Source organism: Cydia amplana, chromosome 13 (assembly GCF_948474715.1).
Source record: "Cydia amplana chromosome 13, ilCydAmpl1.1, whole genome shotgun sequence".
In the NCBI taxonomy this organism is placed as follows: Eukaryota; Metazoa; Arthropoda; class Insecta; order Lepidoptera; family Tortricidae; genus Cydia; species Cydia amplana.
Window position 1 is genome coordinate 4585114 of NC_086081.1, and position 72089 is coordinate 4657202.

General features: G+C 38.9%; 2 protein-coding genes and 1 non-coding gene across 3 annotated transcripts; 1 reads left to right on the forward strand and 2 right to left on the reverse strand.

Annotated features, from left to right (window-relative positions):
• Positions 1-958: 958 nt before the first annotated feature.
• LOC134653448 (hormone-sensitive lipase) lies at positions 959-28346 on the reverse strand. The gene is made up of 16 exons (XM_063508814.1): positions 28205-28346; positions 27824-28126; positions 24122-24279; positions 22937-23123; positions 21460-21673; positions 19419-19609; positions 15950-16199; positions 14350-14559; positions 13331-13471; positions 12447-12596; positions 9848-9983; positions 7780-7875; positions 6071-6166; positions 4703-4847; positions 3012-3137; positions 959-1097 (listed from the first exon to the last, which is right to left on the reverse strand). Exons 2-16 carry the CDS (start codon positions 28124-28126, stop codon positions 1005-1007), a joined length of 2496 nt encoding a protein of 831 aa, XP_063364884.1. The 5' UTR covers positions 28205-28346; the 3' UTR covers positions 959-1004.
• Positions 23725-23796, reverse strand: Trnat-cgu (transfer RNA threonine (anticodon CGU)). The gene has a single exon. It is a non-coding gene; the product is annotated as a tRNA-Thr (tRNA).
• Positions 28347-34732: 6386 nt separating the features above from the next.
• On the forward strand, positions 34733-37621 carry LOC134653631 (telomerase Cajal body protein 1 homolog). Its single transcript, XM_063509027.1, has 5 exons — positions 34733-35172; positions 35620-35808; positions 36194-36357; positions 36715-37004; positions 37345-37621. Exons 1-5 carry the CDS (start codon positions 34733-34735, stop codon positions 37582-37584), a joined length of 1323 nt encoding a protein of 440 aa, XP_063365097.1. The 3' UTR covers positions 37585-37621.
• Positions 37622-72089: the final 34468 nt, after the last annotated feature.

A 72089-nucleotide genomic window follows, 5' to 3' on the forward strand; every position in this document is an offset into this window, starting at 1 on the left:
TGATTTTTTTGATATTTTTGTTTTTTAAGGCGCTAGAGCAAAAATGGCCAAAATGGCCTATTTGACTATGCCGCAATGAGAGGCGTGGTATTCAAAACTAATATCAATTAGCCAAAAAAGCAAAACGGTCCGACACAGATAATTTCATAATCATTTAGATTTCCAAATTTGGTTACGATTGGTTAAGTTTTGGAGGAGGAAACAGTCGAGTACGAAACCTCGATTTTTGAGATTTTTTACGCAGGATTTTTCGCCTTGTCCTTATCGCACTAGTTTTAGGATAAATTTACCTAAAATATTTAAATCTCAGCTCCTGTTTCGTCTTAAAGAGTCCATCTACGTGTAGTAAATGTATTAAGCTGGCACTACACCGTGTCAAGGCAGGTGCCGCGGCAGCGTCATCTTGTACTTACTAAAGCAAAGTTAAGGAAGCCATGTGGCAGCCCCTCGACCACGTTGCCGAGCCGCTTTGATCTCGTCTTAGACTCCATCTACGTGTAGTAAATGTATTAAGCTGGCACTACACCGTGTCAAGGCAGGTGCCGCAGCAGCGTCATCTTAAGTACTAAAGCAAAGTTAAGGAAGCCATGTGGCAGCCCCTCGACCACGTTTCCGAGCCGCTTTGATCTCGTCTTAGTAAATTTATTAAGCTGGCACTACACCGTGTCAAGGCAGGTGCCTCAGCAGCGTCATCTTATACTTACTAAAGCAAAGTTAAGGAAGCCATGTGGCAGCCCCTCGACCACGTTGCCGAGCCGCTTTGATCTCGTCTTAAAGAGTCCATCTACGTGTAGTAAATGTATTAAGCTGGCACTACACCGTGTCAAGGCAGGTGCCGCAGCAGCGTCATCTTGTACTTACTAAAGCAAAGTTAAGGAAGCCATGTGGCAGCCCCTCGACCACGTTGCCGAGCCGCTTTGATCTCGTCTTAGACTCCATCTACGTGTAGTAAATGTATTAAGCTGGCACTACACCGTGTCAAGGCAGGTGCCGCAGCAGCGTCATCAGCGGCGGTCGGGCGGCGCGCTCTCCAGGTCTAGCAGTTGCTTTATCCGCTCCACGCAGAGCTTGGAACCCTCGTTCGCTTCTTTGGCCATCTGTAGGAAAAAGAAGGCAGTATAATATTTTACAGTACATATGGTGCTACTTTCCCGCACTAGTGCGTAAATAATGCTTTTCGTTGCTATGTCAAATGTTTAAAGGGGCATATGTACTGTAAAACGTTGTACGATACACGTGCGAATAGGGAATTCGCAACTCGTGTCGATTTAAAACACTCGCAATATATCGCCACTCGTTTCGAATTTCCTCTTTTCCGCACTTGTATCGTAAATAACTATTTCACCACACCAACTGGTAAAGACTCTCTTGATTGTTCAAAAACTGATAGCAAAGTTGCATTTTATTCACATGTGAGGCAAAGTAATCAAATGCAAATATTGAGTTGTTTTTAAAAATGTAAATATCACTACACCTTATAAAATAAAGTCCCCCGCCGCGTCTGTCTGTATGTTCGAGATAAACTCAAAAACGACTGAACGAATTTTCATACGGTATTTAGGGTGATTTTGAGTATTATTACTTATTATTATTGGGGTGGTACTGGGCCTTTGAGTGCCGCAAGCATTGATATATTGTGACGGCCCTTTAAAGTTCATAACTAATGCCCGTTGAATCCAGAAAATTACAGATGCTTTGGGTCTTAATGTTCTGTACCTCATAGGGTTTCAATACGTGCCACCCTAATTAGTTACTTCTTTTTGAAATTAGTGGTTTTGTGTACCCGTGCGAAGCCGTGGCGGATCGCTAATATCTAAATATAACAGACTTACCAAAGCAAAGTTAAGGAAGCCATGTGGCAGCCCCTCGACCACGTCGATGCCGACCACGTTGCCGAGCCGCTTCAGCTTTTTCGCGAACATTACGCAGTCCAGACAGGGATACAAATGGTACATGTACTTTAACTTGCCCGGTGCCCAAACATATGGCCGCTCCGACGTATGAGAAGGCCATTGTACTAAGAACTTACTAAAGCAAAGTTAAGGAAGCCATGTGGCAGCCCCTCGACCACGTCGATGCCGACCACGTTGCCGAGCCGCTTCAGCTTTTTCGCGAACAACACTCAGTCCAGACAGGGATACAAATGGTACATGTACTTTAACTTGCCCGGTGCCCAAACATTTGGCCGCTCCGACGTATGAGAAGGCCATTGTACTAAGAACTTACTAAAGCAAAGTTAAGGAAGCCATGTGGCAGCCCCTCGACCACGTCGATGCCGACCACGTTGCCGAGCCGCTTCAGCTTTTTCGCGAACATTACGCAGTCCAGACAGGGATACAAATGGTACATGTACTTTAACTTGCCCGGTGCCCAAACATTTGGCCGCTCCGACGTATGAGGCCATTGTACTAAGAACTTACTAAAGCAAAGTTAAGGAAGCCATGTGGCAGCCCCTCGAGCACGTCGATGCCGACCACGTTGCCGAGCCGCTTCAGCTTTTTCGCGAACAACACTCAGTCCAGACAGGGATACAAATGGTACATGTACTTTAACTTGCCCGGTGCCCAAACATTTGGCCGCTCCGACGTATGAGAAGGCCATTGTACTAAGAACTTACTAAAGCAAAGTTAAGGAAGCCATGTGGCAGCCCCTCGACCACGTCGATGCCGACCAAGTTGCCGAGCCGCTTCAGCTTTTTCGCGAACAACACTCAGTCCAGACAGGGATACAAATGGTACATGTACTTTAACTTGCCCGGTGCCCAAACATTTGGCCGCTCCGACGTATGAGAAGGCCATTGTACTAAGAACTTACTAAAGCAAAGTTAAGGAAGCCATGTGGCAGCCCCTCGACCACGTCGATGCCGACCAAGTTGCCGAGCCGCTTCAGCTTTTTCGCGAACAACACTCAGTCCAGACAGGGATACAAATGGTACATGTACTTTAACTTGCCCGGTGCCCAAACATTTGGCCGCTCCGACGTATGAGAAGGCCATTGTACTGAGAACTTACTAGTGCGAAGTTAAGGAAGCCATGTGGCAGCCCCTCGAGCACATCGATGCCGACCACGTTGCCGAGCCGCTTCAGCTTCTTGGCGAACATCACGCAGTCGTCCAGGCACGGGTCCAAGTGCACCGTCTGAAACGTCACAATACATTACATTAAATTGTCAACTGTTGTTACTTTAGTCTAATTATATGTTTTAATGTATTACTTTCTGGACCTACATAATTAATGAGTATTCCATTGGTTTGTATACCCTTAACTTGCTGCTGGAAGAGCGGGGTCTCCTGTTACAAGTATTGATATACTTACTAGGAGGTCCCAACCCTTTCTAAATTTGTTACACAATAATGACTGTGACCAATAAACGATTTTTTCATTTTTCAATAGGGATGTTGGCGGTTGAATTTAGTAATGCTTTTAAATAGGTATATAGAATAATACGTTTAACATACCTCTCATACAACGTATTATTATTAAGTAAGAAAACTCATGTCCGGAGTGAGCACTCGACTAAGCTTACTTATTTCTCTATGATTCTCCTCATGGGTTATGACCTGCTTTTCAGAACTATTTTAGTAAACTAGCGCTGGTGGCCTAGCGGTAAGTGCGTGTGACTTGCAATCCGGAGGTCGCGGGATCGAACCCCGGCTCGTACCAATGAGTTTTTCGGAACTTATGTACGAAATGTCATTTGATACTTACCAGTCGCGTTTCGGTGAAGGAAAACATCGTGAGGAAACCGGACTAATCCCAATACGGGCCTAGTTTACCCCCGTGGTTGGAAGGTCAGATGGCAGTCGCTTTCGTAAAAACTAGTGCCCACGCCAATTACTGTGATTAGTTACGAAGCGGACCCCAGGCTTCCATGAGCCGTGGCAAAATGCCGGGACAACGCGAGGAAAATGACAGTTAATTAATTAAGTGTGGACTTTATTTACAATACAATAAGGACTACTAACCAGTATCCTGCAGGGCGGGAACCTGCTAAGCAACTGGTCGTCTGCCCAGTACGGGGACAGCAGCGGGTCCCGGGGCACGGAGAATATGAACTCGTCGGACTTACTGCGGGCGATTAGGGCGTCTAGGTTCGAACGCACTGCTAACCTAAACTGCTAACATTAACTGTGGACTTTATTTACAATGCAATAAGGACTACTAACCAGTATCCTGCAGGGCGGGAACCTGCTAAGCAACTGGTCGTCTGCCCAGTACGGGGACAGCAGCGGGTCCCGGGGCACGGAGAATATGAACTCGTCTGACTTACTGCGGGCGATTTGGTTCGAACGCACTGCTAACATTAACTGTGGACTTTATTATCAACGCAATAAGGACTACTAACCAGTATCCTGCAGGGCGGGAACCTGCTAAGCAACTGGTCGTCTGCCCAGTACGGGGACAGCAGCGGGTCCCGGGGCACGGAGAATATGAACTCGTCTGACTTACTACGGGCGATTAGGTTCGAACGCACTGCTAACATTAACTGTGGACTTTATTATCAACGCAATAAGGACTACTAACCAGTATCCTGCAGGGCGGGAACCTGCTAAGCAACTGGTCGTCTGCCCAGTACGGGGACAGCAGCGGGTCCCGGGGCACGGAGAATATGAACTCGTCTGACTTACTACGGGCGATTAGGTTCGAACGCACTGCTAACATTAACTGTGGACTTTATTATCAACGCAATAAGGACTACTAACCAGTATCCTGCAGGGCGGGAACCTGCTAAGCAACTGGTCGTCTGCCCAGTACGGGGACAGCAGCGGGTCCCGGGGCACAGAGAATATGAACTCGTCTGACGGACTGCGGGCGATTAGGGCGTCTAGGTTCGAACGCACTGCTATCCTAAAAAAATATAATAAATAAAAGTATAGGTAGTTTCACGAGAGTTGAGGTGAATGATTACACACACAGCTACATGAAGTACTGATTGAATGAATGAAATGAGTGAGTGAATGTAAATGTAAATAAAAACGCTTAGTTATATTTTTAATGAGATGGGTTCTCCGATGAGTTCTGCGGAACATGTGGCCACTGGGCACTAGAAGTACCGGTGTGAGGTGTGAATTATATGATTGCTTATCACAAAGGCGAAACCCCTTTCTCTAACTAATGTTTATAAAGTTAAAAACTATTTTTATTTAATTCCCTCGCCTTCGTGAAACTAAGCAACTTTAGCTTGTTTTCAACCGTTAGACAAACTTCGAAAATAAACTACATAGGTATGTAAACAAATTTCACCATGCGACCAAACACGGAATCTTGAATAAAATTGCATGTTATATAGCACCGACATCGATTTATATTGAGCCGAAATTTATCAGCTTGTTTTTCAAGATTTCGAGCTTGTTTCCAAACATTTTTTTGACGACGTATGACGAGTTGACGAGAAATAAATACGTTGGCTGTGTGTACATTAACACATTCATTGCCAGACCACAAAAATTTCGTCATATAAAGCTGTAGTGCCACAATCCCGACTATCGGGTCGTCCGGCCTGGGAATGAAATCATAAAATACCCGATAGTCGTGTTTTCGGCACTGAATGTGTTAAGAGCCAACAGGAGTGGTCATTTCTCCATACAAACGTACTCGACTGTTTCCTCCTTGGGTTTTGAAGCTAGAGCAATGATTTTTTCAACACAGATTAATATTGTCAATATCTGTGTCGGACCGTTTTGCTTTTTTTGATATTTTTGTTTTTTTAAGGCGCTAGAGCCCTTCAAAAATGGCCAAAATGGCCTAATTGACTATGCCGCAATGAGAGGCGTGCTATTCAAAACTGATATCAATTAGTCAAAAAAGCAAAACGGTCCGACACAGATAATGTCATAATCATTTAGACTTCCAAATTTGGTTACGATTGGTTAAGTTTTGGAGGAGGAAACAGTCGAGTACGAAACCTCGATTTTTGAGATTTTTACGCAGGGTTTTTCGCCTTGTCCTTATCGCACTAATTTTAGGAGCCACTTCCGTTAGCGAGACGGGTATATTTACCTAAAATATTTAAATCTTAGCTCCTGTTGGCTCTTAATGTAAATGCAACAAATGTAACAATTATGACTCACTCTTCCTGTGTTGTCCTGGATATGTTGTTAGAGCCTGTGATGTACGCTAGCCGAGACGACATGGCGCCCATTATACCAGTCGCCGCTTCGCTGATCCTGAAAGTAATAATTTTATTATGTTAAAAAGTAAAACTATTAAAAGTAAAAGTATTTTCGTCTCACATTATGCTTACATTATTTGTTTTTGTTTATGTTACTGTACATTTATTGTAAACTACGAGTTTGGTGAGATGTGCAATGAAGAGTATAGGGTATTTGACTGTATTTAAAATAAATTATTTTACATCATGGAGGCTGTTCATAATTTGAAATGACGTAGAGTAGGTAATTTGAATGTGACGTCACATGCAAGTGTTTCATATAAATTCCATAATAGCAAGATCGTTTCGACAGTTCGAAAAAAGAAACTGTATTGACTAGTAGTCAAATACCCTATTGTATTACGAGTATGTAGCTTAGTATGCTAGTGAGAGAGTGAGACGCAAAGCACATAGGACAAAGAAATTGGACAGGTGGAATACCAACCTTAGACCACAGGGCGGACACGCCATACATCAAAAACGATTTGCGTTTATATGTGTGCGCGGCACGTCTGTACACGCGTCATTGAGTTTCTGACGGAATCCTGACATGCTCTCACATGGTCTAATAAAACATGGTCTTCTCTTCCCAGAGTGTCACTTGCCTACGTCACAATAACATTGCCACTTTATTTCAATATAACATGTTACATGGGTACATTATATCTATGGTTAATAAGTTAATTTATTTCTTTATAATTTAATAATTTTCATTTATATGTATTTTATCTTAAATTTTACAATAACACGTCATTTTTAATTATTCGTTAGCAATATCTTCCGATTCGCGAAAAAAATTTCAGACGTTCGGGTAATTCTGTTTACACTACTGGCAACACAGGATAGCGCTGTCACATTTGACAATCCGCCATTTTGTCCCTGACCGACCGTCCTTGTCGAACGCGTGTTAATTGTTATTTCCTTCTCGCTCAGTGTCAGCAGTCGCAGTGTTTTCCAAACTTTTCACGCCGTAAGCTTGGTAATTAATGTTTTGTTACGAAAATGGTTGGCTGCTCTATTCGGAACTGTAAGAGTACAAGTGAAAAGTGCAGTATAGATTTGTTTTATTTTACTATGTTTCTACATGAATAACTTAAAATTAATGCCGTTAAAATAATTTTCACCGTTGGTTAAAATTCTCCCACATTTTAAAGTTTGAGAACCTGTAAACAGCATGATGACGTAGGCAAGTGACAGTTAGGTCATTCGCGAATCTCGGAAGAGAGTACCAGGCGGAGTATATTATTATACCATGTGCTCTCAGTAGAGCGACTTACGCACACATTCATGTCGCGGCCTGTCGCGGGCGAGGTAATCCGAGTCGGGGCGGGGCGGTGCGTGTCCGTTCTGTATGATAATACTATTACTTATTCTGTGCTTAGACGGATTCTAGCAATGGGTTTAGTGTTGTGAATAACGCTCATTACGAGGCTTAACGACTCAAACCTTTAAGACTCTCGAGGTTTAACGCCTCAAAGGCGGCAAAGACGATTCCTTACATCCATACGCGTAAAATAAATGAACACAATTCTCAAATATAGTCGAGTCTTCAAGACTTAGGAGTCTCGAGGGCTCGAGTCTTTAAGCCTAAAAATAATCGTTATTCACAGCCTTTAATGGGATACTCACCGCGTCTTGATCCTTTTCTTATTCTCCCGGTCCTGATCTTCCAGCGGTAGTTCACCAACCAGTGTGCTAGAGTTTTCCGACTCGGCCTCTCTGTGACTGGAAATTAATTTTACAGTACATATGGGGCTACTTTTCCGCACTAGTGCGTAAAATAGCACTTTTCGTGCGTATGTCGAAACTTTAAAGTGCCATATGTACTGTAAAACGTTGTTCGATACACGTGCGAATAGGTAATTCGCAACTCGTGTCGATTTAAAACACTCCCTTCGGTCGAGTTTTAATTTATCGCCACTCGTTTCGAATTTCCTCTTTTTCGCACTTGTATCGAAAATAACTATTACAGTACATATGGGGCTACTTTTCCGCACTAGTGCGTAAAATAGCACTTTTCGTGCGTATGTCGAAACTTTAAAGTGCCATATGTACTGTAAAACGTTGTTCGATACACGTGCGAATAGGTAATTCGCAACTCGTGTCGATTTAAAACACTCCCTTCGGTCGAGTTTTAATTTATCGCCACTCGTTTCGAATTTCCTCTTTTTCGCACTTGTATCGAAAATAACTATATTATTTCAAGTTCTAATTGTTTTCTGAAAAATTTCACGCCTTGTGAAAGGCTAGCTGCTAAACCAAGCTATGTTCGCAGCGATTTTGATAGTACAGACTGTGCAAGTGTTATTTAAACGTTACAATTCTATATAAGTTTGACGTTTAAAATAATCCTTCTTACATGACACTGATTTCTACCGGACAGCCAAATTTTTGTTCACGATTTTGACAATGGTCCCATAATAAATATTGTTCAGAACCTAACAATACCTACCTATCAATAGGGAATATTACGCAAACTCTGCGTAGGGGGCGCCACCCCCACAATAAGTCACAATCTAAGGGTCTACCGCAAACGAGAGAGTCGAAATTTCATCACTCTTGCATATTCGAGCGATAAAGGGGCAGATAGCCGAGTTTTCATTTCGCGTTTTCCGGTAGGCCCTTTGTAAACAAACCACCTTGATATATCATGTCATATTTGGTTGTCTGTGAAAACTTGTCGAAAAGCAGTTTAAGGGTTTAAGTATGTATAAGTTACTCTATGGTTTACTAAAGGCGCTTGAGCTACACTCTGGCGGCAAAACATTGCAGTAATACTCCCTATTCATGACGCAGAGTATGGCTGGTAATATTTTTTTTCTCCAATATGCTCGGAAATGTTCACCTTATTGTAGCAAAAATAGTACGGGAAGTTCTTCGTTATTGTCAAACTCTAATTTAAAAAAATCAAACTATCGCTGTCCTGTTCTAGCGGACGGGAATGAAAAAACACTACAGTAATAACTTATTACTGTAGTGTTTTTTACTTTTTTTAAATAAAAAACGCAAACAGCCAATTATTATAGCCGCGAGCCGCATCTATACGACCCGATCAGCTATCATTTCAAGCTATAGGATAGAGTGAGATAGTAAGATAAACGACCTTACTTGTCTCGTTCTTACAAGACCGTTGTGCTCGTGTATGATCGTGCGAAGACTGCTTAATAAAATCAAAGATTATTTTTATATTTTTTTAAGGATCTCATCCGTGTTCATAAAACTTATATAGTTTGTCAAAGAACTTTCTCATTTCAGACAGAGAGAATCATACTATCTTTGTCTTACACTAGTACTAGCACCCAAAAGTAAAGGATGGGTATAGTTCTTACTGACTGACAAATTGGTTTGACTAACTATATTGCGCAATTATATTGAATGAACGAATATCGAATGGTACTGACTGGCAGAATAAATTTGTACCCTTAACTTTTAAAAAATAATTAAAGAGGGAAATTGTTTTTGACATTTTTGATGTGAAGGTTCGATTTGAGTGATGCTTGATGCTTAAATAATTATTATTTTACCTTATTTCCTCGCATGTTTGGAGCAAAAGCACTATATATGCCTCGGCAGGAATAGCAATTCGTGGATTCGTCTTCATTGACAAAACCGAAACTCATCCACGAATTGGCCTTTCCCGGCCTCTGCAATAATGTACTATTTACCCTGTATGTGAATGACGAAATCATAATAGTACCTGTTCTCGTCCTGGGCAATGTTGGGCTTGATGACGGGTATGCGGCGCCCCTCGGAGTCCGTGTCGCTGTCCAACACGTAGCGCTCCAAGAAGTCCGACACAACTTGTTGCGACTTGTCTTCGGGCGGCGAGAAACCTTGAAACCAAATTAACAATAATCTCAGGGTAATTTTGAGAGACAGCGCCAGGGCTGCCAGATCGTAGAATTGGCTACGAATTTCGTATAATCGAATTTTTTTCGTATCCATTACGTATAGTTGGTCAATCGGTATAATTGGATCCGAAAAAAAAACACCGATGTCAAACTACTGACATGCTTTAAAAAACAGTGTGCCAATACTGTTTATACGATTTAATGGAACGGCAACTACTTAAACACACGTCAACGTGAGCTATAACCGCGAAATTTTAAGTTCGCAAATTGCGGGCATCGTTCTCTGTCACTCTTATTACGCCTTCATTGGAGTAAAAGAGAAAGATCCCCGCAATTTGGGGCTTACCGCGAAAACAGATTTTCGCCAGTTTTATAAAATCGATTTAAAATTAATCGTTTTTTATTTTTATTTTTTACTCGTATAATGCAATCGAATTTCGTATAATTGCAGGCACTGGATCGTATAATCAAGATTTATGTACTGGCAGCCCTGGACAGCGCTTTAATTTTTAAACCGATGGACCAATAAAAAGATGAAAGCGTGCTGGCAGCTAGGATTGAAAACAGGTAGATATTATAGGTTGTCAAAGGACTGTCTCATTTCAAACATAGAGAGAATCATACTATCTTTGTCTAACACTAGTACTAGCACCCAAAAGAAAAGGATGAGTATAGTTTTTTTTGTTCTTATTTACTGACAATTTGGTTTGACCAACTATAGCGTTGCTTATCGATTATTTACACAGGTAAAAAAGTATCGGATTTCTCTAGGGGTACGGGTCATTGGTTTGATTTTCTAGTTCGTGTTAATTTTAAATAGAGTTAGGTACCTATTATACCTATAGAAAAGTAGATTAAATAATGACATTGTCCTAATGACTAATGAGTCTGAGTTTTGATTAGCTTATGAGAATATAGGTACCTACCACTATTTATTTACACTTTACACTGTAACTGGTACTAATTAGTAATCTGATCTGATGATCTGTTAATTGCTGACATTATGTGGCTTTGGCGGTGAGCGCCAGTGCAAAGAGGAATAGAAAACCGGTCAAGTGCGAGTCGGACTCGGGTTCCATACATTAAGTCCGACTCACGCTTGACTGCACATTTCTATTATGTTTCCTGTCATCTATAGTTAAAGAACTATTGTGTGTATTTTTTTCAAAATTTTAAACCCAGTAGTTTCGGAGATAAAGAGGGGTGGGGGGAATGTTCGTACAGACAGACAGACGCACGAGTCGTATAAGGGTTCCGTTTTTTCCTTTTAAGGTACGGAACCCTAAAAAGCTTAGGCCGTTTTGAAGTGTTGTGATGAGCGCGAGTAGGTAGGTAAATTTAAGCGGTGTGAAAAACTGCGATTAATAAATGTAATGGGCGGTACAAATGAGGTGCCTCTCGAGTTATTGAGTGTGATACATCCAGACTTACCAGAGGCGGTGTGTTCGCTTTGTAGCGAGGCGGCGCTAATGGTAGTGTCGGAAGACTGGCGCCGCTCGCTGCCGGACTTATGAGCTTGAAGCTCCGCCAGGTCCGACGGTGAAACCTCCTCGAATGATGTACGAGTTATTTTCAAAGTAGCGACGATATTCCGGCTTACCAGTGGCGGTGTGTTCGCTTTGTAGCGAGGCGGCGCTAATGGTGGTGTCGGAAGACTGGCGCCGCTCGCTGCCGGACTTATGCGCCTGAAGCTCCGCCAGGTCCGACGGAGACACCTCTTCGAATGATGTAAGAGTTATTTTCAAAGTAGCGACGATATTCCGGCTTACCAGTGGCGGTGTGTTCGCTTTGTAACGAGGCGGCGCTAATGGTGGTGTCGGAAGACTGGCGCCGCTCGCTGCCGGACTTGTGCGCTTGAAGCTCCGCCAGGTCCGACGGTGAAACCTCCTCGAATGATGTACAAGTTATTTTCAAAGTAGCGACGATATTCCGGCTTACCAGTGGCGGTGTGTTCGCTTTGTAACGAGGCGGCGCTAATGGTGGTGTCGGAAGACTGGCGCCGCTCGCTGCCGGACTTATGCGCCTGAAGCTCCGCCAGGTCCGACGGTGAAACCTCCTCGAATGATGTACAAGTTATTTTCAAAGTAGCGACGATATTCCGGCTTACCAGTGGCGGTGTGTTCGCTTTGTAACGAGGCGGCGCTAATGGTGGTGTCGGAAGACTGGCGCCGCTCGCTGCCGGACTTATGCGCCTGAAGCTCCGCCAGGTCCGACGGTGAAACCTCCTCGAATGATGTACAAGTTATTTTCAAAGTAGCGACGATATTCCGGCTTACCAGTGGCGGTGTGTTCGCTTTGTAACGAGGCGGCGCTAATGGTGGTGTCGGAAGACTGGCGCCGCTCGCTGCTGAACTTATGAGCTTGAAGCTCCGCCAGGTCCGACGGAGACACCTCTTCGAATGATGTACGAGTTATTTTCAAAGTAGCGACGATATTCCGGCTTACCAGTGGCGGTGTGTTCGCTTTGTAGCGAGGCGGCGCTAATGGTGGTGTCGGAAGACTGGCGCCGCTCGCTGCCGGACTTATGCGCTTGAAGCTCCGCCAGGTCCGACGGTGAAACCTCCTCGAATGATGATGGACCCTCGCTTATGCCTTCTGCGAATGAGTAATATATAAAAAAATTGAAATGCAAATGTACAGAAATATTCAAAGACACATCAATTTATTTTTACTAACTCTTTATAGGGCAATGTTCTCAAAAAAGAGCGGCTTATAACATCATCTTTCTGTATTTTTTCTTGCACAGAATTTTCAGGACATTTTGGCGATGGATGAAGTTTGAATTGAGGATTTTTCAGTCTTGCTCGTTAAAGGATTAACATTTTCATGTTGATTTGTGTGCGTTAGAACCAAGATACGATACGCTCTTATTCTCTTAAAAAAATCATTCGTCAAGATCATTTTGACCACCTGGCCCGCTTAGCAACTTCTGCTGCTGACTGGACAGCTTGTTATATTTGATAGACGTCTATGAATAACGTCAACGTCACTATACTTTGTTCTTCAAATAAACACATGTAAAAGTTTACAGCTCAAAACACTTATACTGTTAATACATAGTCATATACATAACTATCCCTAGGATCTTTATTTTGCCTTACAAAGGTAGAGATTTTTAAAAAATCCTGAAACTATACTAATTTACATAGGTAGAGTTTAAAAAATAAAAAAATCCTGATACTATGTTGTAAATCCTGATACTATACTAATTTGCATAGGTCGAGTTTAAAAAAATCCTGATACTATGTTGTAAGGAAGGCCACTTGTCCGCAAATATGTCTGCTATTTGGACTGTAGCTAAGAAGTTATTTAGTAATTCTATACGTTACCTTGTGAAGGGCTGACTTTAAGAAAGCCGTTGCTGTCTAGAGGCGTGATGGCGTCAGAGGCTGTGTGGCCAGGCTTGGTACAGTTGCAGTTTTTGTGATTGCAACTCGTATTGCCACTGCTAGGGTTTGGACATGCGTACGCTGCGGGCAAATATATTTTTTTAAAGATTTTTTATTGAACATAAGAAAATAAATTTACATAACTATTTGATCGTAGACAGCTGCAGTACTGTAGCATATAGATGAGACATAGATTAAGATATAAAAAGACTTGCAATAGGTTATTAGCCAAATCAGTTTCTTTTTTCGAACTGTCAAAACGATTTTGCTGCTATGGAATTTACATGAAACACCTAGCATGTGACGTCACAATCAAATAACCTACTCTTTGTAGTTTTATACGGGTTTTAAAATATAAATTGTGTGTAAAAATAACTGCTATCTACGTTTCTCTATTAATCTAGTGGTGCTTTATGTATGGTGTAAAATAATTTATTTTAAATACAGTCAAATACCCTACATAATGTATAATATTGTAGCAGTAAATTAGACCAGATTAATGGCGCTCGAACATATGTACAGTACATTGCATTGTCACAGAAGGAAGCCACTTACAAATTTAAATTTTCTGCCAATCCGAAACCGAGCAGGGCTTCTTTGCTTGAAGACTTTAGCTGCGTTTCCACCAGAGATGTGCGGGGGATGTGTTTGTTAAGAACCAACGAAATAATTTATTTTCCTCGCTCAGCGTGCAGTGATATTTCCACCATAATTATATGAGGAGGGAGGCTCTAGCGACATCTACCGTAACTGTCTTACACTTCTTAAACGTGTTAGGCTCACTTGCACCATTCCACTAACCCGGGGTTAACCGGTTAAAACTAGAGTTACCATGTTTGCCAGTACAATTTGACACTAGGTTAACGATTTAACCGCTTAACCACGGGTTAGTGGGAAGGTGCAAGGTGGTCTTACTCTTCTTATACTGTAGTTACTAGAAACGTTATTTATAAACGTACCTTTAAGGCATCTCATCATGAAACCAAACGGCAGTAGTGGGTCCATCAGACACAATAGTCGCGCGGGACTCGGTGTGAAGCTAACTAATAATGGAGCGTATGCCAGGAACAATCCTTCTGGACTCCTCAGACTATTGGATAGGATCTTGAGCGTGCAACTGGCTAGGAGATTCGCGCCTGCTGAATCACCGGCGAAAACTATTCTTTTACCTGTAGAATATTAATTTAAATGATACCATAGAGAAATATAGTAAGACAAGAGTGCTCACTCCATACATCAGTTCAGACTATAAATTTCAGTGTCTACATCTAACATCGAGTAGCGGAACTATCAGTACTGCTACTTGACAATAGATGTAGCACCAACCGGAAAGTCTTATCTCAACAGCATAAGACTTTCCGGTCGGTGCTACATCTATTGTCAAGTAGCAGTACTGATAGTTCCGCTACTCGATGCTAGATGCTAATAGTCTTTTTGGTACTAAAACTGATGTATGGAGTGAGCACTCTATGTATTTTTTTCTCTATGATGATACATGATAACTTCGGTTAAGATCGGTTTTCCTAGGATAGCGGTGCCGTCATATAGCGGCCGTCTCCATACTAAATAATACGGCTAAATATGGATGTCGTAGTATTTGTATGGGGACGGCCGCTATATGACGGCACCGCTTTCGGAGGAAACCAAAGTTTTACTGCGATAGTTGTCCATGAATAGGGAGTATTACTGCAATGTTATGCCGCCAGAGTGCAGCACTAGCGACGTAAGTATACCATAGAGTCACTTATACACACTGTACCTTAAACTGTTTTTTGACAAGTTTTCACAGGCAATAAAATATGACATTGATACATCAAGGCGGTTTGTTTGCAAAGGACCTACCGGGCAGGGATCGGATACCGGTATTTTTTGTATGGGAACGGAAACGGTATTTTTTCGTTCTTTGCTAATTACTTCATTTCTAATTGGGCAATCTAATAACACAACTGAGTCCTACATTTCGAGTATAAAATAATTCGAAAAATATGGTTACTTCTAAGTTTTTGCAAAAAACCGGTTCCGATCCCTGCTACCGGGAAACGCGAAATCGAAACTCAGCTATCTGCCTCTTTATCGCTCGAATATGCAAGAGTGATAGAGAGCGATAACAAAATTTCTACTCTCTCGTTTGCGGTAGACCCTTAGATTGTGACTTATTGTGGGAGTGGCGCCCTCTACGCAGTTTCGCGTAATATACTCTATTCTTGAATTTTGAAGTAAAAAAAAAAAAGTAGATAAAATGTAAGGTTCATTTAGCGATTGTTAGCGTATAATATAGGAAACTATACTGACCAGTAGTACCAATAGCGCTAAAATTATTCAGCATCCAGCAATAAGCGTAGAAAACCTCCTCTAACGCCCTAGGGAACGGCGCCTGCGGTGCCAGACTGTAGTCCACAGACAATATAGGCACGTTCAGCTTGGCTTAGATTGCGACTTATTGTGGGAGTGGCGCCCTCTACGCAGAGTTTGGCGTAATATTCCCTATTCTTGAATTTTGAAGTAGATAAAATGTAAAGGGGATCGCTAAATGCGTATAATATAGGAAACTATACTGACCAGTAGTACCAATAGCGCTAAAATTATTCAGCATCCAGCAATAAGCGTAGAAAACCTCCTCCAACGCCCTAGGGAACGGCGCCTGCGGTGCCAGACTGTAGTCCACAGACAATATAGGCACGTTCAGCTTGGCCGCCCACTCCCGGAGGTACATCTCGTGGGACTTGGAGCTCTGCGCCACGAAGCCTCCGCCGTGGCAGTGGAATAGGACTCCTTCGGCGGCCGGGAGGGACGAGGTCGCTTCGCCGTTCTGGGAAAAAAGTGAGTGAAGCTTGAAGGACGAGTCGGGCGAGGTTTATAACCAGATTTATTTATTTATCGTATGGCATTAAAGTTACTGGATTCAATCCAAACACTATCCTAGAGATCGATGTTTGCACTCTTCAGATACTCGATGGCCCTTTCACTGAGGTTCGTGAGGTCTTCGATCCGTCCGTTGAATTTGGTGAAAGGGCATTCTAGAACAATGTGTTCGACTGTCTGCTCAGGGTCACCACAGGCGCACTGGGGGGAGTCACACCAGCCCCATTTATGCCAATGGTAGGCACAGTTTCCCACGCCTGTTCTGATGCGGTTCAATTGGCTCCATACCCGGCGCTGTTTGTCGAAGCCAGGTGGACGTGCTTTTGGGTTGAGTGTGAAAAGTTGTTCACCCTTAAGTTGTTGGGCACTCCACTCGGTCATCCATGAGTCGTGTATGTCCCACTCGTTGTCAATATGCACCATCCCAAGAGCTGGCGGGTTACGAGACTTGAGTCGTTTCTCTCCAAAGTCAGTGAGGTCTTTATGGATAGGCAGTGTGGGTTGACATTTGGTTTTTATAGCCTCTCGGAGCTGGCACTTTTTTCGTCGCAGGTGTGGTGGTTCTATCGCGCTAAGAGCTGGGAGCCAGAATGTTGGAGTGGGTTTGAGGCAACCAGTGATCAGCCGCATGGTTTCGTTCAGCTGTACATCCACGGAACCAGCATGTGCGCTGTTCATCCATACGGGGGCACAGTACTCGGCCGTAGAATAAACCAGGGCTAGCGCCGTAGTACGCAAGCAGGATGCAGAAGCTCCCCAAGAGGTTCCAGTAAGCTTTTGGACTATGTTGTTCCTGGTCCTTATTTTACTCTTCAGCTTCTCGGTGTGCAGTCGGAATGTCAAGCTTCTGTCGAGTGTGACACCGAGGTACTTTGGGGCATTGTTGTGCTGTAAGGTGGTATCACGGAATTTAACTCTCAGGGTCTTATGTGCGAGCCTATTGGACAGGTGAAAACAGCAGACTTCGGTCTTAGAGGGATTTGGGCACAGACGCCAGCGGGTGAAGAAGTCGTCCAACTTCGCCAGATCCTTCTCCAGTATGGGCTCCGATGACTCCATGCTCCGCTGCTGGGTTACGAGGGCAAGATCATCGGCATATCCAAATTGGCGTGATACAGTGCCGGGGATGTCATGTAACCAGTATAACCAGATTCGTAGAAGTGATGGTTTTTCTGATGATGTTTATTTAAATGAGCGGATAATTAAGACGGTTAAACGATTCGATATTGTTAATATTTAAGAGAAAAAGCGGCCAAGTGCGAGTCGGACTCGCCCATGAAGGGTTCCGTATTTAGGCGATTTATGACGTATTAAAAAAAACTACTTACTAGATCTCGTTCAAACCAATTTTCGGTGGAAGTTTACATGGTAATGTACATCATATATTTTTTTTAGTTTTATCATTCTCTTATTTTAGAAGTTACAGGGGGGGGGGGGACACACATTTTACCACTTTGGAGGTGTCTCTCGCGCAAACTATTCAGTTTAGAAAAAAATGATATTAGAAACCTCAATATCATTTTTAAAGACCTATCCATAGATACCCCACACGTCCATACGTTGCATTTCATCAAAAATAATATTGGGAGGTATACCCATGTATGATGAAAAAAAAATTTGAGTTTCAGTTCTAAGTATGGGGAACCCCAAAAATTTATTGTTTTTTTTCTATTTTTGTGTAAAAAATCTTAATGCGGTTCAAAGAATACATCTACTTACCAAGTTTCAACAGTATAGTTCTTATAGTTTCGGAGAAAAGTGACTGTGACATACGGACGGACAGACGGACAGACAGACAGACATGACGAATCTATAAGGGCTCCGTTTTTTGCCATTTGGCTACGGAACCCTAAAAAAGTGAGTGAAGCTTGAAGGACGAGTCGAGCGAGGTTTATAACCAGATTTGTAGAAGTGATGGTTTTTCTCATGTTAATTTAAATGAGTCGGTATTTAAATGAGAATGGTCGGCCAGACAGACAGACAGACGCACGAGTGATCCTATAAGGGTTCCGTTTTTTCCTTTTGAGGTACGGAACCCTAAAAATAGTGAGTGAAACTTGAAGGACGAGGCGAGCGAAGTTTAATAACCAACCAGATTTGTAGAAGTGATGTGTTTTCTCATGATGTTTATGTTTCAATGAGCGGATACCTAATTAAGGCGGTTACACGATTCATTCGTATGAATTCTTCGCTTTTCTTAGTATTTAAGAGAATAAAGGTCAGATATAATGTTCAAAACACGCCCCAGAAAAGTAACGCCGTAGAGGCGATATTGCTGAAAGCTGACGTGTAAAGTTTCTTGTTTAAAAGATTTTAACCGATCACAGAAAACTTTCCTTTTTGTTAAAAAGGGGTAGGGTAATTCGCCAGTAACTGGCCACCCTAAACTAAAAATTAATACTATACACCTATAAACAGAATACATTTTAGTATAAGGTGGCTAGTTATTGAAGGCTGGCCAGTTATTGAAACTTTATACTAAAATTAATTCTGTTTATAGGTGAATAGAATTCATTTCAAAATGAATTCTGTTTATATGTGAATAGAATTAATTTTTAGTTTAGGGTGGCCAGTTATTGGCCGGTGGCTAGTTACTGGCGAATTACACTATACCGACAAAACACAATTTAATTTCAAAAACGTGCAGATAGGTCGTATTTCAACATTTCGAAGTGCGTCCAGACCTAGCGAACGCGCTTGTATGCAAAAAGCTCGTTACCCGGCTATCTACTCATGTGGATAAAATAGAGAGTTTTAAACGATGACGCATTCACCAGGCGGCTTAGCCAAGGTGACAATCGCTATCGCTTCGCCATCGAATCACTTTGTGTCTCTATCGGTCTTCCATATTAGTGTGACAGTGACAGTTGCATTTCGTTCGCTACGGCACAGAATAAATAATAGTCTTACTAAGTACAGAAGACTCACTCTCTAACAAAACGCGTCTGTTACGATCATCACAGATATTGCCGCTAGGTGGCGACAGCGCCACGCGCGGCTTATGGCTTTCCCCAAAATTGGGGCCGAACGGATGTACTTTTAGCTACCTGTAGCAAAGCGACGAAATCGCGGAGTGAGACACGCCTGGCTACGGAGCGTTAGCGATTGGCATGTTGTCTTTACTTCTTACTTCATATCATATTTTAAAGTTCCATATCAAACTTACCATACCGATTCTCTTATTAACACTAATAAGCCTAACGTTAAGGCTCTGTAGGCCGAGATGCACGGTGGGCGGTAGGACGGTCAGCTCCTTCCCCTCTGTGGTGGTCACCGTCACCGGTTCAGGTGGTATGGTGATCACTTTGTTCACGGCTACCGTTGAGGACATTAGGCTGGGCACGCGTTTCATTATTTCTGTAAAGAAAATAATAACTTTTGAAATGTGGATGTTAAAAGTGCATCAATACATAATTATGTAGTCGTAGTTTTACAAAAATCTCGCAACAAAACTTTGTCGGTGCTAGATTCTACAGCTACGCGCAACCTTTTTGAGGAGGATTTGCAAAAAAACCGGCTAAGTGCGAGTTGGACTCGCGTTCCAAGGGTTCCGTACATTAAGTCCGACTCACGCTTGACTGCACATTTCTAATAGGTTTTCCTGTCATTAGACAAAGAACTATTTTTTGTATTATTTTCAAAATTTTAGACTCAGTAGTTTCGGAAATAAAGGGGGGGGGGGGGTCGGACAGACAGACAGACGGACGGATCCTATAAGGGTTCCGTTTTTAGGGTTCCGTACCCAAAGGGTAAAAACGGGACCCTATTACTAAGACTCCGCTGTCCGTCCGTCCGTCCGTCTGTCACCAGGCTGTATCTCACGAACCGTGATAGCTAGACAGTTGAAATTTTCACAGATGATGTATTTCTATTGCCGCTATAACAACAAATACTAAAAACATAATAAAATAAGGATTTAAGTGGGGCTCCCATACAACAAACGTGATTTTTGACCGAAGTTAAGCAACGTCGGGCGGGGTCAGTACTTGGATGGATGACCGTTTTTTTGCTTGTTTTGCTCTATTTTTGTTGATGGTGCGGAACCCTCCGTGCGCGAGTCCGACTCGCACTTGGCCGGTTTATTTTTCCTTTTGAGGTGCGGAACCTTAAAAATTAGTACATGTAAATGAAGTCGCACAAATGAAATGAAGTTGAAAAAAAGTCACTGTATAATAGTAGTTTATGCAACAGTGATATAATAAGGGTTCTTAAAATTCAAGGGTCGAAGTTACAAAACGAGACGTAGTCGAGTTTTGTAAAAAAAGACCCGAGAATTTTAAGAACCAGTTATGAGCTGTTGCATACATTACTTTTTCTATGACAGCTGCAGCAAAAAAAAAAAAAAAAAAAGAGTTATTATTAAAAAAAGAGAGTTATTATTTAAAAAAAATTGAGTTATTATTTAAAAAAAAAAAAGAGTTATTATTGTAAATGAAAACATACCTCTTTCAATCAAGATGATCGGAACTTGTATCTTTAAAAAAAATAAAGCAGTTGTATTATACTCATAAGATGACTGCTAGCAGTCATCTTATGAGCCTATAGACAAAGCATTCAAATGACATTGCTTTAGATATCACTGTCAGTCATTTAATTGACACATTTAAGTGCTGGAGTAGAAAAAATTATAAACACTCTAGTGGCCTAGCAGTGCGGCGTGCTGCGCCCAAACCGTAGTGGCTTAGAAGCCCGGCTCGAACCAATGAGCCTATAAATAATAACAAGTAAGGCCTTGTCATACTGTGTTCCGGTACGTGGTTGGCAATCAAAAATGTTTTTGTCCGAGTTATAAGTTTATGCATATCGTCGGCACGACACGTATGCGCGACGGAGTACTGAAATAAGTCAGTCCTGTTAGTTCGACCATAGAGAAAAAAATACATAGAGTGCTCACTCCATACATCACTTTTAGTACCAAAAAGACTATTAGCATCTAGCATCGAGTAGCGGAACTATCAGTACTGCTACTTGACAATAGATGTAGCACCGACCGGAAAGTCTTATGCTGTTGAGATAAGACTTTCCGGTCGGTGCTACATCTATTGTCAAGTAGCAGTACTGATAGTTCCGCTAGTCGATGCTAGATGTAGACACTGAAATTAATAGTCTGAACTGATGTATGGAGTGAGCACTCTTGTCTTACTATATTTCTCTATGGTTCGACGGAGGAATGTTATGTTATAACAGAGGATACACAATGACATTACCACTCTCAGCCAGGAACCAGAAGGCCTTGCAGAACTCGACGCTGGCCGACTGCGATATGTTGACTATCCTGCGCGCGCGCATCTCCGGGTCGATCAGGTACTGCCCGCCCGTCCACACCGAGCTGATCAGGTTCCCGTGGCTGTAGTACGCCTCCGAGAACCCAGCCATACAGATCGATATGCCTTTCAATATGCCGCGCATTGACGGTAGGAACTGGAAATGAACCGCTTGATCACATATTGCATTTCATCAAATACTCGTATAAAAAATAATAAAATAATAATAAATAATAAATAAAACGTTTATTCAGAGATCTTTCTTATAACTAATTACATATATTCTTCTGCCAAACCACAGAGTGGTTTGTTGGCAGACGAGGCTCCTTTATGTATTTGCAAGCTAGGTAGCTGATAGGTAACTTAAACTTAGGTATCTACTTAACCCTTTACCTCATGCTTTAAATGTATCTAAACCGGATATTTTTATACAGATATGTGATATATCACATCAAAAGATGTCTTATTTTGGGATATCATATTAGATTAGGCTAACAAAAATGTCAGGCCTTTGTCATAATACTATCAAACATTTCAGGCAATGTCAGATGAAAACAATAATTTACTTGTAAGAGTGGTGTTACACCTACCTGTCTAATTTCTTTGCCCAATTTTCATTGCGTCTCACTCTCTCATTAAGCAAAATGTGAGAGGCAAATACACATTGGACCAAGAAATTGGATAGGTGGAATACCAACCTTAGATTGATATTTATTAAACTAACCAGATTTAGTCAAATATTTTTAGATTAGAGTTTTAACAATGTCAGATTCTGTCAGATTAATCTACCAGTAATGTCAGAAAAGGGCAGACTGCCAAGAATGTCTGATTTCGGTCTATGTCAGACGATGTTACATCGGATAGTGTCAGGCCTTCAGACAATGTCAAACATTGTCACATCAACGTAACTTTAAGTCACAAAATAAATAATAGTACTACTAGGTACAGAAGATACACTCTCTAACAAAACGCGTCTATTATGACAGATATAACAAGTGTGAGCAGGCGTCCCCGTTCCGTAGCGGTGCGACTACTATGGCTAGACACCAAAATGGGTGTAGGCCGCATGTACTTGTAGGTACTTGTAGCGATGCGACGGCGCGGAGTGAGCCACGCCTGCCTTAGTTACATTGACGTATAATATCTAAGGACGGGCTAATGGGGCACTAAAAATGGTACAAGTTCAGCGGTGCTACTCACGAATTCCAGCCAATCGTGCAGTCTGACGCAACTAGTTGCGACCAATAGCGCGCGTAATGCGAACTCGTTAACCAATCGCGCGCGTGATGCGAACTCATCTACCAATCGCGTTGTAGAGATTTCACGCCGCTGTACTGGCCCCTGTCATGCCTCATTATTATTGGCCGTAAAGCTAGTCTCTAGATATCTATGTCAATGCTTAGTTACCAACTCGACCGACCTGGAACCCGAGACACCGTCCGTAGAAGCAGTACTGGTTGATGGTGTCGGCCTGCGAAAACAGCTCTTCGGGGGAGCGCGCCTCGGACGGGAACAGGTCTCCGGGCGGCGCCCAAGACAGCAGCGTGTGCACGTGGTGCAGGCACGTGCCGAGCGAAGCGAGGAGTTGCCCGCACGATTCTATTTCCCTGACGACACAAACTGTACAATCAGACGAACTTGAATTTAACTATTTTTCAGGTATTTTTTAGTGTCGCCAGAGCTATAGGTGAATTTTTGTCGTTGTAATAAGGTTTACTGTTGTTTTAAGTAAGTTAACTGTGGCAATTATCGTAACATCGAGTCACGACTCTAATTTTGAATTAGTATAATTAAACATGTAAATGATAATTAAAAACGTGGTACTTATACATTAATCATAAATGTCAATAAGCCCGGTCGGATTTGAACGCCCAAGTTTTCGGCAAAATTATACAATCGGTTTACTGTAAGTAACTATGTTAACTATCTGTAATTGTAATATAATGACGTATAAAATGTAAATTTTATGAATAAATAATTGAATTGAATTGAATTGAAAGTAACTTCTGCTGCTGACGGTACATATACAGATTTGATTGTATTCTTAGCAGACACATTCCTTGACCTAGTGTTTATAGAGCGGACATAAGGAAGACGCGTGACTAATAGATGACGTCAACCGCACATGCACGCCAACTGTCCTAACAACAATGATTAAAAACTGAAATAGATATCATACACTAAAGAAAATGTGACCAGATCCACCGATGGCCGAGGCGGGAATCGAACCCGCGTCTTCAGCTTACGGGGCTAACGTCCTGACCACTAGACCACCCGGCCCCGGCGGTGCCCGTTCCAAATTCCCTGGTGTATGCTATCTTTGAAAGGCTAGGCGCCTTTGACCAACTCTAAACTTAAGTAAATTGTTATTTTAAGATCCCCAACGGTAGAAAGTTTTGTCAGCCCTCATTTTCAATAAATTGCAACATTGATAGGTATTTGATTATAATTTACTTAACAATAGTTCTACCACGTTAATAGTAATCATAATTAAAATTTGCCGAGTGTTGACGTCAAGTAAAAATTAAATAATCTGCAAAAAATTAGTTAGCAAGTCAAATTCGGACAAAAAACTTCGGCGAACACCGACCTAAAGCTGTCTTACCTCACGAAATACCCTTTCCGGAACAGCAAAGCGTCCCTGCCCGTGCAAACTTGCCGACTCAGCTTCAAGCCGTGCAGTACGCACGAGTCCACTACAGAGACGAAACTTCTGTAACCGTTGCCGGGGGATACCGCATCGAAGTCGTACTGAGGCGCTACCTGGGGAAATTTTATGAATTAAGATGTACAGTCAGCAGCAGAAGTTGCTAAGCGGGCGAGGTGTTCAAAATGACCTTGACACGCTCTTATTCTCTTAAGGTTCCGTTACATAGGCGCGTTTTCCGGGCGCGGCGTGAGCGGGGCGCGCCGCTTTTACATATAAAATGCTCACGCCCCGCTCACGCCGCGCCCGGAAAACGCGACTGTGTGACGAAGCCTTTAAAAATAAAGTCGCGTCAAGATCATATTGAACACCTCGCCCGCTTAGCAACTTCTGCTGCTGACTGTACACACAGTACACAGGTACAGATATAGTGCATGATTGTTTTCCATCGTATTTTCTCGGAAACGTTAGTATTTGTCATGTTTATCAGTGAACCTCAGAACTTTTTGTACTGATACTGACTGAAATAGCAAGACACGTTGGTACGTTTACGTAAAAACACAATGGAAAATAATTATATATGCACTAAATCTGTATCTGTATAGTATGTTACACACCTACTTTATATAGGTACTGCCACAGAATAAATAATAGTACTAAGTACAGAAGACTCACTCTCTAACAAAACGCGTCTGTTACGATCAGCACAGATATGGCCGCTAGGTGGCGACAGCGCCACGCGCGGCTTATGGCTTTCCCCAAAATTGGGGCCGAACGGATGTACTTTTAGCTACCTGTAGCAAAGCGACGAAATCGCGGAGTGAGACACGCGTGGTACTGCCCAGGAAAGTAAGGAATGTGTTTCTTATTTACTGGCCGAGGTGTGTATACTATTTTTCTGTTCCAGAGACCCGAAAAGCGGCAATTTCGTTTAGCGCAGCCTGCTGAAAGTTTTCGGCACGGAAACAGAAAAAATATTTGTAGTTTCATAGTTTGTGAAAAGCAGATGGAATTAATACATTCTATTTCTTGCCTTTACATATTCAGAATAATGTCAATATTTAAGTTGAATATTGCCAGATAGTATCATGCTCGTGACTGAAATTATTGTGATACAAAATAAAGGAAACATATACAAACCTTAAAAAAAAATACAATACAATATTAAGGCACACTTTGGTCATTATTAAAATCGCGCTAACGTAAACTCTTCAATAATACTCGTATTACTCAAAGAGTTACAGAAAGATCTGATCAGGTTTAAGATTCATTAAAAGGATCAATTCTGAAATAATTAGAACGGACAGAGACACAAATCATTGACACACATACACACATTAGCACATTACCCATGTTAGCTGCGGAAATACCAAGGTGAAATTTCTAATGAATTTCTATGTATTTTTCTATTTATTTCTATGTTTTTTCCTTTGCAGTAAAACACATGCAGACTCACACACTCACACACTAAAACACATACACACACACACACACATGGACACGTGCGCACAGAGTAAAGTGCATAATCCACTAATTTTTATAGTTATTAATTAGTCATTATTTGCATGAAAGCTAGCTTAATTAGTTTAGTTGCCCACCTCAACTTAAAGTAGTATATTCATAATTAACTTGTATTGTAAATTTATACTATCTCATGTACTCGTATTATAGTACCACCTAGTTGTTAATTCGTTTTGCTATTACTGTCTCACCACAGTCCTCACAACACAGGCTTGACCTAGTGTGAAGGCTACTGTTAATCTAACTGTAATGTAACATGTGTATTATACATGTATAATTACCTACTTTTGTCAATCTTGCTAGTTCTACTTGGTTAATAAAGAAATTTTGTATTTTTGTATTTGTATTTGTATTTTTATACCCGATGCAAATTATGTACTAGGTATACCCAGATGCCACATGTCTTAGTAAACAATAGGTAATCGTGAACTTGTAACGCTATGTGAGTGGCCAAGTCAAGCATGTGTGTCATTGTTTACTTTAGGTATATCTTATCAAGTAGGTGTCATTCATTTGAATTAAATTTTCAATAAATAATGCTAATAAACGTCGAGTCTAAAGTCCCATTGTTTACACAATGTGCAAAGATTAAATGATTTATGATTAATTACAAAAACATGAATACAGATTTATTCATAGGTATAAAGGTGTAGTACCACGGTCCCTACTATTGGGTAGTCCGGCCCAGGAACGAAATCATAAAATACCCGATAGTCGGGTTTTCGGCACTGAATGTGTTAAACTTTTTTATCAGTAAGTAATTGAACGGAACATCTTAGGTATTACATTGTCACTATACTTAATAGTATAATACACATGAAAACATTGACATGAGCTCAAGATCAGTACAGTAGTAATAAATTGTATTAACATAATTACTACCGTTGTTTATCTTAATTAGATCACCTATGGCCTACTGCATGTGTCTGTTAAGAGTCATTGACTGAGTATTTATTTTATTTATAAACCTTAACTTTGTCCAAGAGGAAAACAGACACACCCTTGTAGAGTCTATTGTTCTTGTATATGGTATATTCACGGACATTGCGGACTTATCGTAAGGCCGAGTAAGCCAGCCTTGGGCGGCCAGATACCTATTTGGGGTGGCAATCTATATGATGGGTGATGAGAAAGGAGCGGCTAACTAGCTAAAGAACGACAAGGATTGGAGCCTGGGCCGGCAAAGACTGTAAATCCACCACTGCCCATATGTATTGAAAAGCGCCTACAAACAGACAACCCGCCTAGGTCACTGGTAGTGAATGAGTTAAAACTAAGATGTAAGTATGACAAATCTAATTTGGTTCAAAATAATTCATGACCTAACTATTTGAAACAAAATATAAATCACCATTTTCAAGTCTAAAATTTTAAAATGGAGTTGGTATTTTATTATCAACCCTTTTCAAAGCCAGCGAACCGTAAACCAAAAGACCCTAAAAATAACTTGGGCCTTACAATCTACAATATCTAAATGAAGTGATGGACATGAGTTTTTAAAAACATTTGTAGGTAAAGACTCCTGTTAATTAAGACACAATTTTCCAAGAGAAATCACATATAAAAAGCTCTCTCGAATTTGGTTCAATTTTTAAAACAAGCTTGTTATTTCCTGATTTCTTTCAATAGTCTTGTGTTGAAAACATGACATAAAGCCAATAATGACACAACTATATAATTAATGCATGTCATTTGATGTAAAATTCTCTTACTATTGACTAACTCATAATTACTTAAACTTAAGGCCCTGGTCTCCTATTTTATGCTGTATGCGGCGTCTGGCGTCAGCGTCAACGTTTTTGAACAAAAAAGACGCTGACGTCGACATCTAAAAAAGATGCTGGTCTCCTGGTCGCCTGGGCCTAACAGTGCCTGTACTGTCTTCCTTGGACTGTAAATATCTTGTGCTGTATTAATATTGCACACCTCAAAACATGTTATGATATTATGTTGCACACATCAGTATATTAATAGGGAATGCTCCCGGTACTGAGTTTGTATGGCGAGAACCAGGAATTCCCTGTTCTGGTACTGTATTTGTGTAGAAAACCAGTACTGGAAGCACTCCCTAGTATATGAGCAGACCCTGGGCTTGTTTAGGACCAGGAAATAACTGATATACCAAGTTTTCAAGCTTACCTTGCGCACATGATCCACCAGCGGCCAAACAGTGTCTATATGATCCATGAGCGTCATGAACCCCTGGTACAACCGCTGCCCGTTCTCGCTGTCGTCCGGCTGGAAGAACGTCGCGTTGTTCTGGCACGAGTCCTTCAGCGCCTCGTACATCGCGTACGACGGCGGAGCCCCGTCCGCCGTCTCCTCGCAGCACAGCGCCGCTTTTGCCGGAGACTCCGTAAACGACATCTTCCAGTATTTCGAGTACCTCACCAAGCCGTAACCAATCCCGCGCGCCCCGCGACTAAACAACTTCAGTTTCATCTGCAACGATTATAATATAAACACCTCACGCACTTATTTGTTATGCATGATATTGACTATTGAATGATGAATAATTACAGAATGCGCCGCAATGTGAGGTTACTGCCATTGTGTAACGATTTTGTTGAGCTGCTGTCAACCAACTTTATTGGTTATACAGCTGTTCATTATTGGTAATGGAGTTAATTGACGAAATTGCGAATACTTCGCCTTTTCGCAGCGAGTCAAGGCAAAACGACAGATTGACAATTGACATTGACAGTTTTTGGGTTACAGAGGACCTACCGCGAACCACGTTCGTCGTGTTGTCTACTTGTCAAACTTACGTAATAATTTATAAGTGCGACAAAGAGGCAACACGTCGAACGTGGTTCGCGGTAGTCCCCACAAACTACTAAGAACCACGGATTTAGAGTTAATAAACTGGATCGAGTACATTGACCAAAAAGTTTGTCCACATGAGAAGTCAAACTAGAGCCCTGCATCTCGTTCTAATTAGGGTGACCATAAGACATCTGTATGTGGGATATTAGGATAACATGGAATATATCAGTAGGGTGTGTCATTTTCTAAATAAAGTGAAATTTTAAGTGGTCAGGTTTTTTTTTCATTTGTAGTCGGCCTCTTTCGCACTCACTCATGGTATGTTCATAAAGGTAGGCTTCCCTTTTGTCCACTTCAGTTTTTTTTAAGTGTAAGCGTCATTGAAGATCTGTTTAGCAAATATGACGTTTTTTTTAAAGTTGGTGCCTTTTTTCTATTGACGGAAATGTGTCCTACCTGTAAAGAATCGATGTCATATATAAACAGTTTGACACACCTAACAAAATATTATGTATAAATGAGAGTCTGTAATGTTTAAGGAGTTAAGCACTTTGGTTGTAAATTTTGGCAATTGAAGAGATGTTTACAAAAACAACATACCTGACTACACTGGTTGACACCTGAAACGATTAACAATGTTCTTAAAAAAGTGTCAACCGGTCTAAGCAGTTATGTTGTTTTTGTAAACATCCCTTCAATTATTCTATAACAAATCTTAAATTAAACATGCCGAAATAAAGACATAAGGTACCTATTATGTTAAACTTACTTTTACATTACCTACGTTAATAATAAGAATTCCGTGAGACCGATTCAAAACGTGCCGACATCATAGTCACCCTAATGAGTTTGACAATGTTGTCTTGTATTTTTATAGTAAAATGTAATAATTGTGGTTTTCTTGTGAAACAATATTCCACAATTAGCAATTATTTCACTCCAACAACCTTTAACACAACATTTCTTCACAATTTTGAAGAAATTTCGCATTCACGTGTTTTGAAGAAATGTCATCAAGTTGGGGATACCAATTAATATTTAAAGTTACTACAACTTCTACCATACTAAAATTTAGTTTTTTTTGCTGTGTATGCGCTTGGTTTAATCAGTTAATAATATTGGCATCATAATTATTTACAAATTACTTAAAAGATATCAGAACTGTAGTCTGAATATAGCACTAAAATTCTATAAGAAGGTAATTAAATTCAGTAGTTTATTGATATAATTTCTACCACAATGGTATCTTTTTAACATTGGCAACATGTGCGAGTGAGACACAGGGCTCGGGTTTTTCTATCTCAAGTGGACCGTTTTCTCTAGTCTGGTACGAACAACTTTCTGTCTCGGTGATAAGGTTCAAATTAGTATGGCAAAAAAAGTGACAACTCGCTCCAGTTTAAAAAATATAACTTCATGCTAAGAACATACGTAGTTCCTCCCTTTACAATACTGAACGTACTTTTTAGGGTTCCGTAGCCAAATGGCAAAAAACGGAACCCTTATAGATTCGTCATGTCTGTCTGTCTGTCTGTCTGTCTGTCCGGCTGTCCGTCTGTCTGTCCGTCCGTATGTCACAGCCACTTTTCTCCGAAACTATAAGAACTATACTGTTGAAACTTGGTAAGTAGATGTATTCTGTGAACCGCATTAAGATTTTCACACAAAAATAGAAAAAAAACAATAAATTTATGGGGTTCCCCATACTTCGAACTGAAACTCAAAATTTTTTTTTTTCATAAACTCATACGTGTGGGGTATCTATGGATAGGTCTTCAAAAATGATATTGAGGTTTCTAATATCATTTTTTTCTAAACTGAATAGTTTGCGCGAGAGACACTTCCAAAGTGGTAAAATGTGTGTCCCCCCCCCCTGTAACTTCTAAAATAAGAGAATGATAAAACTAAAAAAAATATATGATGTACATTACCATGTAAACTTCCACCGAAAATTGGTTTGAACGAGATCTAGTAAGTAGTTTTTTTTTAATACGTCATAAATCGCCTAAATACGGAACCCTTCATGGGCGAGTCCGACTCGCACTTGGCCGCTTTTTTTCAGCATGGTGCAGCCCTATAAGTACTTGGAGGAGGCAGAGAAGCGATGAACGATAAATAGAGAATCCTACCATCTATGATAAATAGTGTTAAAAGTTGGCACCGTTGCGGTTAACATTTTTTTTTTTTTAATCTTTATTTATTTATAGAGGGTTTTTACAAATGCCACCCTCATAGTGGCTCTCTAAAAAAAACTACAACAATCTAACTTTCACTATTTCTAATTTGTAAGATGGCCTTGACCATATTATAAAGAAGCCCAGCCTCTTCGGAGGCTGGACATGCCAGGATGCTATTGACTCTGCCGAGGTCATAGCACCTGACATTGAGCAAACGACAACATTATCTATACTTGGTCAACCAAATCTTGACAGTAAAAAAAGGCGCGAAATTCAAATTTTCTATGGGACGATATCCCTTCGCGCCTACATTTTTCAAATTTGCCGCTTTTTTCTACTGTCAAGATCTGGTTGACCAAGTATATGTTGTCGGATATTAGCCTAGTAACAGACTATCGGACCGGACCGCGATCTTGGAGCGTCGCACCCACAAGTGAGACCGAGAAACATATATCTCTTTCTCGCTCTCACTTATGGGTGCGACGCTCAAGGTCGCGGTCCGTTCCGATAGTCTGTTATCACTATTAATTCGTAACACACTACCGCACCGCACCGCAACCTTGGTGCGCCGCACCAATAAATGAGAGCGAGAAACAGATCTCTTTCTCGCTCTCACTTATTGGTGCGGCGCACCGTGGCCTTGAACGGTGTGACCTGGTGTGACAATGTGTTGGCATTTAAGTGGAGTCCAGACGAGACAATTTTTCGCCAATCTGGAGAAATTGTCCGATCGAATCAGGCCGTGCAGACGCAAAAGCCAATTTGATTCCCCGATCAAATCAGCAGGTGTGGAACAATAATGCCAATTTTCTCGACAAGTCGTGCTCGAAGGCTCAATAGCTCATTATCTTATTATTATCTCGTCCTTGCATTTAGTTTCAATTTCTATTTTCTAATAATTCTAATAGTTTACCTAGAAAATGCAAGTTACAACAAATAAAACAAACAAGTAACTGAAAATGAGTTACTTTCTGGACTTTGTGCAAAGAGTAGTATAATATATATATGACTTTGTGACTCAATTGTTTCTTTCAGTTTTTCTTGTAACTTTTCGGTTAAGTTTATTTTGTGAAGCACATTTTATTTGAACAGAATGCAGACTATTTGTTATGATTATTGCACAGCATCAAGGAGGTATTGTCTGCATTCCTTTTACGGGGACATGAAAAACATTAAATTATTTTGTATTTATAAAACTAGTAGTTCGCCCCGAACTGAGAACTCGCGGTTCGTCAAAAAGATCAATTGAAAGCAGTGCTACTTAGTCCAAGATGGGCATTTCGTAATTGAATCCTGATTCCACGATTACTTGAAATTACTTTTTAATCTGATTACCGATTCCCAGATTAGGTACTTTGTAATGTAACAATACCGAATTACTAAGTACAATTCCATTTGAGGAATCAGGAATCAATTTCTCGAATATTACAATTACTAGTAATTGGAATCAATGTCGATTCCTCATTACAGGAATGCATTACTTGATTCCTTTCAGATTACATTTCGTACTACTACTATCAAAAGTACATTTCGATAGTTGACTTACTAGGATGCATCTATATCTTATTTGAAACAGGTGCGCAGATTTCGAATATGATGACCATGACCTATAAAACGACATCCATGACGACTTTTATGACATAGTGCATGGCCACCATCTTGGATTCCAAAATAGTCATCATTTTCGAAATTTGCGCCGGGCCTAAACCTATAAAACGACATCCATGACGACTTTTATGACATAGTGCATGGCCGCCATCTTGGATTCCAAAATAGTCATCATTTTCGAAAACTGCGCCCCCTAAAACCTATAAAACGACATCCATCACGACTTTTATGACATAGTGCATGGCCGCCATCTTGGATTCCAAAATAGTCATCATTTTCGAAATCTGAGCCCCCTATAACATATAAAACGACATCCATGACGACTGTTATGACATACTGCATGGCAGCCATCTTGGAATTCAAAATGGTCATCATTTTCGAAATCTGCGCCCCCTAAAACCTATAAAACGACATCTATGACGACTTTTATGACATAGTGCATGGCCGTCATTTTGGATTCCAAAATGGTCATCATTTTCGAAATCGGGGCCCCCTAAAACCTATAAAACAACATCCATGACGACTGTTATGACATACTGCATGGCAGCCATCTTGGAATTCAAAATGGTCATCATTTTCGAAATCTGCGCCCCCTATAATCTATAAAACGACATCCATGACGACTTTTATAAAATACTGGATGGCCGCCATCTTGGAATCCAAAATGGTCATCATTTTCGAAATCTGCGCCCTCTAAAACCTATAAAACGACATCCATGACGACTTTTATGACGTACTGCATGGCCGTCATTTTGGATTCCAAAATGGTCATCATTTTCGAAATCGGGGCCCCCTAAAACCTATAAAACGACATCCATGACGACTTTTATGACATAGTGCATGGCCGCCATCTTGGAATCTAAAATGGTCATCATTTTCGAAATCTGTGCCCCCTAAAACATATAAAACGACATCCATGACGACTTTTATGACATAGTGCATGGCCGCCATTTTGGAATACAAAATGGTCATAATTTTCGAAATCTGCGCCCCTCAAAACCTATAAAACGACATCCATGACGACTTTAATGACATACTGCATGATCGCCATTTTGGAATCCAAAATAGTCATCATTTTCGGAATCTGCGCCCCCTAATACCTATAAAACGACATCCATGACGACTTTTATGACATACTGGATGGCCGCCATCTTGGAATCCAAAATGGTCATCATTTTCGAAATCTGCGCCTCCTAAAACCTATAAAACGATATCCATGACGACTTTTATGACATACTGCATGGAGTGCATGGCCGCCATTTTGGAATCCAAAATGATCATCATTTTCGAAATCTGCGCCCCCTAAAACCTATAAAATGATATCCATTACGATTTAATGACAGTGCATGGCCGCCATCTTGGATTCCAAAATTGTCATAATTTAAAAAAAAATCTTTAAAAAAACAATATTATAAATGTGTAAACCGAGCACTTTCATTTGATACCAAACTCGACCATACTTTCTTGCAATTAACATGACCAGAATAGCAAGACCCCTTACAAATGGCTTTTTAGCATTTTAAGCTCTTCTAGCTCAATAACCTCTTGTTCAAGCCAGCTCAAAATTTAATGACTAAAATATAATGCCCTCGACTATACGTTCACCCAATTTCATTTAAATTAGAATAAATTTACTTAAGTTATTGAGTATCAAACTATCCTCTGAAAGTTCAGCTTAAAAACATTGAAATGCCGGGACGTGCCCCTAGCCAGCCGTGTGTTCAAAGTCGAATGTAAGAACTTCGCTTCGCTTCGCTTCGCTTCGCTTCGCTTCGCTTCGCTTCGCTCGCTCGTTCGATTATTTTTAAGCCATCTCTACACTCGTGCGCGAATCGCGGCGCGAAGCCGCGAACGCGAGTGTGGAGTCAAGCTCGCAGATCTGCAAAATCGACTCCAAACTCGCTTTCGCGGCTTCGCGCCGCGATTCGCGCACGAGTGTGGAAGGGGCTATAAATATTGTTTGTGCTTTCAGATGTTTTATAGCCGTAGGTGCGGTGCGGTAGTGTGTTATGACTATTATAGCTGGTCAAGCAGATCTTGTCAGTAGAAAAAGGCGGCAAATTTGAAAAATGTAGGCGCAAAGGGATATCGTCCTATAGAAAATTTGAATTTTGCGCCTTTTTTACTGACAAGATTTGCTTGACCAGCTATACATTGGATAGGATTCAATCGTGTAAATTAGGCATTATTTTAGATGGTCAGAGGGCCTACCGCAAACCATGTCCGACGTGTTTTTTCCCTGTCACACTTATGTACGAATTTACAAGTGCGACAGAGAGGCAACACGTCGAACGTGATTCGCGGTAGGCACTCAGTTTCTGAACGAACACTGAATGACATCTGTCAACCAGTGATCACTGTCCTGTCTGTCAAAGTTGTCAAACCATGCATATACTTACTTTACTCTTTGCATATGGCTGTTCTGTGAAATGTTCATTTTTGCAGGATACTTAAAATGATTAATAATTCGTAATAAAAGTAATATTTGTTATTTACAATGGAAGAAACTTCAATGGAAACTGACCGAACTGAAACTCGAGACGAGCCAATTAATAAAGATATTACTAATGAATTATTATCGGAGTCTTTAAACACCGGCGCCGAAGAAGTTTTATTTCAGTATCCAACCTTATTTGGCGGTAAAACGTTGCTAGAACTATGCAGCTCTTCTTGGTCTAGTTCTCCAAAAGCTAGAGTGGACGTGCAGCCGTATCTACGGGGCTGTAAGTGGTCCCCTGATGGTACTTGCTGCCTTTCTGTGGTGAATAATGACGGAGTACACGTTACTGAATTGCCTAGAGATTTGTATACAGAATCGGCCGCCCCAGATCGAACGATAGATGTGTTGGATTCTGTCATACATATTAAGGAGGCAGGATTGGTTTATGATTTTTGTTGGTATCCAAGCATGAACAGCAGTATTCCTGAAACTTGCTGGTAAGTAAGCCATAACTTTATATATATTTTATCAAAGCCATACATTATTATATTTTTTGTTTACCAGTATGTTTTCAGTTATACAGTAGAATAAAAAAGGTGAAGGACTTTTACTATGTGACTTTATAGTGTTGTTTCATCTTCTTTTGATGATGCCTGTACGTAATTAATTTTTGATACAAGTTAAAGCCATTTAAATTGGTTTCTTAATGCTCAGGGTAATCTGGCCTTAAAGAGACCTAGCATTGTGTACAATGATTATTTTGTTTGTATAATATTAAACAGAATGGTACACAGCGGGAAGAAGTTGATAACTCGAGATATTTTATTAAAGAAATTAGAACTTTAAATTTAATTACATGAGGTTCAAATTTCTTCAATTTTTTTCTGCGAGTTATCAACTTCTTCTCTAGTGTACGGATGAATACTTTAATATTTGTTATTTAGTTGGCTGACAACAAGACAGAATGCTCCTGTTCAGATGTGGGATGCATTTGACGGTTCCCTGCGGTGTTCATATAGGGGTTTCAACCCTGTGGACGAGATGGAACCTGCTGTGACCGTGGCATTTACCCTGGATGGCACCAGGATTGTAGCGGGGTACAAAAAAGTTATCAGGACATTTGATGTGGAAAGGTAAAAAATGCACTTTATTAAGTTCTATACCATGATAAAACTGATGGAAAATGCTGAAACACAAACTGTTATGAAGTATGAAGCCTGATATATGAATTATGAATAGAATCATAATTAGCAGAGGTTTGTAAGGGGGCGCTATTTTATGATTTATTTTACATTCTTAAGATATTTATGTATGAACAATCATACATATGTAAATCATACTTAAGTAAAAATCAACATTAATTGGATACAAATCAACATAATGATAATAACAAAAACTTACAATAAAAGTAATTAGGTAAAAAAAGCACACACTTTCCAACATCTAATATATAGTCTACCCAAAGTTTGGCCAACCGAGTCCATCAAACGTGAAAACTAACCATCTTTTCCTTTTCAGACCAGGCAGAGATTGTGCAGAACACAAGATCACATTCCCCGCTTCCTGTTTTGCCATGGATGGCAACATGCTTGCTGTCGGTTCTTGGAACACCACAGTAAGCCTCTTCAATGTCAATGAAATGGGTGGATATAAGAGCATTGGAAAAATGCATGGCCATTCAGGTACGTAAATTGCTTTTTAGCTTATGGAAATGTGGAAAACTTTGTCAAAATACTTTAAAACTATAATTAAACATGTATTAGTATTTAAAGTCACAATCACATAATCATATTTAAAAAATGCAGTGATGACCTGAAAACTTAAACATTTTAAAATAGGTAGAACACTATTTCTTTTCTTAATATTTTTGGTATAGTTTTGTATGTTAAATTCCCCATTAAGATGATTTACACAAAGAGACTGCGATCTTCCGTAATCTATACGGAGCTACGTTTTAGTCGGCCCTGGCCTGGGTAGTTTGTTTAGAATTAGGTGCTAATTTCCTTACGTTTTTTAACAACTATTATTTTACATTTTAGGTGGAATAACACACATCAAATTCACACCAGATGGTCTCAAACTCGTGTCAGGCGCACGCAAAGACCACAGACTACTAGTTTGGGACATTAGATATTACCGTAGACCACTGAACATCGTGAGCCGAGTAGTCGAAACAAATCAGAGGGTATACTTTGATATATCACCGTGTGGGAAGTATCTAGTAACTGGGGGTACTGATGGGATATTGAAGGTTTGGGCAGTAGATACTATGGATTGGAAGAATAGTTTAGATGCTACTGATGTTGAAGGAGATAACGCAACGTATAAGGTAAATATTGTTTGGGGTTGCGAGTATTTTCTTAACTTGTAAATATATATGCTTGTTCTGAAAAGGTCGAAAGACAGCTAGAGAATAAAATTTGTAACTAAATGCATGCCCCTCCTACCCCTAACCCAATAAAATAAGCGCAGAGATGCTACCGCGAAAACCGAAATTCGCAAATTGCGGGGATCTTTCTCTTTTACTCCAATGAAAGAAGGCGTAATTAGAGTGACAGAGAAAATTTAAGTCCCGTTGTACAATTTAATAGTGTGTAAAAATCGTGTAAGTTTAAATCACTGAATTGTCCTTCAGCTTTCAAATTTCATAAACGAAATCTTTGTTTCAGTTTCCTCTACACAAAGATTGCTGCAACAGTGTGTCTATCCACCCCTTTAGGCCCATACTAGCAACAGGGTCCGGCCAGTACCACTTTAAAGACCCTATTCAAGACGCTAGTGAAATTAATGGACAAGTTGAAAGTGAAAGTGTGAAATCAAGTGAAGACTTGAAATATTCGAGCCATGCTGAGAATAGTTTAGTGTTCTGGTGGGTTGGTGATGTACCTGAATTAAGTGATTTAACTTAAATTATGATTTTATTTGAATTAAATTGTATTTATAGATTGTCTGCGTATTTTTTTCGGATACCGAACAATCGTAGAAAGAGTTGGAAAGGTGAAGTTTAACTTGGTGCCCTTGCCGGTTCAATCTTTGCGCAAATCATGGAAGGTAAGTGCTAGTATATGCATTCGTAATATTCGTTATATGTATTCGTAGCTGGTCAAAGTTTTACTTAAACATTAAAAAAGGCTCTATAAAAACGCCGGTCAGATATGTGAACACTATCTTACATTTCGGTAACAAACTTACCCAAAAAATAAGCTTTTCTTGCTTAGGTACCTAGTCCTGAAGCAATATTTTGCGTTGAATGTACATATTGTCGTCAAACAATGAGGATGGATAAACCTTCCGTTATTTAGTTCTTAAAGTTCACAGTAACTACCTAAGTCCGGAAACTAAAACATAATCACGTGGGACTATAGACTTTGTTTCCGTAAGCCAGACTCATCAGCATTATAGGTGGTTGAACCCAATCTCCACAAACTAGGATATTTGTACAGAGCTAATCAGAAAACACGACGTGCGAATCAATAGACAATTAGGGTCCACAGAAATTGTAAGATAGAAGAAAAAAAGGTACAACTAGCCGCAGAAGGCGCTAAGCGAAAATAATCTGAACATACTTTTATTGTCAAGAGATTAAGAGCATATGAAATGAAATGAAAAATCTTTATTTTCAGGCAACTATTGGCAGATGATGGGCATTTAATTGTGCCTATACAATAACAGATAAGCGTTTGAATTACTTTTAAAATGAACATTGCATAAATCCACACCTGAAATAAGAATCGGACCCATATCAAATTTTATTGATAGACGATCGAACCATCTCTTGCATTTAGTTGACACCCTACAGTGCTTTTCTCGAATAACCGTCTCAACTCAAACATCATTAGATTCTAGATTGTGCAGATTTACTCAGTGTTTTATCTAATGAAGGACGCTTCTATCAGTCTGTGAAGCACCTTGATTTCTTTTGTCTTGGACTTCGATTTCTGCATTTTCATACCATAAAATAGAACGGTTTTGCATTTATTCTACGCGAGGGTATCGTTTGAAGTATTATTTTATGTTCTTATTTTACATTCAGATTTATAAACGTATTTTAATATATTCCATGAATTCCATCTATAGTTAGACCCAACCGTGTTGTAGGTACAATTAGTAATAAATTACTCGTATAAATACATAGCAACTTATTTGACTCTATCAAAAATCCGTCTGCCTGTAATTTCATTGATTTCCTGCCCACAATATTAGTATTAGTAGGTACGTGCGGCCCGTACGGGCAGCGTGCGGGTAAGTATTAAAGAGGAAACTAGTTTTAATGAGTGAAATTCGTGTTTTCACTGAGGCGATACGGAAAACTAGTTATTAACTAGGGAATACGCATTTTTACTAAAAACGGGTTTTTACGGTAACTCAAGTGCGTACTTACGTGAAGTACGCGGGGTGCAGGCAGCAGCGTGACGGGTGCTCAGCACTGTTAGTGCCTGAAAATGGAGACCTAGGCACTCCGAAATATGTCAAGCGGAAAAAAATAGTTTAATTATCTAAATCTTATACCTATATAAATAAGAAGACAATTTCAAAGCTTGATCAACTAAACGGTCACTTTTTTCAAACCTAGGTACTATTGTAGTAAAAACATCTAGAAATGCGCCTAAAATACCTGAGCCTAAGTGCTAAGCCTGTCGTAAATCAAGAACTTTCTTGTCCATTGACAGTCGTAAAGTGGAGTTTGAAGTTAATTATTCATTAATGAATTGCTTGGCAAATGGCAAAAATCCCAAAAGACCGTACAAAGAAACTTTAGGGGTTTACCAACTTTTACCCGAATTGAGGACAGTTAAAGTAGTCTTCTAACGATATATTGTAAAGTACCTACAGTTATACTTTACTTGTATAATTATTAGATACGTAGGTACTTACGCATGTACCTACGCGTATTGCGATTTGTTTTTTTCATCATACTAATTTTAGTATAATATATAATTATATTTACTAATAGGTATTACAATTTACAAAAGTAAAAATGACTAAGGGCGGGGGTATAGTTTTAACGATTTCTTTGCATTAACTGAAGTTACCTATAGTGTGTCAAAGGACTGTCTCATTTCAAAAATAGACAAAGAGATTCATACTATCTTTGTTTTACACTAGTACCTAATACTAGCACCCGAAAGAAAAGGATGAATCTTGGTTCCTATTTACTGACAAATTGGTTTGACCAACTATAGTGAAGTTGTTACACACCTAGTGACGTGTTGCTGGAAATTTGCCTTTCCCGGAAACATTCATCGATTCTGTGTCGAAACTTCGAAAGTAAATTTCCTAGTAGGTAGGTACCTACGGGAATGAATTAACTTGTACGGGAATATTGAATGTGCACCCGATTTACACGTGCAATCTACTGAGCGGTGAGTAGTTCACTGAAATTTAACATTAGAACGTGGAATTTTACCGGGTTTGGTATCGGGAAATGAACAGCTCAGAAAAAAATCGTGGTAATGGTAAATCACTATAAAAAAACTCGGCGGTGCTGGAAAATTAGTGACGCAAAATGCTTTGTGCATAAGTACAGTCAGGCTACGAGTACAGAATACGTGTCAAAAGTGTGTACGAGGGGCGTTCAAAATATTCTCGGTATTGATATCTTACGACCTCTTCTAAAATTTCTTTCGTTACTGGCCGCTAAGGTTTATTCATTGACATTAAAAAAAAGTATAATTCGAACCGAGATAGTCTTTTGTTTTTCTGCAATTGCTGAACAAACATGAACATCCTGTGCGAATTGACAATGTTAACTAAATTAGAACATCGATGCGTGATAAAATTCTTGACAAAACAGGGTAAAAATCAAAAAACCATAAAAGAGGAAATGGATTGTGTTTACCGTGAGTCTGCTCCTTCTTTATCTACCATTCAAAAGTGGTCAAGCGAGTTTAAACGCGGAAGGGAGAGTATTGAAGATGACCCTAGACCTGGCCGGCCTGTAGTAGCTACTTCACAAGAAAATATTGATAAAGTGGAAAAACTTATATTGGAAGATGGTCGAGTGAAGGTAAAATCTATAGCACAAGTAACCAATCTCTCTATTGGTACCGTACATGATATTATACATGACCATCTTAATATGTCAAAAGTAAGTGCAAGATGGGTTCCGCGAATGCTGACTCGGCTTCAAAAAGACATGCGTGTAGCTTGTTGTTCCGATTTTATTGACCTGTGCGGTGAAAATCCTGATGAGGTGCTGCAAAGAATAGTTACTGGAGATGAAACCTGGGTTCATCATTATGACCCAGAGAGTAAACAAGAGTCCATGCAGTGGCACATTAAGGGTTCAGCTCATCCCAAGAAGTTGAAGGTCATCCCTTCAGCTGGCAAGGTCATGGCCACGATATTTTGGGATTGTGAAGGAGTATTACTAATCGATTATAAAGAAAAAGGTGTAAATATCACAGGACAGTACTACGCTAACATTCTACGTCAATTAAAGGATGTAATTAAAGAAAAGAGGCGAGGAAAGTTAACCAAAGGTATTCTGCTTCTGCATGACAACGCCCCCGTCCATACTGCTCATATTGCCAAGGCAGCTATTGTTGAACGTGGGTTTAAAACTGTTACTCACCCACCGTATAGTCCGGACTTAGCCCCCAGCGACTTCTTTTTGCTCCCCAATCTTAAAAAGGATCTGCGTGGAAATAAATTTTCTGACGATGAAGCATTGAAGGCGGCAGTGGAGGAGCATTTTTACACGAAAGATAAAAAATATTTTTACGAGGGATTAAAAAAAATAATTGATCGATCTTTTAAGTGTATGAATATAGGGGGGGAGTATATTGAAAAATAAAAATATCAAACTTTTCGTACTTGTTTGTTTTCATTCTCATACCGAGAATATTTTGAATACCCCTCGTACCATTCTCTACGGTCTAATATCATGAGTAAAACAATTGGTTTCATGCATGATTTTTTTGGAAGATGCCCCAATTATTCTACTTCCCTTGAGATTCAAATATTTCTGATAAACCGGAAAGTTTCAAATTGCTAAAAAAAACCGGCCAAGTGCGAGTTGGACTCGCGCACGAAGGGTTCCGTACCATTACGCAAAAAACGGAAAAATATTACGTTTGTTGTATGGGATTAAGTTGGGCACTTAAATATTTATTTTATTTAGTTTTTAGTATTTGTTGTTATAGCGGCAACAGAAATAAGTACATCATCTGTGAAAAATTCAACTGTCTAGCTATCACGGTTCATGAGTTACAGCCTGGTGACAGACAGACAGACAGACGCGTTGTTCTATCCACTACTATTGAAGTTGGCTGTGCGAGTGTACGCGTGTACTTGTGCCATGAAATTTCGTCACTTGATGCCCCCAGGGTGGCGTTACGGATTCGCTGAATATAACTTCATAGAAAATGCCACGAGGAAAATCAGCTAGAGGCGTTTTACTGCCGTTTCATTAAATCACGCGTTCACTTCACGTCACTCGCAAAGGCTACTTATGTGTGTTACTCTCGTGTTAGTGAAATAATTTTGATAAGCGTCTGTTTTTCTGGGTTGACTAGCAGAGAAATGTGTTAATAGGCCCTCTTTTTAGGGTTCTGTAATCAACTAGGAACCTTTATAGTTTCGCCATGCCCACCCGACCAGGGCTTAGTCCCGTGATTTTAGTACAAGAAAGCCTCATTTTGGCATGGGTACATGTGTATACATATTGTTACGCCGCCGCCGTTGCGACCTGAAAGTGAGCGTTCTGCAGCCGCTGCTGCAGCAGCAGCGTTTCCATGGAAACCATCTTGACTATGAACTGATTTTTCTAAAATACATAGGTACCGTAAACCGGGGTGACTTTCAAATGCAGGGGCGACTTCGATATTTCAGTTTTTCAGCCGTTACATATTTTTATTCGGATTTTTTAGTCGTAGGTAAACAAGTATGTATAATAATCTAACTTGTTACACGAACAGTTCGAGAAAATAATGAATAATGATAATTTAGTGGCAGTTTTAAAACTATCAAAGTATCCCCAAAATTTCCTAAAGTCACCTCGTTTTACGGTAGTAAGTAACTCTTAAGTATGAGAGTGAGAGAAGAGCTCGAACCTACAGGGCCTTAACCTAACTGTACCTACTATAACTTTTTTGCACCAACACATAGCTTTTTGTAATTATCAACCTAGGTACAATTTCTATTCGCCGTACATAATCCATTTATCATGTAATAAACATCCTAAACCAAATAACAATGTCAGCTGTTAGTTTACTAGCAATTGGATTTAGGGAGATATAGCTCGTATCCTTTTATTACCAAAGTAGGTATTTTATCCACTATCCGTACTTACTGCTGAGACATTCAGATTTTATCGCGCTACCTCCCTAAAGCAAATCTATTCTCTAGTGTCCAAAATTATATCGAAAACTTATTGGATATGTGCGCTCGTTCGTAACACAACTAAAAATGTATGACTGCGATGCCATGATAATCATATTGAATTGGTATTATATTGCTATAGATTTTTGCCGCCAAACTTCTATACTAAGGGTTAAGAATTTCCGTCCAATAGGCGAGAATTCGTGTGGCAATAAAACATGAAGCATCAACATTTAATCTTATACTCTGACGTCTTACTTCGCTTTAGGATCATTTGTGAAAATGTACTTTATGTTATTAGCCACTCGGTCGATTTTGCTACAATAATGTAGAGAAAGATACGAGGTTGACCAAGCAGTCGATAGTCTAGCAACCAGTTCGCTGTATGAGATTGCGATCACGCGGAAAATGGTCAGCTACGAATGATCGCCCCATGTGATTTAATATCGACTTCCACTTCAAATTCTCAGCATATTTGCGTCCACTAATACCACCAATTAATTTTTGATTTCTTGGTTTTAGATTCTTTCATTGGAATTTGGAGATTCCAATATGATGGTTAAAAACTAGACACAAGATTTTCTTCTACCAATACTAAAAAAGTAACAGTGGAATAAAAATATCAGGCCACGTGCGAGTCGGACTCGCGTTCCAAGGGTTCCGTACATTAAGTCCGACTTACGCTTGACTGCACATTTCTAATAGGTTTTCCTGGCATCAATAGTTAAAGAACTATTTTGTGTATTCTTTTAAAAGTGTGTAGTCAGTAGTTTCGGAGAATGGAATGGAATAAAATTCGGGGAGTGGTCGGACAGACAGACAGACAGACGCACGAGTGATCCTAAAAGGGTTCCGTTTTTTCCTTTTGAGGTACGGAACCCTAAAAAAATTAGGTACTTTGGTCTGAAAAACAGTCTTATTTTGCGTTATGATATGGATTCAACAATCGAAGGAGAATCTGTATAATTTCTAAGAAAAGTAAATCAGTTCTGTCGGAATCAAGTTTTTCTTTCCTAACTTTAACCTGAAAACGAGGGTCGGTGTACGGTACTTCGGTTATAAGATGTAATTATTTTTGAAAAGATGTGTCCCGCCGAGTTTGTTGCCGGTCCCATATTGGGATACCCTCCTCCAATTGAGGGGGGATTTAAATCTTCTCGGGGCAGAGGTGTAGGTTTGGAGCCGGTCTACCTAGCTTTATTTGACGTTCATAAGCGCATTGTAATTATGCCTACTTGAATAAACTGTATTTTATCTTTTTTTTTATCAGCCTATCAAAGCTATCTCCAAGCTATCAAATTCTCGAAGTTCGACTTAAGTAGAAACCCTAAAGAAACCTTAGCCTCCCAAATGGCCCGTCCAGTTGACTAAAGTGTAACTCTAGAAGAATTTATTGTCTGCCGCGATGTACGAGTAAGGACTCATATAGACGGTACGAGAACTCGCAAGCGAGTTTGATTACATTGCGTCGTTTGATCGGTCGGCTGAATTGATGTGACCTCAATGGTCCGCAATGTAACTAAAGTCGTATACGAGTTCGCGTGTCGTCTAAATGAGCCCTAAGAGATAATGAGGGTCCCGATGGACTGACCCAGGCACAAGTCAATGGGGATTTTGGCCTCGATATTTCCTTATTTTTGTTTTCTGTACCTATATTTGAAAGTGTTCCAGAATAAATGAGTACTTTTTGTTTTTAATTAGTTTTCTATGACCAGTTCTATGACAGTCACTGCACCTACTTATAGTTGGTCAAACCAATTTGTCATTAAATAAGAACAAAACAAACTATATTCATCCTTTTCTTTTGGGTGCCAGTACTAGAGTAAGACAAAGATAGTATGATTATCTATGTCTATGTTTGAAATGAGACAGTCCTTTGACAAACTATATATCATACGGACTCCAAATCATGGTCCGTCTCGCTCTTGACCAGTTGATTTAAACTGCATTCTTTCTCTTAATAGTTGTGATTTTATATGGATGTTGTTTAAATATTTTAACGGTTGTATAAATAGTTTTAATAAATGATTTTTGGGCATAACATTTAAAATAACTTCAAAGAGAACAATTCTATACCTACCGCTCGTATGTTGGTAGTAGTTAGGTGATATTTAAAAGCAGCCGAAATACTTTCTTCACAATGAAAATTAGAACATTTCGTCTTCTAACTGCCTCGTTTTCGTGGAAGTTGCCAGTTGACGAAACTTGAAGTCTTTGCAAATACCTACTAACATGTTATATTTTCTTTGTTAAAACTGTAGCACTTACGCTTACAATGAATTGGGAAAAACACTCGCCCTGGCCCCTATTTCACACGGTGACAGGTGCGACAATTGTCGACCTCACTGTTACTGACATCACAGGCCTTCATAGACTACGGTAACCGCTTACCATCGGACGGACGGTGTGCTTGTTTGCCACCAACATATTAATTAAAAAAAACTCCATTATATCGCCAATAAATACCTAAGTACCTACTTATTTTGCGAAGTTAATGACAATTGACACAAGAAACACGACAATTGTCACGAAATTCCGACACAGAACTCATTTCCTGTCAAGAATTACCGAAAGTTCTATCAAATCGTGTGACAATTGTCATCATCATCATAAGAGAATACCTGTTTTTTGCCGATATAATAAAGATTTTTAAAAAATACAATGATGGTGGCAAACAGGAATACGGCCCGCCCGATGGTAAGCGGTAACCGTAGCCCATGGATGCCTGTGACGTCAGCAACAGTGACATTTGTCGAATTGTCGCACCTGTTGCCGTGGTGAAATAGGGGCCTGATAACCCCGAATGGATGCAAACAGAGTTCTACGCCCACGCCTCGTTAACAGCAAAGTTGAAGAATAATAAAATCCATGAATAGTAAATTTACTTAACGTCGCTTTGAAAAGTCAACGGCCTATATAATCGATCCCGATTGAAAATAGTGCAAAAATATATTGTTTTTTAACTGCGTTGTAACGTCCGTTGTATAGAATGTGAAACAAAAAAAAAACATCTATCGATTTTATTTTGACTAGGTACTGCTTTAAGAGAGTAAAAATATAATTAAAGGCTATATTTTGATAACGAATACATACATGTAGGTACCAATTTTTTTACTGTACAGTGTAGAAGATTTTTTTTAATGTAGGTAATGAGCATTGCCTATCAAATTTTTTCACAGTTGCTATATTATTCATTCACGGACAATTGCTATATTAAATTAGATTTTATACATATTTTCAGTATTTACAAAAGGCTGCTAAAAACTTTTCAGATTCAGATACTTAAACTTTGCTAGATTTAAATAATAAAAGTACTTAGTTACACAAAGTTTGGGAAAGTTTTGGTTTTTGCATAAGTTTAATAATATTAGCTGTGATTTATGATTTTATTTAGTCACTGAATAGTAGAAACTATATGAAATTTTAGAATATTATAGTCGTAGCATTGATTTCGTGGAAATAAAAAATAAAATGCGGGTGATAAAACGTTTAGTTTCGTTTTTTAATAATATTTTTTTCTATTCCCTGAATAATTCAAAGCTTTTCGCAAACAGCCTTCTCGTGTATCCCTTTGTCTTGACATGGGATCTAATTTACCGGAATTTCAATAATTACACTAATTAGGAAGCAGGGAGGCATATATCGTTAGCGTGTGTCTGACTATTCCTAATGAGGCCATCAGTTGTGGCCTATTATTCCGCCATTTTCACAGCAAATACCTATTTGTCGTATAGCACTGTACATTAATTATTATACTATTGTGTCGGGCTAACTGAAACAATTTACATATTCGTATATTCTCATATTTTACAATATCGCTTCTCTTTATAGAAAATACCTAGACTTTCCACACTTGTATCACAGATAACAGAACTTTGGCAATATAATAAAACGCAATTAAGTTCCAATTGTGATGATCTATGATGAATTATGATGATGATGGCCCTGTATGATAGGTACCGATCCCTGTTCAGTCATTTTATTTCTCACAATTTTGTTACCTAATTTGAATAAAATACAAATCCCGTAGCTACACACAGGCGCTGTACAGAGAAATTTAATCTAGACGCAGGCTGTAACTTCAAATAATGCAACAGTAGACTACACTGGACATGATTGAGAGTTTAATTCTAAGGAAACAGCAATAAAGTTTGCAGTAGAACGTAATAAAATAATTACATGAATGGAGCAATATACACTAAATAAATAGGTATTGTAAAAGGTATACTTGGTCAACCAGATCTTGACAGTAGAAAAAGGCGGCAAATTTGAAAAATGTAGGCGCGAAGGGATATCGTCCCATAGAAAATTTGAATTTCGCGACTTTTTTTACTGACAAGATTTGGTTGACCAGCTATACCTACTACAAGCACAGAATAACTAATAGTACTACCGTACTACAAGTATTGTCCGCCAGTTCGACACGTAATTAAGTATTTATACCAATATTCTATTTGTCCGAGTTTTTCTTCCTTTGTGAATATTTTTGGCCTTAACTGTGACATTAAAATAACTGTGTTCTTTTATTGATGTATAGCTATTTGTTAAAACTTTGATTTTGAATATATTTAAGACAATCATTTCCCCACGAAATATATTTTTTCTTGACGCTTTAATTACACCTTTTGTCTGAAATTATAATGGCTACCTGAAGATGAATTACAATAGAAAAGTTTCCTTTTGAGTTACTAGGACGAGTTAATTTTTTGACCCAAAAGTTAGAAACCATTTTTCATCTAAAATTGTAGGAAGTTTATGCATTTGTTGGACAATGAATAATTGTATTTTACTGGATTTAAAATTTCCTTTTAAAATATAAATATTATATTTTTTATTTACAGATTGAAATGAAGAGACATAATAATATTAAATTAAAAAATTAAAAAGTTGCTTACGTTATAATAATTATGTCTTTAAAATACTTTATTTTATTTTATTTATAAGACATTTAAAGGAGTTGCCTAAGGTATAGGTACTCGGTATAGTTCTAGGCAGTGTTCTAGGTTATTTTAATTTACGGTCAATACCCTGGTGATGAATTAGCACTTCAAATATTTTACTTTGTGATACATTTCAAGCAAAAAGTTTCCTCCTGACAATAGGATTAATTACACAAAAGCTAGACAATTTTCTCGTTACAGCGTTATCCTCGAGCCATTTTCCGAGGCGTTGTAACGAGATATTAAATTTAATGAGTGTGTAAGACGTTAAATAAATGTGTTCACATGATGTACATAATTACAGTATAAAAAGTAATACATTGTTACCGACTTGTAATTCGGTAATTTGTAATTAAAACAAAAATAAAACGCAAGCCATAAATAGGTTTTCATAACCCCTTTGAGGCGATATCTGTATAGTTGTATTTATTGTGGTTGTTATGCCTGGTTCATAAAACATAAATAAAACAAAACATTAAAATGTGCTACTATCGTGCAGCTAAACAAGTAAATAGTACAAGTCTCTTTATTACACACCTCAAACAGTTTACAATACATGAAGGTAGGTACAGAACAAGAAAAAATAAAAGATAATTTTGGTAGAGGCAAAAAAGGGGATACACATTCAATATCTATGTACTTTTTCCTGACCAAGCATTATGTATACCTATAGATAGGTACCTACAGTGTATTAAGGTAGTACTTCAAGAACGTGACCGGCATAATCTGTATTTAAAAAGTGCGCACAAAAAATATTGGCTAAGTAATTTGAATGATGAGTTGCCTTAAATGCTCTGCAAATAATGAAATAGGCACCCGATTTATTTGGCGCTAAATCCATATTTTTTTTATAAAATGGCGTCATAAGAGCGGCGAATAATGGGTAGGTACTACCTACCTAAGTACCTAATAGGTAGGTACATAATTATCTAATCTGAGTAGAGTTAAAAAATAGATTAGGCTAGTATTCCTTTTCCTAATGAAGCTTGAAATTAGATTTCATATTGGAACTACATAGTTAACTGGCTTGAGCTTAAGCCATAGCTGATAATATAAGTAAAATCCTAGAGCTGAGGCAGGTACCTAACTATTTTACGATATTTCTTCCGATGTCTGGAAAACTATATGGAGCTTTTTTATAGTAGGCACACAGTGGCTTTAAGTGTACTTTCTTGAAATCTGAAAGCCTGAACTAAATCCTACCTATACCTACGTATATACCGTATCCGTTCCGTTGTATAAAACAAAACTTGGTAACTCCGACAATCCATGAAATTACGCACTAAACACAAGTAGTCTATAGAACTAATATTTTAAGTATGCTTTAACATCGAAACATCTCTGGCAAACTGTCAAAAACGTGTTCTCAGTTAACCATTCAACGTCGAATTAAAAAACATCAGTTTCCCGTAAATTTAAACCTTCATCCTTAATCACAGTTTTCAGTTTCCAAAACAAATTGGTTTTCAATTCCGCGCCATTGTTTTCAAACTCTAATATTAACCTTGCCCTGTTTTGCGAAACAATCGGCGAATATTGATGTTGAACCACATAACTCAAGTCGAATTTCCAGTATTACTCTAAACACGGAAATATCAGATGTTGCTGATGTAATTAGTAAAAAAGACTCGTACATGCGTTCGTAGCTAGTATTATTTATCATCATCATCTTCCTCGCGTTGTCCCGGCATTTTGCCACGGCTCATGGGAGCCTGGGGTCCGCTTGGCAACTAATCCCAGTAATTGGCGTGGGCACTAGTTTTTACGAAAGCGACTGCCATCTGACCTTCCAACCCAGAGGGTAAACTAGGCCCGTATTGGGATTAGTCCGGTTTCCTCACGATGTTTTCCTTCACCGAAAAGCGACTGGTAAATATCAAATGATATTGATTGATAGTTGGTCCGACTCTATGGTGCTAATTTTAATAGGTAGGCAATAGAAATACTTATTTAAATTATTTGACAATATTATTTAAATATAATATTTCTTTAGGTGGACTATGCTGACATTTCATAACTTGAGCAATTTAATAAACTTAAGCGTATCCAAAATGTCTGTTTTTGTTTCTAAGTTGAAAATTTTTCCCATTTTCGTTCACAGCTCAAGTGCCTCTTTTTCTTTTCAACGTACTTGTGTCGTTCCTACATTGGATTTTTCTTTCTTTCCCGCCACTCCCGTCTTATCTATCTTAAGGAGCGCTTCAAGTAGGTACCTAAATTCTGTTAGGTTGTCAAATCGCTTTTTAGCAATAAGACAGCATCTTGTTTACCTCTATCTCAAATCAATTGTTATTTTGTACTGTATCTTTTATCGAGGTTTGCAATAAAGAGTATTTTATACCTACACTAGCGACCCGCCCCGGCTTCATCTCGAGGTTGGAAGGTCAGATGGCAGTCGCTTTCGTAAAAACTAGTGCCCACGCCAATGCCTGGGATACGTTGCCAAGCGGACCCCAGGCTCCCATGAGCTGTGGGAAAATGCCAGGACAACGCGAGTAAGATAAAGATGATGATATTTATGTACAACTTTTAGAAAAAAATCTTAAATCATAATCTACGGGTGGTAATCTATATGTGAATACCTACTAATAAATGTTTGCCAGAAATGATTTAACCAAAGGTAATATACAGACCCATACGAGTTCATAAACGTCAGTCCACTCAATTACCTAAACCAATTGTGTTTTGATGAAATTACAGTATAGAATGTAATGTGTATACAATCTATACACAAAGCACTATATACTATGTGTATATATATATATATATAGTGTATACGACAAGTCGACAATGTTGTCGTGCTATTTTGAAACTCGTGCGACTTTGTGGATACCAAAAGTTACATATGAGTGGGGTACCTACACTATTTTTTAGATATATCTTTATTTTTATACAAAATACTTATAAATTATTACCTAATCAACGACATAAATAATGTTATTCTTCGTATATTGGTTACATACCTACTCTAAAACTTATCTATTTGTTCTGACATGACATAATTATTTCTAGGCCTCGATAAAAAAAAAACAGCCTGTACTTATCTGATATTTCTCTACACTCACTATTAATCATAGCCTGTAAATGGATAAAGTTTTTTTAATCGAAAATATCGAAATCCAAGATTTATTATTAAACTTGAACGAAATCCAGACTAATTCATTTCTTTTCAAACCACTTATAAAACCGCGTTGAATCCTTTTCCAACCTAAAACTAATTTGGAGTAAATAATTCAACGTCGACTCACAATGCATTCAAAATGTGAAAGTAATTAATGAAAAACCCCAGACTCATTTGGCTGGGGTGTAAACGTGGTTTTTACACCCTACTCTAACTCTACTTTGGTTCGGGTTCCTTCTTTGTTCAAGTGCGATTCAATAGGGTTCCGTAGCTAAAGAGTAAAAACAGGACCCTATTATGCTATTACTAAGACTCCACTGTCCATCTGTCTGTGTCACCAGGTTGTATCTCATGAACCGTGATAGGTAGACTGCGGTTGAAATTTTTACAGATGATGTATTTCTGTTGCCGCTATAACAACAAATACTAAAAAGTGCGGAACCCTCGGTGGGCGAGTCCAACTCGCACTTGTCCGGTTTTTTATATCCCCCCAAACTGTGAGTTGGCTAAATACTATATCTCATACTCCGCGTTATGTGGAAACATGAACTCTATTTACACCACGACAGGGTCGCTTTTTAAACTACGTCTACCAGTAATATAAGACTTTGAAGTAACGAACTCGAAATAGTATACAAATGCAAAAATGCATGGATTATATTCTTAAAGGGCAAAAGGACCATTTGCTAGTGTAAGCAGAATTCAACCTTAAAATGTATGAAGTAGTACACGAGTTGCGTGAAAACGAACGACGTAGACTTAATTTCAGAGCTTCTATATGCATAAATCTTTGGCTGAATCGACTGAATGGCAGTTTTATTCGTCTGGCTTAACTAGATATCGTAGAGTACTTATTTAAACTAATAAACCGTATGCTACAAGGTTTTCATAGGTTCTTAACAAACATGTAGTCTAGACTGTAAAATGTACAATAAATATATTAATAATGCGTAGAAAACAAGAAATATAATATATCCTGTACACAACTCGTACACACATGTATACTAGTGGCTCTGTGTCCTCGCGGAAACCCAATGCTCCGACATTTAGAAAAAAATCCAAAAAAGTCTCGACTGAAAAACTCCCATAAAATTTCGCAAGAAATAGTTTGAACATACGACAACAGCCGGGTAGACATACAAAAGCATTGCTCAACCTGATCGGAGACCTTCGCGTTCGCTCGGTCAATCTCCCAATTTACAGTTAACATGTTATGTTATATTATATTACAAACTGACGTTCTTTTTAAATACGATACAGCCTTACTACTTAGCTAGTGGCGGCTGAGTAGATCTGACCTCCGATTTTCAATACGGAGATCGCGAGTTCTCTCTGAGTTCTTTGGAAATTATGTACGGAATATCATTTTACATTTATCACTAGTCTTCGGTGATGGAAAACATCGTGAGTAAACCTGCATACATGTGCGAAGAAATCCAAAGGCGTATGTGAAGTCCCCATTCCCCACCCCGAAATTGGACCAGCGTAGAGACTAAAGGCCAAGCCCTTTCGCGCATGAAGGAAGCCTGTGCCCAGCAGTGTATAATTATGTATGTACCTACCAGTGGCGGCGCGTCAAACATATTCATAGGAAAGACGGGGCGGGGTCGGGGGGGGGGGGGGGTGGGTTGGGTTTGCCTTACATATTTCCTTTACAACTCTCCTCCTCAAACGTCCAAAAACAGGCAAGCCGGTGGGAATCGGCTTTTAGGGACGCGCCGCCACTGGTACCTATAGGCTAAATTATTTTTTATTTACGTATAGCCTAGCAAGCTTTTGCATGTCGCCATAAAATATCTGTGGTTTCGTGTCACCATTTGTTGTTGCATCCTTCTTCAGAGTGATTTATCGAGCCCCCGGAACAAGAATCGGGGCACGTCTGAAAGATTCCAAACACATTTATTTCAGAAAATATAGCTCAAGCGCTTTGCCTGTTGTTTCCTCGAGATAAGTTCTTGAAGGGATCGTAAATAACCTGTCAGACAAACCACCAACTTGGCTCCCTTCGTGCTTCTAGATATCAATCGGACCACTGAAGTTCGCCGCTACTTCTGACCCAAATAAAACAATTAAAACTGTGTTTACGGTGTACTATCTCGATGATGTTGAGCAATAATAAGTTTGTTGTGGTATTAAGCCACGAAACTTTTGTGTTTATGGTATGGTTGATTTAACAAATTGGTAAGCCATTAACTGAAAAGGCCCAAAATGCTCGTATTTATTAACAGCCCTCGGCCACAGTGTTTCAGATGTTATAGATACAAATTGAAAATGTCCTTGTAATACAAAAGCCTTCAGATTTTGAATGACCGCGTTCTCTGTACCGTCTAAAGGTGACGTCCGGATGTCAAGTGTAGCTGGATTATTGTACCGGCCAATTTTATTGATAAAGTGAGTGTTGTTCCCCGCCGCATTACTGCCACGATTATGACGCATATTCCGTCAATGAGTGACGAAAATTGGCAGGGACAGGGACAGACAAACGGAGGAAATTGACAGAAACTGCGGCGCCAATGATCATTGCCGCAATAGTAAATGCGGCTGCAGTTGACATCGGAACGACACCTTAAGTCATCAAATAGACATTTAGCATTAACTAAATCGAGTGTCGAATCAGAAGACTGCCTTGGTAGGAATAGTCGACTACTTACTAATCTAGCCCTGGCGCGCAATTAATTCTCTAGTGGTTTCAGCGAGCCGTAACATATCGAGCAGGATGATAGGCTATTATTATTCTTCTTTCCAAGAAGTTTTCCAATGTAAGTTATAAGTGTTATAACACTATTTAGGTATATACCTATTATTAGTCTTAGATTTTGTCATTCAAAAACTAGTGCCCACGCCAATTACTGGGATTAGTTGCCAAGCGGACCCCAGGCTCCCATGAGACGTGGCGAAATGCCGGGACAACGCGAGGAAGATGATGAGTCTTAGATTTTGTCATTTATTATTCAAGTTGCTATATGTAAAAGCCTAAACCTTCGGAATATTAGACTCATTCTTACAACAATTTAAGACTTGTAATATAACTTGTAGCTTTTATCTGTGAGTTCCTGTAATTGGCTCTGTTTAGTAATTTAAAAAGGTACTTAGGTAATTATTTCAACTTTATTACCAACTACAATTAACCTTTAAACATCCTGTATATCCTGTACAATATTTATATCTAAAATTACAAATTAAAATTATAAATTTAAAAAAAAAGACAACGCTTCAAGTCGTTCCCGGCGCAAAGGTGCCCATGATGCTCGCAGCATTGCCACGCTGGATCACCAGGGACAGCCTTTGCACGAGGAACGACTCGGAGCGGGGGCCTTCCCCTTTCTGTCTGAGTCGACGTCCTAAGTCGCGTGTGAAGCGTTTCGCGTCGGCTCCCCAGCAACCCGCCGTTTCAACTGCGAAAGGGACGATTATGTAGGCAGGGGAGAGGGGATCATATTTACGACGCTTCACATCCGCTTGTGTTTCCGCTGCCGCTCCGGCCACGCGTGAGGTACGGCTGACATGGGAGGCGGCGAAGGTGCTGACGCACGTAGCGTCCCATACCAAACACCGCCCCCTTTCCCAAGGTACCAAAGTCAGGCCATCAGGCCGTTTACCGTCGGTACGACTAAGACCTGGTGGCTCAAGTACCGATGGCACACCAGCTGATCTAAGGGCCCGCTGGATCGTATCGTTTAGGGCATGGTGGCGCGGATGCCTACCTGCACATCGGCGACAACTCAGTGCGTGATGACCGTCAGCACCCACCATGGAACCGCAGATGCATAAATGTGGTTGGCATACATCGCAGCCCAGGCGGAGAGCAACGGCCACGCGTAACGAGTTGCCGTCGAGTAAGGTACCCAATTGGGGCGAAGGCAATGCGTGGAGCCATGCCCCTGATTCTGGTTGTGATACTGCCAGAAGCCTCGCACGGTCTACACCCGCGGCACTCTCAATAAGGTTGTCAATCGAGGCTTTAGAGCGGGTAATTATGTAATAACTATGCTTCAATCACTCAAAGAAACAATAACGTTCGAGAAATTTACATAACTGAGGTTTATTTGGTACGAAATGGTACATGAATCAAATTACAAATACCTAGCTAGAGTAACACCTACGTGTATTTTACCTTCACCATTCGTTTATCTACCTAGACAAGACGATCGGCGACTTAGTAGTCTAGACATTATATATTGTGTTATACTTAACCCGGTATAAAGGTAAGGCAAAGCTAAGGTACTTAATCTAGGACTTACGAGATATGGCGAGCTGCTTAAATCAGCTACTAAAACTTAGTGCTTGCGTTATGCAAATCAACTTATATAGCTCTTTCAAATTATCTACGTCACTGTCAAGGAAATTGAAGTAGTAACGCTGTAACAGCTGTGCTGCAGTCGTTATCCAAATGTCACCTTGTCAACGAACACTTTACATAACATAAAAGTCACTCTTTATGACGATCAAAAACGTCAGAAAAAAATGACATTAAATCTAATACCTTTAAACGAGCAATTCTTGTTTATTTATTTATATATATATATTTATTTATTTATTTATATATATATTTCGGCGATCTCGGAAACGGCTCTAACGATTTCGATGAAATTTGCTATATGGGGGTTTTCGGGGGCGAAAAATCGATCTAGCTAGGTCTTATCTCTGGGAAAACGCGCATTTTCGAATTTTTATATGTTTTCCGAGCGAAGCTCGGTCACCCAGATATTATGTATTAATTAGTTAATATAAGCCGCTTTTGCATTATGTATGCTCTGCGTTGCAGTGAGTAATAAAGAGCTTTAATTTATTTTATTTTATTTGTTATATTTTTTACTGCAATAAGATGAATAGTGAATGCGTGGTTCTATTTATTCACTGATTGTTTCAGGGATCAACTCGCTTTTCTAAATTTACCGCAAAACTTTTCAAACAATTTACTTATAAGGTAAACGTACTGGTGCTCGACGCGGTACCAGTACATGTCATCTTGAAACTTAAGTGATTGTGAATAGAGGTGACGGCACGGCAGGGTGTCATCCATTGGGCGTTGGCATGTCGAGCACTAGTACGTTTACCGTAATTCCCTATTTTTAAATTCGTGCATCCTCTCAGAATGTAACAAAATGTTGATTATTAGTGAACAATATGTGCAAAATAAAATGTCCTTTTTCCAATATTTTCATAGACATAACTAGATACAGGTCTTTATCAAACAAATGCTTAAATTTTGTGCAGACACATTTATCTCCCTTAAGCCTCAGGTATACCAAAATCTGGTATACATATTCGATGCCAATATGCGTTGGTAAAAATTGAATAGTATTCGTGCTGTTCACTTGTTCAGGCGTCTCGAGGGTGTACAATTCGATTTGCTTGCTTTGCATGCAGTACGGATTTGTGCAATGCAAAATAGTTCGGTGAGTGACGTGCCGCCGGCGGCAAATGTACGGGTATTGTGATGTGATGACGACGCGTAAATGCTAAGGACCTAACTTTTTTTTTTGTAATTTACATGTCTGACAGGCTGTCTTTGCCGTGTTTAACGAAAAATATACCTCCCATTTTCGTTAATTTGAAATCTTTTTGAATATTTCCTCAGAATTTAATATATTAATAATTTCGTTAAATAAAGCAATTTATATAGCAAACCTTGCGAGGACAAAATTACCTAGGCGTAATAAACCTTTTAGGCCGTTCTTAATGTATTCGAAGGTTCTGTTAATCCGGTTTTATAATTTTCGGGCTTTGATTTAGAATTTTGCTTTATCTTGTATTTTGTCAATGGTTAATTTGAGGTATTCTCGTATTCGCACCATAATGAACCATAATACTTACCTATTCACTTAATTAGAAAAAAATATTCGTAAAGAACTCCTTCAGCCGTCTACTAAACTGATTCTAAAATTATTAAAACGCTAATTAATAAACCAAACCTCTGTCATCGACACCTGGCTCCAAATCGAATCTCCATTCAAAGTTTATAGCGCTGTAAAATCAAATAGTTTCAAGCAAAACCTCCAATAAATCGGATATTGGGCAGACTGGCTGTCTGGCTATGTTGGGACGTGACTGCGATGAATTGCCAGGTTCCAAACTTCTTAAATCGCCACCTTATTTCGGCACCAATATCCTATCCTACTTCAATACATGTAAAGCGAGCGGGACAAAAGTTATCGACTCTAAAACTCCGACAGCAAGTAATCACAATACTTCGAGTCCCAAAAGGGCAGACACCTAAACGCGCTTTTCGAATATTAAATCGTACTTACATGTATTATTTAAAATGAGCTCATTCTCATGCTGACCGCGTTGACGGAACTGCTAATACAAATTTGCGAATCGGGCAGTATTAAAATACTGTTAATGCGAATTAATTTCCTGTTTATTAAAAGAGTATAGGATAACTAATTTGCATTTCTTTACCTTCTTTTGTTGGTACTAAACCAAACCTACTCATCGTTTTCATCTGAACCCACGTTCAGATTTTGTTCAATGTTACTTTTAACTAAAAATAGTTATTTTTTAACTAGGGAGTAAAGTTGTTGTTTACCCATCGTGCTAATCGGTATTGAGACCCGAGCAACCGAATAAGTGATTTACAAAATTCAAAAGTTAACAAATACATACCTAATTTATTAGAAGTAACTTATTACTAGGTCCAAAAACAGGCGGATTAATTATCGTATGAAAGTTCTTATAGCAGCAGGGCTAGCGCGATATTTGTACTTAATTGTGAAAATTTTCACATGAAATCCGCGATAGCTTTCGTGAATTAACGTACTTACATTATTAAATATAAGCTTGTTGCTGAACAAAGATGCCGATTTTTGCGATGCCGAAATTTAATATATTATATTAATCTTCTTCCTCGCGTAATCCCGGCATTTTGCCACGGCTCATGGGAGCCTGGGGTCCGCTTGACAAGTAATCCCAAGAATTGACGTAGGCTCTAGTTTTTACGAAAGCGACTGCCATCTGACCTTCCAACCCAGAGGGGAAACTAGGCCTTATTTGGGATTAGTCCGGTTTCCTCACGATGTTTTCCTTCACCGAAAAGCAACTGGTAAATATCAAATGATATTTCGTACATAAGTTCCGAAAAAATCATTGGTACGAGCCGGGGTTTGAACCCGCGACCTCCGGATGATAGTCGCACGCTCTTACCGCTAGGCCACCAGCGCTTCATTATATTTTATTAAATTATTATAAATATTTAACATATACGGTTTTATCCTGTTATGATCCAACGGTTCACAGCGCATCTCATACGCACTAGTATCTGAAACGGTCAATTAACGACTTATAAATCATCGCGAGTGGTTGTAAAGGTCGTATCAAAACAAGATCAAACCATAACAAATTGTGAAATCAGAATCGGTCTCCTGAACACGTTAACGCGGCTTTTCAAACAAGTAATGACGAAACTTACTCAAGTTAGTTTAAGCCAAGCTATTTACTAAGTTTATCTAGTCATAAATAACAGTTGGTACAAACTTAAGTATTTTGCATATACCGGTAGTTCCACGCTGTCTTACAAGTTTGTAGTTCCTTACATGTTAGGGCCCGTTAAGTCCATGTAATGTAATGTACACTAGATATTATAATCAAACCTGTGATAACTCGGGGCACATTCTAGGGATTTGATATCGATAAAAAATATGTCGATATATAATAATACATGTGCTCATTGAAAATTCTCGATTACTATAAAAAGGTTCGATATCACACCTGATATCAAGCCTCTTAAGATAATAAATGTATGCGGGTGTCATTTCAAACATAATTACAATTTACTGTCAGTGCCATTGATTATGATAAAGTAAGAATAATTATATGAGGTAATATTCCGGTATGATTGAGTGGATACAAGTGAATATTCTATTTATTAGAACACTTAGATGTAGACACTGTAGAACATTTAGATGTTGACAGTAACATCGATATACTTAATTGTCGATAAAATATTTTGCTACGTCACTTTAGTATAAGTGCCCCGAGTTATCCCAGGTTTGATTATAATACGTGAATACATAATTTTATCTAATACATAGCAAAGTATTAACGCTAACTGAAAGATATATGATAGTCAAAGTAGATATTATTATTTCGTATATCTAATGCGATTATTAATATAGCTGTACTTAATTAACAAGCAACAAAATTATTCCGCAGATGAGGGTCTCAAGGACCGCCTAGGGCCGCAAGTAGATCGTATCGTGCTCATGTGTTCATCACGCAGAATTTACTCTATTGTTTGTGGCCATAATAATTCACGCTAGAATTAACGTCCTCACAAAGTTATCATCCATCATTCAAGCTTTCCCAACTAGACCCTCGTCCCTTCTCCGCCTTACTTCGGACATCAATAACCGTCCTACGACATCAGGCTTGACAATCCTGACATCAATGCGATCCCTCTAATCCTTTAAGCAATCTTTAATTGAATAATGCATCCTGTTGACTTCCTACAGTCCTACAATTACATCGAGATCCCTTAAAGCCGGGGTGGCGCGGATGGCACTTGTCAGACTCCCCATGGCCGTAGGTTGAGTGACCCCGCCGTTTCATAACAACCCGGAGGCTGGGGCTGGCAGCCATGTGCTCTTATTTTTCAGCAGCCCGCTGAAGGCAGCAGTCGGCGTCGAGGCGTCGCCGAAGCTATACGCGTTCGTCCCGACCGCTCTGGCACAGCTCGCCGCGTAAAAAAGATCGAGCGTCCGGGAATTTCTCTCATATTCTCGGCGCGCGTGCCCTAGAATTTCGCGTGGTTGATAATAAAGTTTTGCGTGAATAATTAATATTTGATGGATGACTAGACTTGGCAATATTTCTTAACTTGCCGTATTTTGGAGTCGTGTAAATAAAACATTTGTAAAGTTGAACAGTTGTCAAAGTGGATTTTTTGAGAGGATCGTTTGAATTGGTAATAATAAAACAATCCAGTTGAACATTAGTGATGTGTCGAATGTTTTGACGGCGGTTTCCTCGGCGGTGACGACAGCGGAAGCCCTGACTGGACTGCATAATCGCTTCGGTGGAAATAGACTTCGTTTCCCGACAACGGTAACTTTGCTTAAACGAACTAATTCTGACTAATGGAACTGGAACTTTTTGTAGTCTGTATTTAATTAACAGTATCGGATTCTCGTAGTCGATCGTAATTAGTAACTTCGCACGCCTATAAATACGGATCTTCATCTGTCTTGGCTTTCTCCGAGATAAAAGGAGTTCTGAGTTTGACGAGTTATTTCAAATGGATTCGATTATTTTCGGTTGAGAAGTCACGTAAAATGGGAAATAAGTGAATTACAGGAATGAAATTAAAAAAGGGAATAAGGAAATATTAGGGGAAGTTTGGACAGGGTTGAGCTATAAAATTATTTTCCCAAGCGAGATAAGTATACCAAATGTCAAAAATGTGCTCCAGTTAAAATTAATCTGGGAGGTTAACATCTCTTTGTGCGTTGCGCTCTCATTTGTTTTATGATCGCCACATGTTATTAGTATTCCGTCTCATTGTTTTGTTTGTATTAATTATACAAACCCAGTCGTCTGTCTTACGCTTATGATCGTTATTTAACTAAGGATCGACCGTTTGAGTTTGGAATAACAGAGTGGAAGTATCGTCGTTAAATTTATCTTTTTTGATCTATCGTTTGACGGCTTACACCTGTTAGTGCATCGCAGCGTTTACTCTGAGTTAGGTATATTCCGGATTCAAATAGAGATTTATTTTTAGCCTCGGAGATAACTCGATATTAGGTTGAGGTAAAAGTTTTATACAGACATACTTTTATGGATTAGTTAGCCTCCTACCGCGACTTAGTCAGCGCGAGTTTTTTTTTAACTTTTAAACCAATGTTCACTTACTTAGAGGTGATATTTTCTTTGATGTTTAATTAGTGAACTTTTGAGAACATATGAAGAAAATATTTGAATTTTCATGACACTTCTATGGTTTAATTAATAAACGAAAATAGAATATGGATATTCATTGATTCAAAATAAATTCCACATACGGCTAGAAAAAAAAGAAAAAAAAAGGATAGAAACCCATAGACTTACCTACACAAGTACACATGTCCTCATCATAAATATGCTGCCGATTGGCTAAAGTAAAATAATATACCTACTTGCACATTGTTGACTATGGAGCCCTTAATTTGTCTTGTTAATCTGTCACCTCAATTTAGTTGCAACGATTCACTGCCTTGATTTTATCGATGCTTGCAGCTCCTGCGGTGTCACTAGCGAGTTGCTAATAAGTTACAAGGAAGTTACTAAGTATTAATAAAAATGCCAAGTGAAGTACAGTTTTAATGCCAAGTTAAGTTAAGGTAGACATCCACTTGGCCCGCATCGCACGCATCGCATCAGACGCATCGCACGCAACGGATCCGCACCGCGGATCAGTGGACGCACTTGTGGGACTGTTTAAAGAATACTAAAATCCGTTGCGTGCGATACGTCCGATGCATGCGATGCGACCCAATGGACGTCTACCTTAAAACGCCTCAACCGCTTAGCATCTTTTTCTCTTGGCTATATTAGGTATAGTCATATCAGGCTCTTTACAATTCCTTGCTACCTGTAACCTGCCGATAATATGTTATAGCATTAAATATTTGTATACGAGGATTTTATGAAGGCGTAACCTTTTTAGTAATTAATGATAATTATATGTGACCCTTTCCAAGCTTAGTAGTAAGGTAATTAAAGCCTTTTAATTATATGATGGCAATGACAAGCTTTTACCTGCTTACGTTCTGAGTAATTTGATTGTATGATAACAAGCGCTTATGGGGAATGGTCGCACGAGTAAAGGGACCCATTATTATAGACCTTTAGTGTGGAGTTGGAAGGTCGTGAACTCATTAAACCGAAAACTATTAAAATACGCAGGCATAAGGCAGTTTTATCTTACGAGGCAGTTATCTTTTTATAGTTTTCCAGGGTTAAATGATGACGATTTATATGCTTAACGGGAATAGTTTTATATTTCCTTTTACCTTTACGGCATTATATCTATGTAATGAATCAAAGTCCTTGGTACAATCATTTACTTTTAATTTACTCCGACTAGTTACTTCTACGTACACTCTTAAACAATCTTAAGTTCACAAGCAGTAACCTTCGTGCTAAATTTAGTGTTACTCGTTCCAGGTACATGGTACATTATATTTATACTCTTTTATCATTACAATCTGCGGGTAGGAGAGAAGGGTCATTTTCGCGACGACCGACAGATTAATTAACAAATATTCGGGTATACACAGATCATATTTTAATCACTACCTACTGAATACCATTATTTTAACCTAACTCACACTAAATAATTATAATTTTTTCTCGAAATCTTATGAAATATCACACTCGGCCATCCGACTGCGTGCTACCTCCGGTGCACGATCAACAATAATATCACACTCGGCCGTGTTGCCTAAATGCCTTTACAGTCCTATTTATTTTAGTTGTAGTCAGTTTATAGAATACTAATACTCTTCATTGTATACCTCATTAGCATTTATACTAAAAAGCATGTAAAGGTTCACGAAATACATGTACATTATGAATATAATGTTTTTTGGGGAAGCTAATACGTAATTACATTAACAACTTAATCAGGCTTGTAATTAACAGTTGCAATGGGTGTACGATTACAATACTAGGCTACAAACTTGATGACGACTTCCACTCGTAAGATCCCTCTTGACCGTCGCCTTGACTCCCGCGGTCCTTCGACGGGTCATCTGAGAGAGGCCACCGTCGTCTGCGCCCGCTGTTGTGACGACATCTGTCTTCAGGCACCTCACGCTCGGCTGTCGCAGTGTACCACGTCATCTGTCCACCGTCGCTGACCTCATTTTTTCCTGTAATTAAATTTCAGTGCGCTGTATGATTGTTTGTTAAAATTTATTTTCACCCTACACAGCATGCTTTTTCCTGTTTAAATTCTACGAACTCTCTAAACTGTCCAAACTCTCTTTATTAAACTCTTTAAACTCATTGAACAGACTCATTGACCAGACTCGTTAGTCTCATTGGACAGACTCATTGGACAGACTCGTTAGACTCATTGGACAGACTCGTTAGACTCATTGGACAGACTCGTTAGACTCATTGAACAGACTCGTTAGACTCATTGAACAGACTCGTTAGACTCATTGAACAGACTCGTTAGACTCGTTAGACTCATTGAACAGACTCGTTAGACTCATTGAACAGACTCGTTAGTCTCATTGAACAGACTCGTTAGACTCATTGAACAGACTCGTTAGACTCATTGAACAGACTCGTTAGACTCATTGAACAGGCTCGTTAGACTCATTGAACAGACTCGTTAGACTCATTGAACAGACTCGTTAGACTCATTGAACAGACTCGTTAGACTCATTGAACAGACTCGTTAGACTCATTGAACAGACTCGTTAGACTCATTGAACAGACTCGTTAGACTCATTGAACATACTCGTTAGACTCATTGAACAGACTCGTTAAGACTCATCGAACAGACTCGTTAGACTACTCGGACTACTCCGACTACTCAGATCTATGGACTCTGGCAGCATACCTGCATATCTGCATTCATAACAGCACATCTACATGGCTGTAGACTATGAATGTAACAGCACATCTACATGGCTGTAGACTTTCTGGCAGCACACTACATGGCCGCACTCTTTAAAACCTTTAAACTCAACTCAAAACTCTTTAAACTTTAAAACCTTTAAACTCAACTCAAAACTCTTTAAACTTTAAAACCTTTAAACTCAACTCAAAACTCTTTAAACTTTAAAACCTTTAAACTCAACTCAAAACTCTTTAAACTTTAAAACCTTTAAACTCAACTCAAAACTCTTTAAACTTTAAAACCTTTAAACTCAACTCAAAACTCTTTAAACTTTAAAATCATTAAATTAAACTAAACTTTAAAATCATTAAACTCAAATCTTTAAACTCAAAACTCTTTAAAACCATTAAACTAATCTTTAAACTCAATACTTTAAAATCATTAAACTAATCTTTAAACTCAACACTTTAAAATCATTAAACTAATCTTTAAACTCAACTCTTTAAACTTTAAATCTTTAACTCAATTCTTTAAACTTTAAAATCTTTAACTCAACTCTGTAAACTTTAAAATCTTTAACTCAACTCTGTAAACTTTAAAATCTTTAACTGAACTCTTTAAACTTTAAAATTTTTAACTCAACTCTTTAAACTTTAAAATCTTTAACTCAACTCTTTAAACTTTAAAATCTTTAACTCAACTCTTTAAACTTTAAAATCTTTAACTCAACTCTTTAAACTTTAAAATCTTTAACTCAACTCTTTAAACTTTAACATCTTTAACTCAACTCTTTAAACTTTAAAATCTTTAACTCGACTCTTTAAACTTTAAAATCTTTAACTCAACTCTTTAAACTTTGAAATCTTTAACTCAACTCTGTAAACTTTAAAATCTTTAACTCAACTCTTTAAACTTTAAATTAACTTAACTCTTTAAACTTTAAAATCTTTAACTCAACCCTTTAAACTTTAAAATCTTTAACTCAACTCTTTAAACTTTAAAATCTTTAACTCAACTCTTTAAACTTTAAAATCTTTAACTCAACTCTTTAAACTTTAAAATCTTTAACTCAACTCTTTAAACTTTAAAATCTTTAACTCAACACTTTAAACTTTAAAATCTTTAACTCAACTCTTTAAACTTTAAAATCTTTAACTCATCTCTTTAAACTTTAAAATCTTTAACTCATCTCTTTAAACTTTAAAATCTTTAACTCAACTCTTAACTCAACTCTGCAGCACACCTACATGTCCGCACTCATAAGCAGCACACCTACATGTCCGCACTCATAAGCAGCACACCTACATGTCCGCACTCATAAGCAGCACACCTACATGTCCGCACTCATAAGCAGCACACCTACATGTCCGCACTCATAAGCAGCACACCTACATGTCCGCACTCATAAGCAGCACACCTACATGTCCGCACTCATAAGCAGCACACCTACATGGATAACTGGCCATTAGATTTGGTTAAGTACACCACCTACATGGTGACTAACTTCACTATTACCCACCTACATACATAGGGAACTAGACGTTAGATCTGGTTATAGTACACCACCTACATGGTGACTAACTTCACTATTACCCACCTACATACATAGGTAACTAGACATTAGATCTGGTTATAGTACACCACCTACATGGTGACTAACTTCACTATTACCCACCTACATACATAGGTAACTAGACATTGGATCTGGTTATAGTACACCACCTACATGGTGACTAACTTCACTATTACCCACCTACATACATAGGTAACTAGACATTAGATCTGGTTATAGTACACCACCTACATGGTGACTAAATTCATTATTACCCACCTACATACATAGGTAACTAGACATTAGATCTGGTTAAGTACATCACCTACATGGTGCACATACATAACAGCCAATTCAACATTGAAATTTTAAATTTTAATTGTTGCTATCCAACCACCTACATGCCACTCATACATACTAATGACAACGTGTGATTAAGCCCTTGGGAGCTGACAGGTTAATAGAGTCCTTTTATTCATTTCGGGAACTAATCATGACTTTACTATTAGATCATTTAGCTCATACTATGTAATAGATTAAGTTCAGTATTCGAAACTCAAGTATAGGATGTAGGTACACGTGTTAGCAACACTAGGAATGTTTTAAAAAAACACAAATGAAATGTGGGTAAGGAATTATTTTGAATAAAAAAAATATAACAGGCGGGTATTCTGGACAGGCAAGATGATCGAGGTGTAACGGCTGGTTCTTTGTTAAAATAATATACGTTTAATTAATTGGAAAAGCAAAATACATTGATTTACAAATCAAAGGCTGTATATATTTCTGGAAGCAGATGACCTTCTAATACACGTAAACACTTAATTTAACGACAGTACGTATTTTAACTAAATCTGCATAACAACCGAGCACGTTTATACTTAAAAACATACTACTACACTGTACAGCCTAATCGTAAGTATTCAAATTCTAAGACAACTTGTAACCACGGCCTAAAAATAACATGACTCTTGTAAAAAAAATAAGGTTTTCAACTCGCTCAATGCCTGTATCGATTTTGATTAGTAGCAGATTTATAAATTACGTAACACGTCTGCATTTGTTACTTCAACTTAACCATGATCGCGTATCTACATATTCTCAATCAGGCTTTAAGATTATAATTACAACTTAAAACTTACTACCACAACGTCCGAGTATATAAAACATGTATATGTATACTAGGTACTCACACGTTCTAGTCCTTTTATGGGCGCCGTTGACCACCACGTCTGACTTGTAATGAATCAAAGTCCTTGGTACAATCATTTACTTTTAATTTACTCCGACTAGTTACTTCTACGTACACTCTTAAACAATCTCACACTAAATAATTATAATTTTTTCTCGAAATCTTATGAAATATCACATCTATATCAAAAATTCCGTGTAAAACATGTGATTGAAATAGGTAACTCTTTTTTGCTTTAGCGTTTATCCCGATATTCCCGATGGCTAGGTTTAGTTTTATAAACGCGCGCCGTCCGCTTATTTTAAATAAGATCAATACAGACAAAGAGGAACATTACTTGTCCTCTGTAAAAAAATATATTTTTAATACCTAAGTATAAGGACACTGAAAAAAAAATTACGACCTATCGCGTACGTGCGTGCTACAGATCCTTCTGGTAGGTACGTTATTAATATTTCAAAAGCCTTAAAATGAGACAGGGAATATATTTTGTGTTTATCTTGCAGTACCCACGTAATTCATATATTATCGTCGGTACTTTTTTATACACATGTTAGAAATATTCCTACATAACACGTACCTATTATGATACGAGTTCCAACGTTGGTCACAAGAAACGATGAAAGTATCGCGGTAAGTTTTTAAGGTACAATAATATAATAATAATAATATTCTTTATTGTGCACAATGAAAACAATAAATAATATAAAGAATAATAATAATATCTAGGTGACCGAGTTTTGCTCGGAAAACATATAAAAACTCAAAAACGCGCATTTTCCCAGGGAATAAGACCTAGCTAGATCGATTTTTTGCTCCCAAAAACCCCTATATAGCAAATTTCATCGAAATCGTTAGAGCCGTTTCCGAGATCCCCGAAATATATATATAAATAAATAAATAAATAAATATACAAGAATTGCTCGTTTAAAGGTATAAGATAAGATTATAACGTTAGGTTAAGATTTTGCTAATTTAAACTATCTATGACTCTTAGAAGAATTAGAACAAATTAAATTATTTTCAGAAAATATTTTAATTTGGTTTTGGTTGGACTGGAGGCGTGGTCACTTTTTCTTAGTATATCACATTTATTTCAGTTTATCTATGAATCCATTAAATATATTAAGAACGGGTCACTCACGTATTATAAGTCGAAAATCGCTCGACATGTTTCGCTCCGTACTGAGAAGTATCATCAGGAGCTTGCGTTGACGGTAACGAACCAGCGCAGTTTTGTTATTAAAAATATCAGTGACTCCGTTTAAATAGAATCCATCCAATTTTGATCCATTTCCGTTCATCTCCGTTCCGTTAATTATTCAGCCCCCGGGCTCACGACGCGCAAAACATGCCTGTTTCCATTTGCGAATTATTATAACATTTATAAGCCTAAACTCAATTTCTCAATATCGCCCGCCGTTTCGAGAACTTTCCTCGAGAATATCCAATTTCTTCTTCTCTGTCAACAGCAATATTGGTAACATGATCGGGTAAAAACTGTGGACGTAGACAGTCGCCAGACAGAACAAAATATAATCTAGCCTTTCGTAGATATTGGAAATCGGAAAATGGAGCCTAATAAACTGAGGAGCTTAATTAACTGTGCACAGATGTATTTGATGTTTCAGATTATATCAGCCCCTTTGGTAATATCGTTTTCACCTCAGCAGCTCGAACAAAGGTACTTTGCTACGTAAAAACAGTGAGCAAAATCGCATTTTGCTGAAATTCTGAGGATATTTGTACTAAATAGGTATCTACTTAAAAACAGGTATTCTATTTTGTGAAACTAGATTCCTCTCATATTTTATCTATACGTAACAGTTACCTGTGAAGGTTTCATATTTCAGTACCTTGAAGTTAAATAGCTCTTCAATAAACTTAAAGTGTCTGACGTCAAGAACCTACCTAAAGCTATTTTGAAATATGAACTACTTACTTATTTGAGATTTCGAGAACTACTTATAAATAAGGGCTCATTTAGACGATGCGAGAACTCGCATGCGAGTTTCATTACATTGCGTCATTTGATCGGTCGGCTGAATTAATGTAACCTCAATGGTCCGCAATTAGGGCTTGCAAATATTCGAAACTTTCAGATATTCGAATATTCGACTTTTTCTGACGACGTATTCGAATATTCGAATAATTATTCGAATATTATAAAAAATAAGAAAAGGAACGAGAAATCGGTTTATTATCGTTTTATTCAAAAGCTTTTTTCACATATTGCTAAAACTAGATGTAGATGTAGATGTAGTGTAGGGACGCCCGGCCGGATGCAGGCGGGCTGTCGATCGCGTGTCGCGTTCATTCAGCCCTGTTCCCTGGAGTTGGAGCTGCAGGTTACTGTCCCGGCGGCATTCCCACACTATTCTCCTCGAATCTTCTTGTTTTCCTGCAGAACAGAAGGACATCTTTGAGTTCGACGTCCTTTAGTTCGTGTTCTTTCAGTGTGTCTCGCGGTGCCGCGTACATAGTACATTCTGCTAGTAAATGTAAGCTAGTCTCCTCCTTACCACAGTGTGGGCAGGAGGCGTCTCTACTAATTTCCATTATCTTAAGGTGTCTGTTGAGAATATTGTGACCCGTAATGATACCTGTCAGTAGTCTCAGACTGCTCTTACCTAGTTTCAAAAGATACCTGGTTCTCCTGTGGTCTAACCCTTTGATCATCATCTTCGACTGTCTACACCCAGTCTCTTCTTCCCATTCTCTCTGTGCTTCCATCTCTTTTACCTTCTCTATTACTCCCTTCGTGACATCCGCTGACATAGGCAGAGCCGGTTCCGGACCTATATATTCCGTCTCCGCCCCTATCCTCGCCAGCTCGTCTGCTTTCTCATTTGCCGTTACTCCCTGGTGTCCTGGTACCCATGCCACCGTGACACTTCTTTGCTTGCCTATCAAGTTGAGCTCCTCTCGACATTCTCTCACGAGAGAGGAGGTGATTGATATTTTCTTTAGTGCCTTTAGTGCCGCCTGGCTATCTGTGTATATTACGACAGCGCCCTCTTGCGTTACACTCTTCTTGATTATGCTTGCGCAGCGCGCTATTGCACATACCTCTGCTTGGAACACGCTAGCATATCTGCCCAGTGGTACTGATATTTTCTCCCCTAGTTTGGGGATCACTATGCCCGCTCCTGCCAGTTTAGTCGAGCTTCTTCTTGAGCCATCCGTGAAGCAAATGGTCGTCGGGTGATCGACTTTCACCTTCCAGTTGTCTCTGTCTCCTATGTGTATTCTATATTTCTTGTCAAATATCTCCTGCCTCTTTATAAGGTCATTATTGGCCATCAACATCTCAAGTTTTGATAGTGCCTCTCTTTGTATCAGCGCATGTCTCTTGTCCACGCAGCTTCCTCTCCATTCCTTGCATGCTTTCATTCTGTACCACTGTTCGGTGGCTCTTTTCTCAACCTCAATCCAGAGTGGCTTCAAACCTAGCATTACCTCCATTGCGTGTGTCGGGGTCGTTCTCATAGCCCCCGTCATCATGAGGCACGCTAGTCTCTGAACTTTGGTTAGGTCTCTTTGGTTTTCTTTAATATGTGCTCTATGCCACCATGTTACAGCTCCATATAGCACCCTGGGTAGTATTATCGCCTTGTAGATCCAGTGAATCATTCCTGGCTTCAGTCCCCAGTTCTTTCCGATTGCTAAAACTAAGGATATTTGGCAGAAATCCACTTAATTGACTAGATTTTATCATCCTACTATTTATAAGATGCCCACATTTATAAAAACAAGTAAAACGCCAAAATTAGACGTATTTAATATTTCTCCTTCAACACCTAGGTATGTAAGATATTTTTTTAGTAGGTAATTATTTTCCGATTTAAATTAACTTGTCACTCAGAGGCCTGTAAAAAGGCCTTTAATTTCATTGTATTTTGAATCTTTATTGACTTTATTTGTTTTGGCAAGTATTATTCCTAATGGCCGGCTAATTATAATAATATTGGAATATTTAAGGGGAAAAGTTAGTTGAGTGAATACTAGGTGGATTATTCGTCAGCTAAAGGTGCATGGTTAGATTACCAAGTAGGGCAGGTTTGGTATGATTAAATTTGAGAATTGCGACAAGTGGCAAGGTTTAGACTTCAAAAATTCGCTTAACGTAGTACGCTTGTACTGAATATACAGAACTTAAAACCCCTTATACCCTTTAACTTAAAACTTACGCACCGTAAAAATAACATACTTTTTGATTTCGTTTTCTTTTAAATTGAGTTAGGTTTCACTGTATTCACGAAGTCTATCGAGAGGAATACAGTAAAAATATTATTTCCTTCGTATTTGGGTACCTACCGTTCCTCATTCACTGTAAATACCCGTAAAACACACAGAAACTGTAACTACAGCGGATGACATAGATTTTTTTATAGTAATAAAAAATATTCGAATATTCGAAACCTGAGCGGCCGAATATTCGAATATCAAAACAGGTCGAATATTCGACAAATTCGAATATTCGAATTGCAAGCCCTATCCGCAATGTATAGGTGAACCAGGATCTATTGAGGGTGCGCCATGTTACAGAAATTTGTTGGTACTAATTTCTAGCAATGGCAACAATTTTAATAATAGACAACATCTACCCTCTATGATAGTTGTCAATATTGACAATGTAAACATTGCTTTGTCTCTAGTTTCGTGTAAATTATTATTAGACTGCAATAATCATGCCGAAAGTTTTAGATTTTACAGAGAAAAAAGTTGTAAATAGTGTATATAGCTATTTATTGGAAAAAAACGTGCGGGAGAGAAATTTCTTCCATTAGAAAATATAACGAAATTAGCATCTGAATTGACGGGTAAGTTTCAAACTTATGGACAAATGTCACTATAGTCAGGTCGTCACGATTTGGTTGATGTCTTGTAATCATTTGATTTGTGTATTAGGTGTTTCGCATGCATCGGTATCACGGATTGCTAGCGAAGGGCGTAAGGGCGAAATTAAACGACCAAACCTAAAAAAAAGAAAACAAAAAAGAAAATTGACTTTACGCTATGAATAGCTTACGCTTGAGCTTTACGTTATAAAATGAATTTTATCTAAATCGAGTCAGCCATTTAAGCGTAAAAACCGAAGAAATATCCAAACATCAAACTTCGCACTTATTAAAGTTGTCGGAATAAAACAAAATCATCTGCCAATTTCCATTGTCCCCACTATACAAATTGTTGCTATATAAAATTCAAAACGAGCGCCCTCTTGACAATACTCCCAAAGTTCTGGTTTACCTATAACTAAAATCGTATTGGCAAGGTGAAGTCGGTGGAGGGGGAAGTGGCGCTGATCGTCACAAACACAGGTAATCTTATGGAATGTCCGCCATTAGTACTAGCGGCGGCCGCTTGAACTAATTTTACTCCATAAGATTTAACGTAGCAAGTCCGCCAAAATGAGGGCAGCACCAGTCGTACACCTAGCGAATACGAGTTAGAGCGCCGTCTAAATGAGCCCTAAGCGTTGAGTCCCTTTACATTAAGCGTGATAACCTATATTACATTAAAATAAACGCTGAGTATAAAACATGTCTGTAAAGCTCATGTTTTACTATGTTGTACAAGATTCTGATTCAAATCATCCTTGCACATCCATACAAGTACTCGTAAAAATATATCTATATGTATAGCAATGTACCACACCGCATTTTGTACCTAAGTTAAGCTCCTATGTAAAAGTAAGCAATAAATATATTTACTTTTATAGTTTCAAATA

Bases quoted from the DNA above. Each gene is read 5' to 3' on its own strand.
- LOC134653448 (XM_063508814.1), bottom strand. From the start codon at position 28,126: ATGAAACTGAAGTTGTTTAGTCGCGGGGCGCGCGGGATTGGTTACGGC. The intron at 21,674-22,936 runs GTCGGTCGAGTT...GTTCATTTCCAG, and splicing joins GACGGTGTCTCGGGTTCCAG to TTCCTACCGTCAATGCGCGG. The intron at 13,472-14,349 runs GTACGTTTATAA...ATTTGCCCGCAG, and splicing joins CATGATGAGATGCCTTAAAG to CGTACGCATGTCCAAACCCT.
- LOC134653631 (XM_063509027.1), top strand. From the start codon at position 34,733: ATGGAAGAAACTTCAATGGAAACTGACCGAACTGAAACTCGAGACGAG. The intron at 35,809-36,193 runs GTAAAAAATGCA...TTTCCTTTTCAG, and splicing joins AGGACATTTGATGTGGAAAG to ACCAGGCAGAGATTGTGCAG. The intron at 36,358-36,714 runs GTACGTAAATTG...TTTACATTTTAG, and splicing joins AAAAATGCATGGCCATTCAG to GTGGAATAACACACATCAAA.